We start from the raw sequence: 72,089 nt of genomic DNA, 5'->3' as shown, positions 1-72,089 counted from the left end.
TCTCCTGCACGTCTGATTGCTCTGCTGAGGTGTGATTGAACAATGAACCTTCACAGGGGTGGTGCAATTCTCACATTCTAGCAACGGCAGCAATTCCCTAAGGCAGTGGCCACGGCTCCCAGAGCCACCTTCCACACTCCGTAAGTCCTCTGGGCTGCCTCTGCCCACTCCATTCATTGCAGTATGAGTCTGGACCCCCAGCCCTTTGAGTTTTTGACCCCTGGGATCCAGTCTTACGCTAACGTCGGGACCATGCTCCCGTGTGTAAGAATGAGCTCATTTTCAGTTCTTAGTGGATCGGTGCAGACTGGCCTGAGCAGACATGGGAGTGCTGGTCATAAACTCTCTGTAAAAGAAATCTGGGAGGGGCACCTGGGTGGTTAAGCGACCGACTCTTGGTCATGATCTCAGGGTTCTGGGATCGAGCCCTGCTTCAGGCTCCGTGCTCAGCACAGGGTCTGCTTGGAATTCTCTCCCTCTCCCTCTGCCCCTCCTGCTGGTGCTCTCTCTGTAAAAATAAATAATTAAATCTTTAAAAAAATCTGGGAAAACTTGGTGGAGATGAGAACAGGGACAAGGCACCTTCAGAAACCAATTGGGGAACACAAATATTTTTCAAGCAGGGTTTCCTTGTCCTCAAAATATAATTTTATATACATGGATTTGTTCAACCAACTAACTATCAAGATGACACTTGCTTTGGTGGTTAGAGGGTATTTGAATCAAAGAAAAAACTTTCTAAAATATCTTTTATCAAAATATATGGAGAAAAGTACACACGCTATCAGTGGGCAGGTCAATGCATTCTTATAACGTGAACACATTGAGTAACCACAAACCAGCTCAAAAATAGCACAGAGTGATAAGCCCTTATTCTACGCTCTCTCCTTCTCAGAAATACATTTTTGATGGTGTTGACAGCATCACCTCTCTATGTTCCCTTCCAGAACCATTCCTGGGACCACCTCCCTCTCATTCTCACTGTTACTTCATTCCCCGCCCCCAATCTTTCTCCTTCTCAGGACAAAACAAAATACGAAATATCAACTAGCACTGGCCATTCTTTTCCCCATAACCCGAAAGTCAGTAAATTGGGTGGAAAGGAATGGTGTGGGGCAAAAGGGATGAACCACTGTTTTCATATCTGTATGAAAACTTGATATGTATGGTCAAGGTCCTCAGGATTTTTGGAGCTCTCATTTCAGGTAGACTGCACCATGCAGCCAAGATGAGAAAACAGAGGCTCAGCAAGGTGAGGCAGCTTAATCTGGATTTCAGAAAACGAACCTTCGCAAAGTGTGGTGCCTGTGTCTAGGTCAGAACCAGAGGCTTCAGGCTATAAAGGGAATTCTCAGCCCCCTAATGGGTGGTGGCCCGGGGCCTCTTTGAGAAGCTGGTAGAAGGTATGGTGCCTCTTCCCAGAAATATGCATACACTGAAAATGCATATCACTTTAGGGGGTCCCCTCACCCAGGGACTCCCTGGATTCCTAGGAACCGTCCCCAGTCTGCTGCAGTGACTCTCTGTGGGGACAGAACACACAACCAGTTCAGCTCCCATGCCCATTATCTTCCAGCCAAAGATCGGAGTGTACTGTCAGTGCGGTGCACCTGCCCGACGGCCTGAACTCGTACTTAGATGCCCCCTCTCTCCCAGCACGCTGTGTGCACTGCGGGTCGCCCTCCTTTCCCATGGAGCTGTCACAAAGGACAGCCCTTGGCATCCTCACTCCTCACTGCCCAGGAGCACCGGCTCCACAAAGTTCTGGTGCCCGGTTCTCTGGGATCACTGCCAGCTGGGTATACAGCTCCGGCCAGGAGGGCGCCCGGCGGCCCCAGGAGCCTGGAGACCCGGGGCCACTCGCCCTCATCCCTAGACCCCGGCTTCCCCCGAATGCACTGGGTCTTTGGCGAGCCGCTGCGGGCACGCGGAGGGCGGCGGGGGCGCAGAGGCGCCGGGGGACGCGCGCGTGTGCGCACCGACAGGGCGCCTGGCCGGCGGTGCCAGGCTCTCCCGAGGCCTTGGTGGCCCCGGGCCGGGCGGGGGCCGCGGTCCCGGCGGTGCCCTCTCTCCGCCTGGCCGGCCCGAGCCGGGCCGGAGCCGAGAGAGCTGGAGCAGCGCCCCTACCGCCTGCTTTTCCGCCTCCATCTCCTCCGCCTCCTCCTCCTTCCCCCAGCCACCCGCGCAGTCACAACCGGTTCAGACTGGCCAGGGTGCCCCGCAAAGGAGAGGGACAGGGGGCAAACAGCGGGGAAGAACTTGCCGGGAAGGAGGAGGCGGAGAAAGAGAAGGTGGAGCCCAGAGGAGGGGGCCGGCTTCCTCTCTCCCTGCACGCGGCCGCCGCCGCCGCCGCAGGGCTCGGCGAGGGCAGAGGGCGGCGGCTCCCGGGGCCGCGCGTAGCGGGACCGATTGCCCAGTACTCCCCGCAGGGGCCCGGGCCCCCGGATAAATACCGCCCGGCCGGCCCGGAGCAGCAGGCGAGAGCGGCGGCCGCGGTCCTCTCCGCACCACCCGCCCGGCTCGCCCGGGGCTCTGCGCCCCGAGGCCGCTACCCAGGTAAAGGGCCGGAGCTCGCGGGGAGGGTGCTCGGCGGCCGCCCGCGCTGCCTCGCCTCCCAGAGGCGAGAAGTAACTCCTCTGGCTCGGGGCAGCAGGAGGCGGCGGCGGCGACGCTGTCACCCGCGGCCAAGCACTTTGGAACAGCTTTCTGGTTTGGGGTGTGTGCCGGAGGCTGAGTGTCCGCGGTGCGCCCGGCCCTTGATACCCGCCCCTGCGGATGGGGTGCTTCTCCGCGGTGGGCAAGTTTCCCCAGCAATATGAGGGTCGCATTTTGCACGGAGGTGGAAGACAGAGACAGAGATAGAAAGACCGCCAGAAAAGGGTTCTGGAGGAAGGACGGTGCCTACGGACCGGGCTCAGGGCCGCGGTCTGTCCCGGAACTCCCGAGACAGCTGCTGGTGGCAGAGCGGAGGCTGGGGGGAATGCGACCAGGTGGTCCCCTGTTTCTCAGAGGGCAGCGAGGCCTCCAGGTACCCCGCCGGGGCGCTGGTGCACGCCGCCGCCCCCGGGTGCTGCGGGGCTGGGAGGAAGGCGGCGCGCGGGTTGGCGGAGTCCACGCCGCCGCGCCAGGTTCAGCACCACCGGGTCAGTCCGGGCGACCGTCGCGGGAGGTACGGGCACCTCGGCCGCCGGGACACCGAGCGGGAACTTGGGAGGACTTGGTGCTTACCGCTCCATCTGTGGCTCGCCCGGGTAACCTACTCTGGCTTCAGCAGCGCCAGAGGCTTTGGAAAGAGCTGACAACTATTTAAAAACTTGGTCATCAAAACCAAATCAATGCTTCTTCGGTTGCCAGTTCTAATTCAGCACAGGTCAATGCATCCGGGCTGTTTAGGCGGGATTTACACTAAATAATATACTTATACAGTAAGTATATTTACTTATATACAGTAAGTATATATACAGTAAGTTATTTAATATAACACTTTTGGGATCAATTTCCTGGGTCACAATTAGTTTGGGTGTATTTTTTTTTTTTAATCTCGAATTATCTGTATAGTAGTTCAGATTGCAGATGGATCCTCCCCGCCAGTAGGTTATTTAGTTGTTCCATCAAATTGTGTTAATTTGGTATGTCCTGACAGTTTCTTAGATTCAGGTTTGTTTTAGCTCTGAGAAATGGTTCTGGCTGGTTCAGGCAGAAGACTGAGGAAGCTGGGGAAGATTCCGAAGTGAAAGTATCGATATTCATTACATGATCACACCTTCTTTTAAATAACATGTCACTAGCAGGGTTAGTACTGATATCATTGCTAGAAATAAGTTTTTTTTTTTTTTTAAGGCCCTGGGAAATGGAAATTACATAATAGAATAGTTCAACCTGAACATTTGGGACAATTCATAATTTTAGCTCCATTAAGAACATCCTTCTCTGTTGCTTTCCTTTTGTGTGTAGGCAAGTGGGGGAACAAGGACCCTTCATATCAATCGGATGAATCTAGGGAAGGACAGGTGATAAGGGGAAGGACCTAGGAATCTCTCCCAACTTCTGGCTGTGACTCTGAAGGGACTGAGGTGAGGGTGTGTGTTGGTTGAGGTCTGAAACTACCAAGACAGACCAGAGCATGGTGCTTCGGATTGGATCTGGTCGTGAAACAGGAGCTAGAGGAGGACAATTAGAAAGATGTGGCCAGATTTTCAAGCTTCATTTCCTCACCCCAATCTTTTGAACCCCCAGTTTTTGTGGTCTTTTACTCAAGTGAGATATCTCTTGACTTTAATTTATAGACAACAGTTGAGTATAGAAAGCCAGTGGGAAGGTGCGAAAAGCCACAATGTCTTGCTTGTGTTAAGTATAGCTTTTCAAGAAAGTTTCACCTAATGACTTAAGTTTTAGTTAAAGATTGCAAGAGTGCATATATTTTGAGCTAGCTGGCCTTTTCTTTGGGAGGTTCTTTGCAGATACCAAAGTATTCCCTGTAGATAATGAGATTGAGCTAGAACTTAACAACCGAGTTCAAGCAAAGAACACATGGTCCCTGCCTTCAAAGAGTTTAGTCTAGTGGGAAAAATGGGTATGTTTACAAATATCTACAATACAAGATAGTATAAATGGAGTCATATGGCAGTAACATCATTAGTGTGCTATTGAATGGCAGAGAAAAGGGAAGGTTCATTCAAGGTTTAGAACTAAAAAAAGTTACATAGCAGGTGTAACATTTGAGCTGGTATTTGAAGAAGGAAGAGGATTTCCTCCATTGAAAGGAGCCTTGCTGGAACAAGCAAATAGCACAGACTTCTGGAAGTCCAATGTGTCCAAAGGAAGCAGAGTAGTTTGGAGTGATTGGAGCCTGGAATTTAAGATAGATAAGGCTGGGAGGTAGGATGGGGCTAGATTGGGGAGAATATGACAAGCCATGTGAAGAAATTAAAAATCATTGAACATCATTATTATTGTTATTACTATTTATACCAGCAATGTAGTTATACCATCCTTAACTATAGTTTATACCTTGAAGTTCAGTTTTGTTTATACCCTAAAATAAATAAGTGGATAAAATCTCAATGGTATTTGCTTCCTATTAACATTACTATAAAAGAGTAATGTGTTTCAAATAGCCTTTAATGCTTTATATAATTCCGAAAGTTTTTCCCCCAAATCTGCAGTCTTATGGTATACCGACTCTTGGTTTGATGAAAACTCTGGATAGGAAGACACCTCCACTTTCCTGGGCAATATGCAGAGTAGAGCCACTGTCTATTCTCTGTTTCAACTGCCAATAATAATAATTATTATTAATGTTTATTAAACATGATGTGTCATGTGAGTCACATACCTTATTTCATTAAGGAAGAAGGCATAATTTTGATCTTAGGCTGATAATTTTAAAAAGGTCACTCAGCTAAATACATGATGGGACCAGGATTTGAAGCCAAGAAATGTCTCTCAAAAGCCCATCTTTTGAACTATTGTTGAACTATCAGGTAAGAAGGACATCATACAGGATAACTTGTTAAAAGAAGTTAGAAACTGAGCCTGCTACCTGTAGAAGTGTTTCTCTGTTTTTAAATTTGCATCCTCATTCCCATCATTCTGATTTTATTTTTTTAATTGAGTTATGATTGACATACAGCATTGTATTAGTTTTACATGTACAGCATAATGATTTGAAATATGTATATAACTTACCACAGTAAGTTTAGTTAACATCCACCATCACACATACAGTTTTTTTTGGAGGGGGGGGTTTCTTTTTTTTAAATTTTAAGTTCAATTAATTAACAATATAGTGTATTATCAGTTTTAGAGGTAGAGTTCAGTGATTCATCAGTTGCATACAACACCCAGTGCTCATTCCATCACGTGCCCTCCTTCATGCCCACCACCCAGTCACCCATCCCCCCCCCACCTCCCCTCCAGCAAGCCTCAGTTTCTTTCCTATGCTTAAGAAGTCTCTTATGGTTTTTCTCCCTCTATGGTTTCATCTTGTTTTATTCTTCCCAGGTTGTTTTTTTTTACTAACCAGAATCATGCTGTATGTATTGTTCATGTGCTTTTTGGAGATGTTCTCAGCCTAGCACACTCCTTTTATCCATTCTGTATTCCACAGAAATAGATGTTTGGGTTGCTTCATTCTGCTGTTATAATTATTCCCACTTTTGTGCACAAACTTGGGCACAGGGGCTGAAATTTGAGGGGAACAGTGTCAATTTGAGCCCTTGGCAATCTGAGGTGAAGGCATGTTGACTTGGCATTTAGCAGGTGGCAGGCCGTGCACGCTGACTCGGGCAGGAGGGCTGCTGGACCATGAATTTGGGACCCACAGGGTGATGGCATCGTGTGTGACAGGGATGTGGCTGGTTTTGCTTTTAATTTTTGTTTTTCTGGGAAATTTGATCTCTCCCTCTATTCTAAATGAAAGCCTTGCTGGATAGAGTATTCTTGGCTGTAGATTTTTTCCTTTTAGCAGTTGGAATTTATCATGCCACTTTCTTCTGGCCTGCAGAGCTTCTGCTGAAAAACCCACTGGTAGCCGTATGGGGTTTCCCTTGTATGTACTTGCTTTCCTTTCTCTTGCTGCTTTTAAAATTCTCTCTTTATCACTACTTTTGGCCATCTTATTTACTTTGTGTCTTGGTGCAGACCTCTTTGGGTTGGTTGTGCTGGGGGCTCTCTGTGCCTCCTGGATCTGGATTTCTCTTTCCTTGCCCAGATTCAGGAAGTTTTCAGCTATTATTTCTTCAGACAAATCTTCTGCCCCCTTTCCTCGCTCTTCTCCTTCTGGGATCCCTATCATGCGACTGTTACGCCTGACAGTGTTGCTGAGTTCCCTGGGTCTATTTTCATTTTGCTTATTTTTTCCCCCTCTCATCTGCTCGGCTTGATTGCTTTCCATGACTCTGTCCTCCAGGTGGCTGATCCTTTCTTCTACTTCCTCTTGCTTGCTATTTATTCCAGATGGTCTATTTTTATTTCCATTTAGTGAGTCCAGTAGCTCTAATTGGTTCTTTTTTATGTCTTCTAGATCTTGGTAGAGGGTCTCATGGAGGTCCTGCAGTCCTTCCTCAATTCTAGCAAGCATCTTTATGAGTGTTACTTTAAATTCGCTATCAGACATATTACTTATCTCCGTTTCACTTAGGTCTCCTGCTCTGATTTTGTCCTGTTCTTTGATTTGGGACATATTCCTCTGTCTCCTCATTCTGTCTCTTGCGTTGTCTGTTTTTCTGTGTTAGGAAAGTCAGCTACGTCTCCTGCACTTGAAAGTAGTGGCTTTATGAAGAAGAGGTCCTGCAGTGCAATGTCTGTTCCCCAGAACCTGGTGCTTCAGGGGGTGTCTCCTATGTGTGTTGCTCCAGCGGTGTCCTACCATTGTGGCTGGGATGTGTTTGCCTTCAGCCCTGTTGTCTGCGATGGCTCCCTGCCTGTTGTGGGCAGAGTCTGGTGCCTGTGGTGTTAGTGGGCTGCTCCGGGGCTGCCTTGGGCTTGAGTTGAGTCAGACCAGGTGTTGGCCAGGGATGAAGTAGCACCAGACTGCAGGCCCTGTCCCTGTGTCGTCCCCAGAGAAGCTTCTGCTGGTGGGTGGGGCCTGCAGTCAGACCCACTGCCTGCCCTCAGCCCACTGCTGGGGTCACAGTCAGACAGGTGTGTGGTTATCTTCCCCTCTCTCTGGGGCAGGACTCACTTTGGAGTGGTGCTGACCCTTGTCTGGGCCGTGCGCACACCGCCAGGCTTGTGGCACCGCTTTGACGGGATCTTGCCAAGAGCGATCGGAGGGGGTGGATCTGCTTCGCTGTGCCCTCTTGTCTATGCCGGGCTGCGGAGAGTCTGTTCTGCCAGTTTTCGGGCTGCTTTCTGGGTTATTTATGCCGACGTGGGTGCTCTCTAGGCGGCCACATGGCAAAAGGTCAGCCCAGGGACGTCCTACTGCATCATCTTCCCAGCAGCCTCTCCACACATACAGTTTTTTTGGTGATGAGAACTTTTAAGGACTACTCTCTCAGCAACTTTCAAATATATGATATAGTATGTTACCTATAGTCATCATATTGTACATTACTCATCATTTGATTAATTTTACTTTACAGATTCATGATGAGACATTTAAATGTTTTAACACATCTTCAAACTGTTCTATGATCTTGTGCTTTTATGATGCACTCATAAGAAACTCTTCAGCACTTTGAGAAGAGATAAGATATGGATGAGAAAAACATTAGTGAATGTGACAACATTAAACACAAAGACCAGATCTGCCAGATTCTCTGGAAGAGCGTCAATTTCAAATATTCTTCTCATTATTCCCAATAACCCTCCCAAATGTACCAGATCTTTTTGTATTTCAACATCCCATATATGTTGCCTTGTGTCTTGAGCTTTTATTCTGAAAGTGATACAGCAAATACACTAATTTGTACGTGACATACTCAAGTGCACTCAGACAACAGATACAACTCTACATAATCATGTGCAAATTATGCAGAACATATACTAAGCAAAAGAACACACCAGTGTAGATATCCTCATCGCACAAACCATATCAGTGTAGATATCATCATGACACGAACCATATCACTCAAAGTGTGGCCCAAGTAGTAGCTACTACTGCAGAGAAAAGCTGAAACAAGAGCCCAGTAGCATAGGGAACATGATAAGAGTATGGGATGCAGGGAAATGATTATACCAACTGTATATAAGTGTCTGGCTCTCATTTTGCCTGTTCTTAACTCTGTTAAATCTAGATCTTTTCATTTTTTCTCAGGCTCTGAGTGGTTTACAAATTCGGCCATTTTCTCTTCTGAGCCTGAGAGCAGGACTGGAAATAGGTGACTGTTCACTGGATTGGTCAGTGAGGGACCATGGTACTGGCCTCTCCTCTAGCCACGCTATCCCTAGATTGGTGGTAGCAAGTTCATAGGGTTCACCCAGGGGAGACAGGCAAAGCAGGTGATGGGTAGAGGGTGGAGAGAACACAGGTGCAACTCTAAATGCAGGTCAGCCTTGGTCCTGTGTCAGGGAGATGTTAGAGAGTGGAAGGAACTGGAGGGAACATGTCCATTCAATGAAGGTGAAAGCTACTCAGTTTCAGCCAACTGTTATGTGGGAATAAGGGCCCGTGTTGCCAGATCTTCTGATGGATTTTCAAGAGAATCCAAAAATTCAGATTTTTAGGTGAAATCTTCCGGTTTTAAAACATTGGCAATTGCCAAAAGTAAAATAAAAATAAAAATAAAATAAATAAAATAAAATAAAATAAAAATTGTGCAGGCCAACAAGATGCCTCTGGAGATCTAGGGATCAGATCTGGCCCGAGGGCGGTCAATTTGCCAAATGATTCCTAAGGCTCCTTCTGGCTTCAGGCTTCCATGATCCTACACTCAATCCATGTTATCTCTAACCCATTTCTTCCACTTTGCTAAAACAGAGCCCAGTACTCACCATATCTAAGTCATGCTTTGGAGGATAACTTAGCTTTGGAGGAGCTCTTTGCTAAGTGCTGGGCTGTGATTGATTTGTAAGGCCTTAAAGAGTCAAAGGATGTCCTTTTTTGATGGTCATACTGTTTTCATAATTCAGAGGCTCCAGCAGTTAATTACTTGTGTTAATTATCCCTTTTGGGGGTGATTAATGTGATTTAATTCCAGGGCCCAGAGCTATTTCTCCTGCTCTTCCTTCTCACCCCAGTGTGAGATAATAACCAGTTGGGAAATTGATCCTGGTTCCCCCTAGGGCAAGTTGTATTTGTAGCCTGGCTTAAGGTGCTTGGACAAAGAAATCTTCATTGTCCTTACCCTGGCAAAATTTCACCATGTAGTCTGTCTCTCTTTTTTAAACTTGGAAGTATTTGGGAATGCTCTTGAATTGCAAACTGAATTAAGGGTTTGGCTTTTGAGTTGTGTTAATACAGCAGTTTAGGGGTTTTTTTTAAAAAAAAAACATATCTATATGGACCCCAAAGTAAAAGTTGAAAACAAAAAGTAATGGATTTGTGTATGATTCCAATCCCAAATTATTTTTAATAACTCTGGATCCTCTGCAGTGAAAATTCCTTAATACAGTTATTTTAAAGCTCAGTCTTGGATTTGACTGGCTAAGATGTGTTCCTCACTTTATGTCAATGAGCTGTTTTACAAACAAGAGAGCCCGACTCTAACTGAAAAGTTCAGAGCAGATGTTGACAATGAGAAGGAAGCATTTGAGTAAACAAAACAAGAATGGCATGTTTAGAGAAACCACATATCTTCTTGAGATGGAGCTGATTTCAAGAGGACGAACTGAAGGCTCTGGATGATAGTTCTGAGCCACAGTTTGTCCTAGTTCTGGCTCCAGAAATGTGTCACCCTCGCCCCCCTCCCCCTTCCCGCCCCCTGGTGCACTTCAGTGTGTCAAGCATGTTCAACATTTAAAACCACATCTGACAGAATCAGGTAACTGTCTGACTATTAAAGACATACCATTTGATGTTATATTGGTAAAAAAATTTGAATTAAAAAAAACCCCACAATTTCTTTATATTTACCCACGTATTTAGCTAGTCCTTCAGAATCAATGACGGGAAGCAGCCTCTAAGCTCCATAGAGGCAGGGACCACATGGTCTTGGTTCCACCATGCCTTCTAATTCATTTTCTTCTAAATAAATGCACGATATCTTCTAAATGCACTTAATTCATTTTGTTGAATGAGAGATGTTTGATTAATCATTTTAATATACAGGAGAGTTAGGTAAGTAGGTTTTCTAGCATTCATTAATTTCATAAAGATTTATTGAGCTTTTCCTATGGGCCCAACACAATTCTTAGTGCTCGGGATGTGGGACAGGCTTGTAGGTTATCAAATAGTAACAAATAATAACAATATATTGGGTATATTGGGATCAATGTTATAATAGCAAGATTGTCCAAATTGGTGTGAGATATTAGAGGAGGAAAGACTGACTGTTGGAGAGTCAGGATGACAACAATAGGAGGAGACATTTTAGGCTAAGTCTTAAAGGAAAAGCAGGAGTTTGTCGGTAGGCAAGTTGGAGAGAGGCACTCGGGCCCCTCTCTAGAGGAGGGACGGAGCGTGGCCCAAGTGCTGAATTATGACAATGGCTTGGGGACCACCGGTTTGTGGGACATCCTAGAGGGGTGTAGTTGGGGCCTGGATTGTTGCAAATCATTAGAGGAAAACAAAAGGAATCTAGTAACTTGCTGGGTATTTAAAGATGTAAATATCTAATGTATGGACAAAACATGGATTTGTAAAACCAATTTTTCATTTTCCTTTATAAGTTTTGAATAATGTTATTCATTGATGGGGGCTGTAAGCTCCATGAGGGAAGGAAAAATCTTGGATTTTCTTATGCGCTTATACTCACGAATTAAGCAGAAAACTTGTGCTCTGCTATGGACAGACTGTGGGTGGTGAGGTACCGCTGAGAGATTTGAGAAGTTGGAGGCAGAACTTGAGATGAGGAGTGAGAAGCCTGGTTTGGCAGCAGCCTGCCAGATGCACTGCAGTGGGGAGAGGGCAGAAGGGCCCATGAGTAGGTGGCCGTGAGGGGTTTGCAAAGAAGAAGTAGAGGAAGAGTCCGCCTGCAGAGCTCATGGTCGGCAGGCCGGTCCTGGCTGACATGGGACACCGGGGAGGAGGGGCAGGGGGGATGAAGACGGGGATTTCTGCTTGGGCATAGGAAAGCCTGGCCTGTGTTGGTTTTCCAGATGAAATTCAGGAGGAGGAGGAGGAGGAGGAATTATGGCTGTGTTGAATGGGGCCTGAGCGCAGCCAGGTGGGATCTTGATGGAGAAAATGGTAAGAAATGGGTTGGACACGTGGGTTTGGAGTTCTGAAGAGAGGGCAGACTTGGGGACGGAGACTTGGGACTCCACCCTTTGCTGACATGCGGTCCCTCGGTGAGGCTAGAGAGCTTGTAGGGTCAGGTGGGTCCGGAAAGCCAGGGGGGCCCTGGTTTGCAGTGAAGAAGAGATGGGGGGCACTGTCAGGAGAGTGGTGGAGTGCAAGCCTGACCTGACCCCGGGCTGAGGCGCTGGGGGCTCCGCAGCCAGAACATTTCTCTTGTGTGGACACATGGGAACCAGAGTACAGTTGAGGAACCGTCAGGAGGTGAGAAAGCAGAGGCAGGGAGCCTGTTCTTTCAAGTTTTTCTTAGAAAACCTGTGAAAGGTGCAACAACAGTAATGAGAACTGTAAGCGCTCACTCTCTGCCAAGCCCCGGCCTCATGTTTCGTAGGGATTCTTTCCTATATTCGTCCTAAAAATCCTAGGAGGATGGAGCTCTTACTATTTCCATTCTATAGATGAAGAAACTGGGAAGGCTGTGAACTCGCTGTGAGTCACGCGGCTAATGGCCGAGTTCAACCACAAACCCCAGAGAAATGACTCCAGGGTCCGTGTTCTAGCGCAGGGACTTGCGGCGGTTTTGACCTTGAACTTCAGTGGAATGTGTTTGTGGGCCCAGCCCTGCACACACTCACGGGCACAAACACTGAGGCACGGTCTCCCAGACTGCCACTGAGCCCTCACCACCATGTAGGAGCTTTCTTACATTTCCGATTCTTACCTATTTTGTTCTATTCTAAATTCCAATTTAAAAAAAAATGTACTCACAATCCACAGTTGATTTCATGACCTGGGATGCGTTGCAGTATGGACAACACTGCTCCAGCCCACCGCTTGGCATTGCTTCCCAAACTATAGCTTAATACTCTTTTCTATTACATTCCACAAATATTGATTGAATGCCTATTTTATGCGTAGATGCAGAAAGAACCTAAAGAATATAAGATGTGCCCTGAGCACAGGAATTTTTTGTTAGTGAAGAGAAAGGGAAGAAGGCGAGTAAATGGCTAATTATAATGCACGCCAGAATGAAATAATAAGAAAAGAGAGGTGTAAGCAACGTAGCATGGGAGTATAGGGTGATTAATGCTGGTTCTAAATGTATATTGATTTGACTAGTAGTGTTTAGTGTTTTTTGTGCTATGAAAGTATTAAAAACTTTTATGAAATTAATAGAAGTGTCTTTGGTAAAGACTTTTAAGAATAAAGGCCAAGGGAGATTTGAAGACCATGATATTCTGTGTATTTTTCTCAAAGGTCCTGAAGTAGTCAAAATATTATTATTATTTAGACATCAGTTTGTTCATTGTAAGCCCCTGGATGATGTTAGCAAATTTAGTCATATTAAAGTATATCCATTAAAGGGGTGCCTGGGTGGCTCAGTCAGTTAAACATCCAACTCTTGGTTTTGGCTCAGGTCATGATCTCTGGGTCATGAGACTGAGACCCACATCAGCGTGGAGTCAGCTTGAGATTCTCTCCCTCTGCCTCTGCGCCTCCACCCCTAGCTTGTACGCTCTCTCTCTCAAAGTAAATAAAATCTTTAAAAAAATAAAGTATATCCATTAAAAAGTTTTAAAATCCAAGAATATCCATTAAAAAAAAAGTTTACCATCAACTTCCTGAAGTAAAAGAATGCAACCATACAGACTACTTTTTGAATCTATATTAGGTGATAACTCCCCAGGTTAAATGGAGAGACCTTTAAACAGAATTTGACAAAAAGCCAAGGGACAGTGGCGTAGAATGAGGATTATTAATACCGACCTAAGTTTTATGTAGAGTTGTACACAGATTAAAAAGACAACTGTTGAGTGGTGCCTGGCTGGCTTAGTCAGTTAAGCGTCTGCCTTCAGATCAGGTCCTGATCCCAAGGTCCTGGGATCAAGACCCCGGTGACGGTGATGGGCTCCCTGCTCAGTGGGAAGTCTACTTTTCCCCCCTTGTGCACCTGCCCCCACTTGTGCTCTTGCGCTCATGCTCTCTCTCTCTCTCACTCTCCCGCTCTCTCAAGTAAATAAATAAAATCTTAAAAAAAAAGATAACATTCGAAAGTCCTTGGCACTGTGTCAGATATACAGAAAACATTAATAGAAAATGGTAATTAGAAGTTATTCCATGATATGACTAAGTAGTAGTACATTTAAACCTTAGAAATTTTTCTTAAGTCCACTGTTTAGGGAATACCTAAGAAAGTTTGGTATCATTTTTGGGATTTAAGGACATTTTGAAATATTTTTCCATAGCCATGATTGAAGTGGGTAAAAAAAAAAAATCAATTTAAATAACTAAAAGCAGCCAAGTCTTTCATTTTATGATTGTACATTAGGATGTGCAATTATTTAAGATGGCTTATACTGCTGTTGCCCCCTTCTTTTCCTCAGCAACCACATGTTAAAATCACCTGGAGCTCTCTAACAACCTGGCTCCCCTCCAGAGATCCTGTTTTCATTGCTGGAGGGTGGGCCCAGGCATGGGTCATTCTTAAGCTCCCAAGGTGATTCTGCTGTGTAGTCAGGTTTGCAGTCCCCTACAGATCTTAATGCTTAGTGTGTAAGTACGTGCTTAGTAAGCGTGCTTAGGATGCTTTGATGATTAGAAACAAGCTCAAGTGGAGATACAACCTTAATATGGGGTTCTTCATTTGCCCCTTTGATGCACAAAGAGTTACCACTTATCTGGAGAACTGGTTTAGAAAGGAAGATCTTAGGAGTCTTTGGAATAAGAAAGTGGTTTTTTGAACTGGGAAGAATAGAAAACTGGGGTATGAAGAATACAAAGAGGAGCTCGAGTTCACGTGGTGCTTTAAGAGGTGAAGAGGCTGATTTTAAAAGTCGCTTGTCAACTCTGGTGAAAGGTGCTCATCTCCACTCTACCCACAAGTACGGCAGCGGCTGGGAAAGGTGCTGGGAAGCTGTGTGGCTTCCTGAGTTGGGAAGGAAAAGAAGGAAGGAAATGAAAAGGGAGAAAGAGAACAAAAGAAAGGAGATGAAAGCAAACCTCCTTTGGACTTCAGCACCTCTTTGTTTTGTCTTTTCTTGGCTGTTGGTGACCTAAGAGCAGAGGGTCCTTGTCCTTGTGTTCTTTCCTCACTGAGACTTCCCTCTTCCCATTTGCTGACTTTTTCTTACTGTCAGGAAATTATCCGAGATGTGGAAAATGTTTTTTTCATATCCTTTTTTTTTTTTTTTTTTTTCCTGGAGGGAGGAATTTGGTAGTGGAGTGAGTGTGAGTGTGTGTGTGTGCGTGCGCAGTTGTGACAGGGAAGGGGGAGGGGGCCGTGGTTGTTCTGGCCGGTGGTATTTGTAGTGATAGTACTTTCAGATTTTGAGAGGATCTCTGCTAAGATAAAAAATAATATTTTTATGACAAACAATTATGTTTAAAAGGACAAGAAATAATAATTTACATTGAAAGTACTGTGTACCAGGCACTGTGCTAAGTGCTTTACGTAAACTAACTCGTTTCATCATCACAATAGTCTGATGAAGTAAGTACTATCACCCCCCCTCTTAGGGATGGAGAAAGTGAGGCACAGAGATACCGCAGTAACTTGCTGAAAGTCACACTCTTGGCTCATATCAGAGATGGGAGATGCACCCAGGTTGTCTAGGACCCAAGCCCACACTCTTATTCCTTATGCTAAATTTTCTAGAATATATGTCTTCCTGTATTTATAGATAGAAATATCTGTGTATGTACTTGTATGAAGCTATGGCTACTGACATAACAGAAAAGTGGGAATCCTACTAACCATTCTTGGGACCACATAATACCATTACTAGAAGATTCCAGCTTCCCTCCCACTGCCTTCCTCAAACTGAGAGACTGCTTGGCTAATGTGAACCAATTAATAGGTGACTGTGTCATTCTGCTGACAGCTTTTTTAGAATTATCACCATCAGCCGCAGCATTATCATCATCATTAGAATCTGCTTAGTTTTACCTGCCAACCGCAGGCCTGCTCTGTTGGGGACAGCAGAGGCTGGGGACTGCAGATGCCCTCTGTTGGGGCATGTGACTTGGACCCAGAGAAGTGGGTCCATTTTTGCACCAACTGCCAGGAGAGCTTTGGAGTTGCTTCTCCGCAGGTTTTTCCTGGGCTGCTGTACTGCAGAAGGGTGGCATTATGGGTCATCGAATGGTTCTCTAGAAGTAGTGTGCCCAGGCTTGGCCATTTGGGATAGAGGGAAAGAGACAGGAAGATTTTCCTCTCTTCTGACTGGCAATGGTGTGTACTTGCTCTCTTTGGAGACACAAGGGTGGACTCTGCTCATTCTCCAGCCTGGAAACCAGCCAACAGATTTTGGGGAGTTGCCACATCAAAGTGTGGGGTTAATATATTGCATTGCCACTACCAGTGGGGACAGAGCCAAATGTCACAAATGAAGAGTGAGCAGGCAACCATCCATTCCTTTGTTCTCCCTCTGTGCACTGGGGTGGCTAGAAAAATAAAAGCCGTGCTCTCCTGGGAAGGTCCAATTATTCTGCTCTCTTGTTTTGTAAAGTTAGGATTCTTTGGAGAGAGATGCTTACTTGTCTATAGCCTTCCAATTCACTAGGGCACATTAACATGTTGGAGGGTTTTTTTTTTTTTTTTAAAGATTTTTTTTATTTATTTGACAGAGAGATAGCGAGAGCAGGAACACAAGCAGGGGGAGTGGGAGAGGGAGAAGCAGGCTTCCCGCCGAGCAGGGAGCCCGATGTGGGACTCGATCCCAGGACCCTGGGATCATGACCTGAGCCGAAGGCAGACGCTTAACGACTGAGCCACCCAGGCGCCCCTGGAGGTTGTTTTTTGAGTTGATACACTTTCTGACACTATTTTCTCCTATTTTCATTAAAAAAACCTTTTGCAAATCTTCAGATAAATGGATGTAATAATCATCTTTTAAAATTTTGTATCATAGACAACGATCCCCTTTTGCATTTTCTCAAATGTTGATAGAAAATCAAGAAAATAACTTCGTCATGGTCCTCACTCCTATAGGAATTTTTGCTTTTGATCAATGGAGATTTGGGGGTAAATAAGCTTTGTCCTTGACCATCTTATAAATGATGGGGTTGAGCTAAAAGAACAGCCAAGTGCTGGCTGCCGCACTGGGGTGGGTGGGCTCAGGTACGAGTTTCCACATGTTCCAGGCTCCCCCTTCATCCCCAGCTCTTAACCTCTTCTCTCTCTCTCTCTCTCTCTCTCTCTCTCTCTCTCGCTCGCCCGTATCCTTTCTCCACTGGGAAAGAAGATGTGACGTTTGGTCCGAGGTTGTTCTCTCCTATAGGGCAGTGATTCTCAACCCTGGCTGCACATTAGACTGACAGAGAGGGTCGGGGCCTACCCCAGATCAGGGCGGGGTGGGCTGTCCATCACAGATATTTTAAGCTCCCCAGATGATTCTCGTCAAGAGCCACTGGGACTGGGCAACTGTTTTCAGAATGCGTCTGTGGGTGACCTCCGTCAGAATCACAGAGTGATTTTTAAAAAATGCAATTTCTGAGGTTCTAACACACTAAAAATGCTTAGGACTTGAACCTGCAATAAAAGGAAACAATCTGGTGGTAAACATGATTTTTAAATTATTCCAAGTTGGAATCTGGCAATATCCAGATCTTGGTTTAAATTTTCTAAATATCAAGAGATAACTAAAGATTAAAAAGTCTTAGAAACCCTAGATTTAAATATGATTCAGTAACTAGTTGCTATAAAACTCTCTCACGTAACTAGTAACTACTCTTTAAGGAGGCTATCAAGTGACCAGGAATTCTTTATGGTTTTTAAAGTAATAGCTAACATTTATTAAAACTTTTTACTGTGTGCTAGGCACTGAGCTTTGCACTTGAAATTCCCTGTTAATCCCATTTTAAGACTAGAAAAGTATGGCTCAAAGACATTAAGTAATTGGCTCAAAAACATGGTAAGTAGCATAGACTAGATTGCAAGCCAAATATATATATGTAATAACAAAGCTCCTAAAATTCTGGAACCACATACTAGAAAAATTTCCCTCTTCCTCTCTACCCCATCTTTATGGTAAAATTAAGAGGAATAAAGAGAAGCTATTAAGCAATTGAAAATGTTAACACACTTCTTATCATTTTCTTTATGTCTTTCTTGTGTGTCTACATAAAACATCCAAACACCACTGATGTACTTCGGAAACCCTGAACTTATGTTTCATTTTCATTGCTTAGATTCTTCTTTTATGATGTGTGGTCATTCCTGCACCTGAACAGAAAGCAGCTTTGCTTTCTTTTACTCTTTTGTTCGAGGAGCTATGCGTCGAAATAAGATTTTACTCAGGAGCTGTGCAAGCTGTACCATAATCTACTTTAAAAACATTTTAAAATAATTTGAAAACATTTTCATTACCCCAAAAAGAAACCATGTGCCCAACCTTGACGGGGCAGTGTTTCATCTTGGCTTGTGGTTTAGAGCCTTTCATTTAACAAGAGTAACATCAATGTAACTGAGGAAGGTCACGAAGCCCAGGATGACTTAGACTTTTGACACAGCTGATGGATGACCAGGTCAAGACAAAACCAACCTGGAATCAACCATTTCCCCCGCCAAGGACATAGTCACATGATCCTAGGCTCCTAATTAAAAAAAAAAAAAAGCTTCAGCACCAGCTAATTTGGCAGTGATTGAGATTAAAAAAAAAAAAAAAGTTCTGATTTTACTGCCTATGATTTGAGCAAAAAATGTATCAGGAATCTTTACCGAGATGTAGGTCATGGTAAAAAACGGGTTATTAGAGAATGATTATTGTGGGGGGTAACAAAGGCAAGAGGGACCATCAACTCAAAATAAGATCGATTATAAATCACTCCCAATTTGGCAAAAAATGGTATACTGTGTATGTATACACTTCAGGAACAGAAAGCTTCTGTGTTAACAGTGAATGTTTATAAATGTCAAATATGCAATTCTGGGATCCTATATGTGGAGAATAAACATTTTCAGCCAGTGTAGGCTTAAGGAAATAACAAAGGATTGGCATTATTTGCACAGAACTAAATGCAATCTAAGGTACTAGAACTTAATCATCATGAGCAAAATGTAGATTTTCATAGACAGTCCCTTTCATTTTCCAAAGAAAGTAGCTTGGAATTTGCCCTCTGACAAAACAAATTCTAGCGTCTTTAAGAGATATACTGTCCTTTATACTATGATAATCTGATTTTCTTGAGTAATAATATCTTGTTATGGTGAGTTTTATTCATGCTGTCCTCTCTCTGCACTCCAAACAAGGTTTATAATATGTAGAACATATTTAATGTTTAAACTAAAAATAAGAAGTACACTTAAATGATAAGTTAATGTTAATTTTGTGATGTTCCCTTAGATCATAGTGTGACAAAGAATGGTCTTCTCAAAATGGCTTATAATTTTGGGCACCTGGGTGGCTCAGTTGGTTAAGCGACTGCCTTCGGCTCAGGTCATGATCCTGGAGTTCCGGGATCGAGTCCCACATCGGGCTCCCTGCTCAGCAGGGAGTCTGCTTCTCCCTTTGACCCTTCTCCCTCTCATGCTCTCTGTCTCGCAAATAAATAAAATCTAAAAAAAAAATAAATAAATAAAAAAAAAATGGCTTATAATTTTGAGTTTTATAAGGTGTCTTGTCATGCAAAGTCTGGGTCTGTGAACACTCTGATTTAAAAAGATTCTAAATTTTCAAAGAATGTACTAGAATATGCTACAATGTATTGTTTCCTAGAAGCATAATTTCATACAGTTAAATGAGTAAGAGCCTCAAACTTGGAATATACTCATGGAACACTAGTCCAAATAAAACAACACTCTCTGGTGTTTACAGATCTTGTTATTTTTTAGGACAAAAAAAATCCATCACTTAGATAATATAAGTGGGTTATTAATGCCAGCATATATCATGTAAAGTATGAAAAAAAATCCTATTTTGGGGTTGTAAGTATAGGCTTCCTGATACACGTTCTTCTTAAATTTCAACTGAGGGTGCTACCTTTCTAATCTTGTTTTCCTCCTTGAGCCCTCTAAGACCTGCCTTCTTTACTTTCCACCAAATGTAGCAGGCCTATCCTGATTCCACACCCAAGTTCATGTTGTTTTCTTGCCAGCGCCACGCTTTCCTGAATCTCTCCATTGTTCTTTAGGACCAACCTACTTCATAAGGCCTTCCACTCCCGCTTTCATTTCCTTCTGACTCCCAAACGTTTAATAGCTGGCCACCTCTTTGGCACTCAAAGATCACATGCTATCTTACCTTCCTAACTGGGGTGTAAGCTCCTAGAGGGCAAAGGCCATGTCATATTTCCTCTGATTTACCTTGGTATCTAGTGCAATATAATTTAATTTGCAAGTGATCAAAAAACCTGTTGAATAAAGATCACTTTTATAATGCTGTATTTCTGTAGACGTTAGTATAAGTGTGCTTAGTGGAAATTTCAGTTAATTTGAAGTTTTTATTTAAAAAAAATTCCAGAGGAGAGATTTTTATCACATTGAATCATAAGATATGCGGCCATAGACTATATTCCTAAGCTTACCCTTTGGCCCAAATGGAAACAAGTGGGGTATAGAAAGTTAATATAATCCAACTTGAAATCACTGTATACTCAAATTTGTTTATTCTGTTCTAAGTAAAAGAAACAAACACCAGCTAACTTAACAAAATTAATTTATTGGGTTTGCTCATAGAGTGAAATGAAAAGCTGGAGAAGCCAATCTTGGGTATCCCCTAGGTAGTCAAAGTAGTAGGAACTGACAGAGGGTCTCTTCAATGTGCTACCTTTGCAATCAATAAACTTCAAATGTCCATTTTTTTTGCTTATGGCATTTCACCTAAGATTCAGAAACCTGGGAGAGAGGGTCTGCTGCCCTTGCTGGGGTCAGGTGCCATTCTATAGATCAAGATCAAGGAATCTTGATCAGCAGTCCTACCAGCTGTCTACCCATAGAGAAGACCTAAATAGAGGAAACTATAGCAGAAATGTATTTGTTACCCTGACAGAAAACAAGAAATCATGAAATGGTATTTTTCAGCATGTTCTATAGAGATCACATGTATATCAAACCATGAGACAATTAAAGGTCAGAAGCTGTTGGCCAACTCTTTATAAAAACTTGTCTTTCTAGTCAGAGTTGATATACACGGGAGCTTTGTATTTCAAAGGTTGTTCTCCCAAATATTTACGGTGAGAAGAATTCTCTGGCTCTTGTCCTTTGTGTTGAAATGTCACCCAAGGCAAGGCAAAGTAAAGCAAGGCCAAGATATTTTGTGTATAAAGGCATTTCTGTCTACTTAAGTCTGTACACTGGGGCAAGGGAGATACTCCTCACCCGTTCACTCTTCCCACCCTCCAGAAAATACTAGCTTTCTTCATGATTCTGGTGCTTTGCCTATGTAATTGTGTACTTTTCCTGAAGTGCTGTAACTTTAAGATTTAAATGAAGGACAGTCTCATATGCATTTGTTCTTATACAGCCCTTTAGTCTCTTTAGAGTTTTGGCTATTATTATTATATAGTATCTAGTTTAGGGAATCAAGAGTATATTTTCTTTAAAAGGGATTTTGACCAAGAAAAATTGCAAAGTACCAAATTGTCATTAGAAGGACCAGAATTATGTTGTTTGCTTTTACTAGAAAGAGTTAATTTCTGATGAAGGGACATATCTGATTATTTCAAAGGATTTAGATATTTGGAAGTTTGCAGTATTCTGTCTGCTTAACACAATCATTTGGTCTGAGAGGCTGGCTTTTGGACTCTACAGTCTTGTGCGCAAATTGTAACATCTTCCAGTTTTCAGTTATGAAATACTGAAAGTTAATTTATACAGAGGCCTGTGGTGGGTGGTGATGTGATTTTTGCCTAGTGTTCTGAATGTCAAAGTGAAGAAATTCACTGAAGCCCAGATAAATTGATGGGTGTAACTATGACTCTCTTAAGGTAGCCAAATGCTCCACCATCTAATTAGGGACATGCATGAATGGATGAATGATATTTTCCACTGTCTTTAGCTATTATCTGATGAAACCACAGCCAAGGGAATGGCTTAGAAAAATCTGTGGTCAAAGAAGACTCTGTTGAAACTGTAAACCTGACATGGTGCAGAGACATAGGAGGTGTAGATTAAGTGGGAAGCCCTGTAGGGGCAGGGAGGTCAAGGCTTGGGCCTCCTAATCCATGCCATGTAAACTGTTTTAGAACTTTGAAAGAAGTAATATTTTCAAATTCTTTTAAAATATCATTTTGAGGGCACCTGAGTGGCTCAGTCAGTTAAGCGTATGCCTTCGTTCAGCTCAGGTCATGATCCCGGACTCCTGGGATTGAGCCCCACATCAGGCTCCCTGCTCAACGGGGAGCCTGCTTCTCTCTCTGCTTGCTGCTCCCCACTGCTTGTGCTCTCTCTATCTCTCTCTTTCTGACAAATAAATAAATAAATAATCTAAAAAAAAAAGAAAATACAGATTTTATTACATTAAAAGTTTTATGGAGGAGATCATAAATATCTCCCTATGCACCAGAAATGCATTTGATAAAACATAGTAAGCATCCTTTATAATAACACTCAAAGATAGAGAAACATAACTGTTTTCTTAATTTGTGAAATAAATTGATTTAAGCCCCAGAGGTAGCACCTTGGCATTTGAAAGTGTTCCCACTAAGTTAGGAACCAGACAAAGACACATACCCTTATTATTTAACATCATCCTGTATGCCCTGTTCGAAGCAAAGGCAAAAGAAGGAAATCTGAAGTATAAAAATTCAAAATAAAAATGTAAAACTATCACTGTTTGTAGTTGATTGTGTAACTTTATTGTATTATATATTGTATATACCCAAGGGAATTGTCCAAAAATCTACTGCAAACAAGAGAATTTGGTAAGGTAGTGAGACACAAAATTAACATATAGACATCAATAACTTTTATACACACAAACAAAAGACAAAGAAATAATCCCAATTATAATATTAGCAAAAAGAATAGAATATTTAAAATAAAAAAATGTTAGGGAAAACTTTAAACATTAAGAACACAATAGGAGACTTGAACAAACGCAAAGGCATACCATGTTCTTTGATAGAAAGACTCAACATCATAAAAGGATCAGTTTGCCTTAAATCAATTTACAAATTTACCTTGAACTTTAAACTAATGTGGTAATGGTGAGTGAATAGGCAGATTGATGGAGCAGAATGGAAAATCCAGAAATATACCCATATATACATACCCAAGAATTAGATAGGAATTACAAATGGCTTTTCATCTATGAAATGACATACTATATTCAGGGAATGCTGAAAAATACAAGTTCAATCTATAACGAAATACTGTTTTACAGTTACCAAATTGGCAAAAATCCAAAAGTTTTATGACACACCACAAATTGCTGGGGATGACATAAATTGGTTTACTCCCTTGAAGCCAATTTTGTAATTCTAGTTACAATTGCAATGTACATACCTTTTGACTCAGCGATTCCTCTTTTGGGTTTTACCTAACATGTGCATATATGCAAAAAGATGTATTTTATGTAAGGTTATTCACTGCAGAGTTGTTTTCATTGTAAATCACAAGGAACTGGTTGAATTAAGAGAAAGCTCTGTACTGAAACACAAGGCAGCACAAAGAAGAGAATAAGGAAGGTCGCTATGTATCGATGGGAAAGATCTTCAGGATGTTTGTCAAGTGAAAAAAAGCAAGACATATACAGATACATATGTATATATCATGCTATTTTTGTGTAAAAAATAGAGGAAATCTATATTTGAGTTAGCAATGTTTGCATAAACAAACTCTAGAAGGATATAAAAGAAACAAGAAGCATTGGTTTCTTGTGGAGGATATGGGAGTTAGGTGGGAAATAGGTGTGGGCTGTATACTTTTGGTCCCTCTTTTTCATTCTTGAACTAGATAATAATCTAGATAATAAACTAGATAACATGTGATAGCAATAGCCAAACATCTAAAGAGACTAAAAGGCTCTTGTAATGTTTTGCCTATTTGGTAAATAAGTAAGTGTGCAGTCATATAGTGAGATACTTCGTGCTTGTTAAGAAAAAAATGACTAAGGATGCTGTCTATGTACTGATAGGGAAAAATCTTGGGGATGTTAAGGGCATGAGACAAGGTTTGGAATAGAATGTACAATGTGCTGTTTTTTGTCAAAAAAGAGGAAAATTCCTTGTATATTCATGAAGAAATTCTGGGAGGAGACTCGAGTTGGTGGATGTTGTGATGTGCTGCCAATTCCCCTCCAGACTCTCTTTGGGACTGAGAGATTCCTTGCCCTAGCTGCTCACAGTACTGTTGGCAGGGTGCCTTCAGCTGACAGCCCTAGTGGAATGACTGCCTCATTTGAAGGGAGACCTATGGTCATGCCCACTCCCTGGACAGCCTGAATCTGGTGAATGATCAACATGGGGGTGTGATGGGCCAACTCTCCGTGCCTAAGTCAGAGCAAATCTTTAGAAGTTCCCTTCCTTGACACTGCATGGCAGCTTACCTTTTTCCTCTCCTGCCTATTACCTTCCGTAGGAATAAAACAGTTCCCAAAAACCTTCTTCTTACTAAGAGTCTGCTTCCTGGAGAAGCCAACATGTGACAAAAGACCAAACCTGGTGAATGGGGACAAAGTTTTCACTCTGTGCCTTTTTATAATTAAAAAAATTTTTTGAACCATGTGGATGTATTCTTTACTCAAATCATCAGTGAAAATTTTAAAGTTGATATGTCAGTGATATTTTATGCTTTTCCATGTGTATTTTTAGAGAAGCTTTTTATGACTTAATTTAGGAGGAGATATTTTTAATCCAAAATACTGTGCCCTACTATACTCTAAATATGCTTTTCTTTCCTTTTTGTTTTTGCTTAGGACCTACAGAGGAACACCTCTTTGATCTTACCTTACGATGGAATTTAAAAAGTCACCTGATGGTGGATGGGGCTGGGTGATTGTGCTTGTCTCCTTTTTCACTCAGTTTTTGTGTTACGGATCTCCGTTGGCTGTTGGAGTCTTGTACATAGAATGGCTGGACACCTTTGGTGAAGGGAAAGGAAAAACAGCCTGGGTCGGATCCCTTGCAAGTGGAGTTGGCTTGCTTGCAAGTAAGTGGATAAATTTATGCTTCTCCTCACTCCTTTATCATTTAATTAGTTTTGTTGCATCACTAACACTGTGCAAGGCATAGGAGGATATTTTGTTTAAGTATAACATATTTCCCTGCCTTCATTGAGATTGTAGTACCCTTTCACTATAATAAATCTATGTGAAAATACAGGGTTCCATAAGATCTTCATTCATCTCTTTATCCATTTATTTGCTGTTATGTGCCAGTCAGTGTACTAGATGCTTATAAAAAGATGGACAGTAAACACACTGTTCCTGCCCTTAAGGGACTCACAGTTTAGTGAGAGACACACATACTTCCATGAGTACGAATGACACATGAACATGATGGCATAGATCCAGGCATGTCCAGTGAATGCTGGCGACCAAAGGGCCACACGATGTCAGGCAGTCGTAAGCAGTTCCTGTATGATTCAAAATTACTCCTCTGCGATTTAGGTACACTGCACTCAAATTGTATGAACATCATTTGTGTCCCCTTCATAAGAGAAGTGTGACATGGCAAGGGGTAGTCCCATCTCACAATGGCGATTCTATTCAGAATTCTAATGCAGTGTTATGCATGACATAGATGTGATGTATTTTGTCTCCAAGAGAGATGTTCTTCATAAACATTTATATATGATGTAATAGTGATTCCTATCATCTTTAGAACAGTAGAAAATTTTCATTTACCTTTAAAGGATGAAAATCATATGGCACTTCAGTTTCTGAAGTAATAGTTTGAACTCTGCAGCAGTATTTAATGATCACATAATTTACTTGGAACTATTTAAGCACAGGTATGCCAGGATGGTTTGGAGTCAGTTGCCCTGGAGTCTCTTCCTGTGTACTATGAAGTTGACATGGTTCATTGAGCAAATCACAATCTCTGTTCTATGGGAATATACAGAGAAAATAAGGACATTGAATGTGGTGATTTGTAAGGTACTTTTCAGCTCTGAAATGATTTCATGAAAACAAAATGCACTAGCCGTACCTTCATTTGAACATAGTGTCTTTCCTGATCACTAAAGGGGACTTCTTAAAACAAAACATAAACATTTGCTTCCAATTAATGTATTACCTTGTTAAATTAAAAGCAAGACTTGAAAAACAATGCTGGATCATCTGGTCATGCCAGATAAGATAACTAAACATAACTAACAAATGAAAATAATACTGTCATTATGAACTCAAGAGAAACAGGAAGAGTTTGCTCAAGATTTGTTTGAAAGAGTTTTTCAAAATGCGGTTTGTTTGCAAAGTACAAATGGATGATAACTGATATGTTAATATAGGGGTTTGCAGGTATTGATTTCTAGAAAATGATCTGGTATGAAGAGGACAGAATTTTTTAATGTTCTCCAATTGGTCACCATTTCTATTAGCAAATACTAAGTTACATTTTTTAATAAGATTTTATTTATTTATTTGACAGAGACACAGCGAGACAGGGAACACAAGCAGGGAGAGTGGGAGAGGGACTTGATCCCAGGACCCTGGGATCATGACCTGAGCCGAAGGCAGACGCTTAACGACTGAGCCACCCAGGCGCCCCGCAAATACTAAGTTAAACAGAAATGTCATTACCTCATCTTCCAGCAAGGGTCAGGGATAATGGAAATGATATCTCAGTTAGCACATACTCAGAGAGCAAGTTTTTTCACTAACTCTGTCCAGGTAGGAGTTGAGGGTTCAGAGAAGCTGAGAGCTCCTTAGGGATGCGTGGGGCCCTGGTGGTCAGAACTCAGGCTGAGACTCTGAAACTGAACTGCAGCTCTGCACTTTCTCCAAGCTCCCTCTGCTTCAAGGGCCATGAGCGGCCCCCTTAACTTGTAGGCAGGACCAGCTATGTAATTTGCAGGCCCCACTGCAAAATAAAAATGCAAGGCCCTTTGTTAAAAATTAAGAATTTCAAGACAACAACAGCAGAGCAGTAAATCAAGGGCATGGCCCTTGTAAGAGCTGAGCTCTGTGCAGCCACAGTGGTCTCAAGGCCACGAAACCAGCCCTGCATGGAGGGGTTACGGAAATAGAGCATACCTCCAAAGGTCAGGGGAGAAAACAAGTACTGGGGGGACCGTTGAAATGAAGCCAAATGCTAGTTCAAGTCCTGGCACTAAGATTATTTAGCTGAGTTACCTTGTATAAGTCCCACTTAACTTCAGGCTCATCAGCTAGATGAGGAGGCACTTGGATCAGCTAATCATACCCTTTGAAGGTGAACATAGAATAAAGAGACCAAAGGGTTTAAGAATGAGGGAGTGGTAGGAAAAAAATGATGGCTGCAGAGCTACCGCTGATAGGTGTGTGTGTGTGCACAGGTGTGAGCACTTTAGTCTGTGTCTGCTGAACATGTGTGATATTGGCCTCCCTTGGCTCTTCAGAGCATAAATTAAAGGACAGGTCCTGGAAACCATGATAACGAAGTATTAGCAAGAGGTGTCTAGCAGTGTGTGAACCATGTCAGCCCTTTGTTGACAACTTTGTTCTACAGAGAAATAAACAAATTAATACTACCTTGGAAATGGGAAAAGTATAGCTCGTGTTGGTAACCCAAATGGTTATCAGCAGCACCTCCTCCTGAACCAGGGAGGTAGCTAGAATCATCTATAGAAATGGTTAAGCATGTAAAGGCCACTATTCGACCCTCAGACATTCTAATTCAGTCAGTCTATAATGGGGCTCACATATGTGAATTTTTGTAAGCCCAAAAAGTGATTTTCAGTTGGGAACTACCACTGGCTTAAGCCCTCTTGACTTAGATTTCAACCTTGCACTTTTTGATAATTCTCCAATGTATGATTTGCTTTGACTTTGTAAAGGGAGCTACTGTAGGTTTCTGCTTGATGGTAGCACTGCTCATGCTATGTAAAAGATGAAAAATAGTGTCCACTGACTCTGATTCTGGTGAAAAAAACACATAAATGGACATCTTTGTATCTTTTTGATAAAATATAATATATACATATGTGTATATAGATTCATACACTTTTTGATAAAGATGGGCTTTATACATACATATATATGTGTGTGTGTGTGTATTTGCTCTTTTTTTTTTTTTAAGATTTTATTTATTTATTTGACAGAGAGAGCACAAGCAGGGGGAGCAGGGGCAGAGGGAGAGGGAGAAGCAGACTCCCCGCTGAGCAGGGAGCCCGATGCGGGGCTCGATCCTAGGACCCCGGGATCATGACCTGAGCCGAAGGCAGATGCTTAACCAGCTGAGCCACCCAGGTGCCCCTGTATTTGCTCTTAAATTCAGGAGTATATATTAATTACTCAAGCTTGTCTAAAAAGACAATTGCCTACCAATCAGTGCAGTGGGGTGGGGATGGGGAGCGGTTCTGGGAGTCTTCATTTTAATTAACTCCCCAGATGATTATGATGCAGGCAGACCCTATTATATCTGAGAAACATGAGTTATTGTCTTTACCCAGTTTTGTCCAGAGAAAACATAGTAGGTGTCATCCTCAGTTCTGTGATCCAATGCCTGGAGCTTTATAACTGAGCAAGGCAGAGAAGAATAAGTACATTTGTCAAGCAACATCTATATTCTACCGTTCTTGTGCTTGTCCCTTACGTTCACTAAGCACCCCTTGTATGCTGGTCGCAATACCAGCCACTTTCACTTACTTGATCTTAATTGAGCCTCACAACATTGCACTGAGGTAGGCATTATTGTCCTTAAATTTTAGTGCCCAAGATGCCCACATGAAGATGAAGCCCAAGATAAAGCACATTCTTTATGACGAATAGTGGCATCTGTTCAGCCTTTTTCTTCGTCTTTAAATTGGGGACAATAAAAGTACTACCTTATATGATTGTTGTGTAGAATAATAGAGATGGGGCTTGGTATATGGCAGGTGCTCAACATATATTAGCTATTAGAGGACAAGAATCAGCTGCAGATAAAATTACTTTTGCAAGCAGTTCCAACCAAACTGTGGAAGCTGCAAAAGAGAGGGACCCTTCGGAATGAGAGACAAAGATATTTCTGGGGTGTTGGGCTGGAGGGAGAACTGGAACTTTGGGAAGATTGTGTCTGAACATCTCAAATTTAAAGGCCTACCCCTTTTCTCTGGCAAACCTAGACTTGGACAGTAGCTCACAGTAGCATATCCGAACAGAGCAAGACATGCACTTCTTTACACTCTTTATCATCTTTTTCATTCCTTCTCTTTGAAACTTGAATAATCGAGGAGAAAATACTTCCTCTCATCTGAATTATTTGCTTGTCCAGATGATCCTTGGGATGAATAAAGCTGGGAATTTGGGTTATACATAGTAAATGAGCTCACCTCCATTACACACATCTATAGAGTCTCCTCCATGCTCAGGATTCCAAGACAGAAGACATCCCCTGTGCTTATAAGGGATTTTAGTTTCAGGGAGGAGAAAAAAAAGGCTTACTGACAATTTGAGGCTTCAAAAGTGCAAAGGCAAAGCAATGTCTGGAGTTTTATAGAGATGGGTTGTGAGGTGGGCCAGATGGGAGGATGGGCTGTGCATGGTGGGCCATCAGGGAGCAGGCCATCCACACGGAGTCCCTCCATGCAAAGGCCTGCAGCATGCACCTCGGGATGCATTCTGGTAGAGTAAATCTGGCTGCAGAAGGAGGCATTGTGTTGGGAGATGTGATGGTCAATGTCCACTTGGTTAGGCTATATTCCCGTTAGTCAAACACCAGTGTAGGTGTTGCTGTAAAGGTATTTAATTTTTTAATTTTTTAATTAAAAAAATTTTTTTTAAGATTTTATTTATTTTTTTGACAGAGACACAGTGAGAGAGGGAACACAAGCAGGGGGAGGGGTAGAGGGAGAACAGGCTTCCCGCTGAGCAGGGAGCCCGATGCTCCAGGGGGCTCCATCCCAGGACCCCGGGATCATGACCTGAGCCAAAGGCAGACGCTTAACGACTGAGCCACTCAGGCACCCCGCTGTAAAGGTATTTTATAGTTGTGCTCGAAGTCCGTCATCAATGGACTTTAAGTAAGGGAGATTATCCTAGATAATTTAGGTGAACTTGATTCACTCCATTTAAAAAGACTTAAGAGCAGAAATGAACTTTCCCAGAAGAAGAAATTCCATCTTCGGACTATAGCTTCAGCCTGTGCCAGAGAGTTTCAAGCTGCCCTTCCTGATGGCCTGCCCTATGGGTTTTGTACTTGCCTAGCTGGGTCTCACAATTGCATAAGCCAGCTCCTTGCAATAAATCTCTTAACACATATCTTCTGGTTCTGTTTCTCTGGTTGAAACATGCCTGATACGGGAGGGATGGAACTGAACTCAAGGGCTGTTCGTGGCCCTGCATTGTTTTTGGATGAGCTAAAACACTTTTCGGTTAGATGTCATTCTTCAAATTCAAGAAGGGCGGGGCCATTTTTCAGACAACAGAGTTGCTGAAACAGCAGGGAGACCTTTTGTTCCCTATTTTTGTACTCAAAGCAGATTCAACAGTCTCTCCCCTCCCTTTTCTCCTTAATTCCTCCAAAGGCCTGCAAACTGATAATGAGTCAATAAATCCGCCCTCAGGTTAATACGGTGAGTCACTACCGCCAGCTGGGCTTGCTAAATGAGTTGTGAGGGCTGGCAGAGTTGCTTTTGAGGCTATCTGGATGATTTTACTCCCAAGCACTGTTAACTCCTTCAAGTAGGACTGAATTTCTGCCTCTTACAAGGATTCTGTTGCATTGGCCAGTTCCCAGGATGCTAGGCATTTCCAGGATTTGGTGAGAATAACTCCGGGTTTTGCTTCAGCTTTCCGTACTCTCTGTAGATCAGCAAGCCAACCAACCAGCAAGGCAGTGAGTACGCAAGAGATCAAGGATTTGAGTGGGTTTGGCTCCTTAGTGCCTTTCTCTTCCTTTAGGGAGATGAACTTGAAATTCTGGTCTCAGCAGGAGGAAGGGGTGAGAAACCTATAAGAGTTTGCTGGGCTCCCTGCATTGTGGGTGGAGGGGTAAGACTCTCATGGCCCAGTCATCTGCTCTGTTAGGAAATGCTTGCTGTGCTGCAGGCATACAACCTGGTTACTGCTCTATTCTTTTTTTTTTTTTTTTTTTTTTCTTCTCACTGTACTGTCAGCCTACTTACGGCTTCAGTGCAGTAGGCCTGGCCATCCTACCACTCTTGGGATTCTGAAACTTTTTAGGAGAAATAAGTGCATGGAAGTTGATTTGTTTCCCAAAAGGCATGATTTCTTTCTCAAAGCTATCTTATAATAATGATAAATTGGAAAACCACATTATGTTTCCATTTCCTCCATTTAGAATTTTCATCTCTTTTGTTGATATAATCATACTTTAGGGCCCAGTTCAAGGCTCAGTTGTTTTGGCCCATGGTGCTCTCCTTTTTCTGAAATCCCCAACACATGATTTGAGCTTTTCTTTTGGTGCCTCTTGTCCGTGACCTTGGATTTTAATTGAACTCTTGTGTGTTTATTTTGTCTTCTGGTTTGGCTCTTGGATTGTGTGTCGTCCTCTTGGTGTCTTCTACCATGGTATGAGACACCAGTGCCACGCTGTCCAACAAAGCAACCCCCAGCCCCATGTGGCTCTTGAGCACTTGAAATGTGGCTAGTTCAAGTTGAGATGTGCTAGAAGTGTAACAAATTCATAATGGATTTCAAAGCCTTACTATAAAACAAAAGACTATAAAATGTCTCATTAATGATATTGAAATGTTGAAATGATAGTGTTTTAGATGTATTGAGTCAGATAAAATGTATTGCTAAAATTAATTTGACTTCTTTTTGTTTTTCTAATGTGCCTACTTAGGGAGTTTAGAATTCCATATGTGGCTCACACGTGTGACTCCTTGTATTTCTATTGTGCAGTGTTGCTCTAGGGGACACGGGGTAAATAGTGAAGGAACGACAGTGGTCACATATTTAGGTTTTTGTTTGATGAATGCAGACCTAAGTATAATGTTACCAACGTACTTTAAAATTTTAAGAAGTGTATTCTTCCTCCATGCTAATTTGAACAGCCAGCAAAAATTTAGCTCTCTTGTTTCTTCCTAAATCACCCTGAGGGATGAAGGAAACAATTTCATCACCTACTTGTAGATCTTTCTGACTTCCTTATAACAACTCATTCTTGTCATTTTCTTAATTCACCCGTGATCATAACAAAACACTTTTTCAGTTAGAACTTTCATTTTCATTTCCCTTTTTATTCCCTTTATTGGCTGAAAATTACCTCAATCAGTCTGATTTGTGGATGGCTATTAACACATTATTTTATATTTTTTGTTTCATTTTGTACTTACGAGGTTGCAGTACTCAAAATCCCATCCTTATCTTCCTTACTTTCTTTGCTCCTTACTTTGGTTTGTAGGGCTATTCACTAATATACAGGTTCTTACATTTTTTTGAGTGAATGTGCTCCCATTGTGCCAAAACTGTGGCTGGGAGAATAGAATATCTTGTAAGAGCCCTGAATACCATACGCTGGGAAGGAGAGAGCTGTTCCCCTCTTGGTGCCCCACCCTGTCATCTACCGTCCTTAGACCATTCTGAGCCAGCTGCCTACTACTGAACATTTAGCCAAAGACTTTCAGTTCAACCAGCTCGTCAACTTTCATCTCCCAGACGGAATGTAGTAATAGTAATAATGGCTCCCAAACACCAACTGACATACAATTTTAGTTTCAAGAAACATTTTCACTGAAGGCGAAATGAATATAAAGGCACTGATCCTCTGTGTGTGTGTATTAGGTTCCCACTATCTTCTTTCTATCTTACATTTTATTCTCAAATGATGTATCCTTCTCACTATTTCCTTATTAAAAGATTCCTTCTTCCTCCTAAATGAAATGGCAGCGATAATGGATGGTGATTACATTTAAAAAATGACTTGTTAAAATAAAAAGATGATGAAGCTTTCTTCTTCCTTTTTTCTAAAGTTTTACAGCTTTCCATAAGTGGAATCACTGGCTCATATTGAGTTAACTAACTTTTGTTCCAAAGGCCCCTTCTGCAAAGTACAAGACTTGAAACATTGTAAGAAATTTCCCCAGAGAGTCATCCTTTCATTCAGTTTATCTCTTGAAACTAGTCCAGCACTGAGGAGTACTCTATGGTTTCTCATCTTGGGAAACTTGCCTGCTATTACCAAGAGCTAAGCATGTAAATGTGTCACGTCTTGCAGATGTGACTTAATGGTCAATTCCAGTTATACTTCACCCTGATTGTTATCGATGAAATATGGGCTACTGTGGTTTAAATCTATGTAAATAGAATCTAGAAATACTCTAGTTTTAAGGATGAGAATAAAATAATTTGCTCTGACTTTTAAACACCAAAATGACATGAATGTTACATTTTCATCTGCCATCGATTCATAGAACTACTTAAGCTGTAAGATATTAACAAAAGTACGTTGGTGTTCTTTACTAATATTTTGATTTTTAGGAAAAAATTAAGGTGTCAGTTGAAATACTTCCCAGTTGGGAAGAATGCTAAGCTGACTTTGGCCTTAGCCTTGTCATTGGTTGGCTATGGATTCTTGGTCAAATTAAGGGATCTTTCTGAGTTCCAGTTTTATCATTTTAAAAATGAGGTGTTTGGACCTTTCCAAGGCCTCTTTCAGCTCTAAAATTCTGTTTATATCTCTGACATCAAGATATTTTTCTAAGTAAACAGCAGATGGCAGTATGAAAGTAGAGAAATTTTAAAAAAGAGTTTTCAGTTTACTGTTTTGTCAGTCAAAGAATTTTTGCTCATTTCTTTCCTGAGCTTAATTTTTTTCAAATAATCATGTATTTGACCAAAATGATTTATGAACTTATCACATAGTTGATAATAATTATGTACTTATTAGCATGTAATAGTTACAGTGTAATTGTACATGCTATGAAAATTATTACCCTTCATCCGCACCCCTAGTTTCCCATACTCTGCATCTCCTTGTGGAGTTATCATGTGTTAAGGAGCATAGATTTAAAGTCCTACTTTGAGGATGGAACTTGAAACTTTTCAGGTATGCCAATAATAATCATCTCTGTGTTTTAATTCCATTGGGCTTGTTAAATTTGTTGACACTGACTCTCAATGTCAATGTCAATGTTTGGTAAACAACACAGAAGGATCATGCTTTTATGATGTCACACACCCATTTATGAAATTTGACCCTTAAAATCATTTCTATTTTTGAAGTGTCTAAGTATTTCTCATTGGGTATACAGACAGCTCAACTACGGATGATAAGTTTGGTCTTTCAAATGGATTTTCCTTTTAAAACACAGGCACAGATTATTCCCCTCTGTTTATCATACAAATATATCAGTCTCCTCTTCTGAACTGGCTCACATAGAAGGCCTGAAATGTCAGGGGCCAGTTCATGACCAGGGAGAAATGTGGGAGAGCTGTACGTGTTGAGAGCTATGTGGTATCTCAGTGGTCATATCCTGGTCTTAAGTGGGCACTTGAGAGATTCTCTGGTATTGGCAGGAATGCTGGACTTGGAGTGGCTGGATCCTGGCTCTATCACTTATAAACAGTGTAACTCATTTCTTTGTTTGAGGTTACTGAACGAAAGATATATACAGAAAAGTGTGCATATTCTGAGTACAGCTTGATGAACTTTTCACAAACCAAATTACACCCATGTAATAATGTGAATATTCACATCAAGAAACAGAACATTGGTAGTACCCTAGAAGTGGGGCCATGCTCCCTTCTGGTTATAACTCCCTACCCATTACCAAAGATAACCATTATCCTGACTTCTATCACAGATCAATTTTGCCTGTGTTTGTACTTTCTATAATTGCAATTATGCAACGTATTCTTTCTTGTGTTGAGTGTCTTTCATACCACATATGTTTATGAGATACTTCTGCATGTGTAGCTACAGATCATTCATTCTCGTTGCCATATAATAGTCCATTGTATGACTATACCAGAATTCACTTACGTTTTCTATTGCTGATGAACAATCTGGGTTTCTAGGCTACTATACATAGTTCTGCTGTGAACATTATATACTTTTAGTACAGGTATTTCTATTGAGTGTATACATAGAAGCAGAATTTCTGAGCTATACCGTGTCATGTTCAGCTTTAGGAGACAAGACCAGCAGTTTATGAGGGTTCTGATTGCTTCCTATCCTTGGTAACACTGTTGTCTATCTTTAGCCATCCTGGTGATTGCACTTTTTAAAAATTGGGAATAATAATTTGTACCTTGAAAGGTTGTTGTCAACTTAATTAAGATGTGTTTCTCTTTGCTTTCAAGTCCTGGGCTCTTTCTTCTGCCATGGGCTTGGACAACCTCTCTGAGCTTCAGTTTCCTTCCATGTAAATAGACTAATGGGCTGAATAATCCTTAATGTCCTTTCATTTCTGATAAGCTTAGCTCTGTAGTTGTAGGGGCTTTCTAGGTACACGGCTAGTGGGAAAGAATTTCACCATCACTTAAATCCCATTACTTATCCATAGTTATCCATGTTGCCCACTTATCCAGAGCACAAATCCGGGCAGTGTCACTGTTACCTGTTACTCAACAGTGTACTTCTTCCCACAAATTCCAGGTTACACATAGAATGTAGGACAGTGGTACTGACGGATTCATACCGGAACAGGTGGGGTGCCTCTCCATTTGGCCTCACCTGCCAGAATATTCTCTAGGAAATGAATAACCACCCCTCCATCCCTCTATAGGGTCATATTGATGATCACCCTTGTGCTGGAAAGGAGCGCTGGGTAGGAAAAAATGCATGGAACATGGAGGAGGCAAAATCCTCAGCATAGTATGATGGTTAAGATGCTGGGCTCAGGACTCAGACTGCCTGGGTTTTTACTTCTTCCTCTGTTACTACTCTGGGGGCGGCTGCCATTGTCATCACTGAAGAGCTAGCATTGACTGTGAATTTCCTTGTGTCAGGCCTTGGAATCAGCTTGACTTCTGTGCTCTCATTTGTCTTCACGGCAACCCTATGAGGTGGTACTATTATTACAGTCGTCAGATGAGGAAACTGAGGCACAGAGAGATCAGAAAAGTTGCCTGAGATCAAATTGCCAGCAAGTAGTAGAGCTCCACTTTGAATAAGGTCAGACTCCAGAATGCCATTTCTTAACTAGGTGGCCTTATCATCCGGAAACTTTAATTTCCTTATTAAAAATGAGGTGAACAATAGTATCTACCTTCCTGGGCTGCAGTGAGATTAAAATGAAATGTGATTGTTTATATGAAGTATGTCACAGGGTGTCCAGCACATAGTAAATACACAGTAGATGTTTATTGTTAGTGTTGTTATTGTATGATGGAAAGAATCATTTTAAATTTATGATGGGATGGATCCTCTGATTGTGGGAAGGAGGTTACTGTTGAATAAGTGAAGGTTTCATTTATTATTTTAGGTCCTGTCTGCAGCCTCTGTGTCTCCTCTTTTGGAGCAAGACCTGTGACAATCTTCAGTGGCTTCATGGTAGCTGGAGGCCTGATGTTGAGCAGTTTTGCCCCCAATATCTACTTTCTGTTTTTTTCCTATGGCATTGTTGTAGGTAAGAAACCTGGTCACTATAATTTTTCTTTTTCTTTTCTTTTTTTTTTTTTGTGGTTTAGGTTTTATTTCATCATCATAAACTGAACTCTGCAATCCAGCTAGACCTGGGGATAAGGAACCATGGAGCCCGCAGAACTGCAGCGAGAGCACAGAGATTCTGGGGTATTTCGAGCAGGTGGGGGCGGAGGGGTGCTCTCCCGAACTACAGAAGGAACTATAATTTTTCTAAGCTTCAAGAGTTAGACGTCATTTTACCAAGTTCAGCTTTATTATTCAGTTAATATACGGCATGAAAATGATCAAAAATAATTTACTTTCAATGACCACTTCACCAAAAATTACTGCCTTAGTAACATGTCCGCCCAATGAATCCAAATATTTGAAAGGATAAACATGTTTTATCAATGCACATTATGTTCTCTTGCAAGGCACAAGAAGGTTTTTCATTTCAGCACTGCACAAAAAAGGCAAAGAGAGAGGGGGGAGCATGAGACTGATAGCACTTCTCACTGACTTAGGAAGTGGTCCCTTTCACATGGCCCGTTAAGCAGGGCTCTGTTGAGTCGTTTGTGTTCTAAACATCCTGTGCTTCCAGGGCCCACATCACAAAGTTACAGCAGAAGTAAAAAGTAGATTTTAAAACACATAATTATTATTATTATTATTTTAAGATAAGGCAAGAGTGAAGAAAAACTGAGTGGTGGGGATAATTGATGATGATATTGATTATAGGAGAGGAAAAGTAGAGGGCTCTTGGCCTGAGAGGACAGTTTTGGGGCAGATGCCTTTGTGATGTATTATACTAATTGTATTCAACGTTCAACATCATCAGACTAGTCCTAGGGGCTGTTGGTAGAGAATTTGAAAAAGATGATTGCAGCTGTCAAAGTTTTTCTTAGTGTCTGAAAGAACCTAATTTTGTTGACTAGTGATATTCCTCTTTTTTACTTGGGACTGTTTCCCGAAGAATACATAATAGAAATAAGAACAGCTAATATGCACTGGGTACTTCCTATGTGCTTGGCTCTGTGCTGAATTCTTTATCTGACCTCAGTGAATCTTCACAAGAACTCACATTACAGAGAGGGAAAGTGAAGCTCAGAGAAGGGAAATTACTAACTGAAGCTATATAAGTAGGAGATTTGGGGTTGAATCCACTCAGTCTGACACCAGGTCCTGACCTCTTTCACATTTTTGTAACTATTTTCGGTGCTTTTCAAACCCTTGAAGTCTATTTTAAATTTAACTACATACTCTAATACTGCTGAGACCTGAATCCCATGTTAGTTCTTTGAGAACATGCAGTACATTTTTGGGATTTTATATTTCCTATAGTGTTTAATACAGTTTTGGAATTTGGGTACAAATACATTAATCTCTTGTGTAAAATTTGAGAGTCTCCACTGAATAATCATTTTGCATTATTGTCTAAAGGCATAAAAATAAAAATGTAGGTATCTGTGTTTATGCATGAATATTGGATTATTCCTTTTAGGACAAATCCCTTTTTACATAGAAAATTGAATCATTATGCCATTGATATGATTTGGGCATTTCCCCCAAACTCTGGACTACACATTTAAAGTTTCATGGGATTTTCCTCTTCCACATGGTTTCAAGGTTAATCTAGGCATACGAAGTTGTTACTGACTTAAAAATTGATGAGCAGTGAGTGATACCATAGCATTTGCATTACCTGTAGATAAAAATAAATTTTTAAGAAGAAAAAATTGGCTTGCAATGTCTAAGAGTAATATACATTTGATTGTGTTGGAAGAATATCTAAGGATGTACAGAAAGAAAAAGATAGTATTAACTAACTCCCATAACTAAATTTCAATTTCTGCAGCAATGGAGGGAGTTTTATCAACCTGTGAAGTTATTTTTTGATTTGGCTTATGTTGCTGGAACCTTTTGAGAACTAACTGTGCCCCCCCGCCCCCAACCTCCATGAATCCACGATTTTCAGTTAAGATAGGACTTGAGATTGGTCTTGGCTGGTGCTGGTGTTATAGGGCTTCCACTTGGCTTTCTCCACTATGATTAACTCTTACCCCATTGGCCAAGGAACAATGTAGAGGGTTACACCCACCACCATGAATGGGTGAGCCATTGAAATATCAGGAATTGGATGGGTCCATGGACTCAGTGGATCCATTGTGAGCCAGACCTAGGGCATGATCCTGTATATTACCTGGCCCCCATATGACCGCATTCTAAGGGAAGGCCACGTAAATGCTTGAGGCCCCTAGTTAACTTGGCAGCTCATGTTCTGTGTCGACCTAGATTCAAAGGGTATCCCACTTTCCCAAGTGCACGAGTACCTATATAAATGGCCATTATTACCTTTGGGGAAGCATTTAGGGTACTGTTATATACATACTTGTCATAGAGTTTATTGTAATGTCCTTCCTCCTGGAATCCCAGTCTCTCCTTCACTTAATGATTCTGGGTCAGAAAACAGGCTCAGGTCTGAAGACTCTGATTTGGCAATAGGTTCTGAATCCCTGCAACTAAGAAGCAATTGTCAGCTCGTGGAGAGAGTGCTGGGTTTAAGGTCAGGAGACGGAGATTCTGTGAGCCTGAACAAGCTTGATGACAAATGGCTGTCCCTTATCTGTGAAGGCAGGCTGGGAAACCTACCTCACAAAGGTTTTGTGAAGACCAAATAAAGTCAAGTGACATATAAATAAAAATAAAACAAATAAAAGAATTGAGTTGGATTTCAATTAATAAAAAGATCGCTCTCCCTGGTAATTATTGGGGCCTTGTTAACTACTCCTAGCCAGCAGATAATTAATACTTATTACCATGTTTGACGTCTTTGTGTTTCTTTCTTTCTTTTTTTTCATCAGTAGGCTCATAGTCCAGGGCTCATTGAATATTTCTAGGATAAATAAATGAGATAATACTGAACAGTGATACTTCCATTCTATCATCATTTAGAATAGCCAGTTGAAAAGGAAGTGACAAGAAATTATTACGGTCTAAACTCATTTTCCTTTTTGTATTGAGTTCCTTAGAAAAAATAAGAAAGATTCACTTTAATGATAATATTAATTGAGCACTAGTTCTGTGCAGAATTGTATACTGAGCATTTTCATTTGCCTAGGATGAACTAGATGGTCTCTTAAGAGCGACAGTATGTGGAGGGAAGGAGCAAACACCGAGAGGCAGGCGCTGGGGTCCAACCATGTGGGTTTACCTTATGTTATTCACTTGCCAAGTCTGTTGACTTCAGGCAAGTTACTTAGCTTCTATTTTCTCATTTTTAAAACTGAATGTAATAATGACATCCACCTTCGGGTTTTGTGAATTGAGGAGGTAATGCAATAAATGTTAGTTAGCACAACCGTTAATATTAGTTTTGTGACCTTGGAAAATTATTTAATCTCTCTGAACTTCTCTTTTTCTTTTTATTGAATGACTGCACGAAGCTATTGTGCCTGTTTGTGAGAAGCACAAGGAGGTGTTTCATACATCCCTTCCCTTAAATTCCTTTCTGAACACTTAGTTCAAGACCACAGCAGCAGTTTTTTGCTACCGAGGAAGCTTTATTGAATCAGCAATATTTGTATAACAGCTTAAGAAGATAAAAAAAGAAATTAAAGCTTTTTCATATGTGTAATTATAATACACAATATCAAAAAGGATACCAAAGTGTATCAATGGGCATAATTCTGTTTGACCACTTCATTGATGTTTTAAAAGGATCATCTTGAAAATACGATGTTATCTTGTTCCGTTTTTATAGCTAACATAAAATGGCCGTTTCCCCCTTTTCAAGTGACTGCAAGCCACACTGCCAAACCTGGGGATTCAGGCTTCTATTTTCTCAATTACTTTATTAAGTCAGGAAAAAGAAAGTGGGGTGCAGGGTGGGGGTGGGAAATATGTGCTGAATGAGTTGCTCAAGTGTCTCCCCAATAATTTCTTTTTGCTTTTCTGAAAAGCCACAACTCAAAATCAATGTCTTTTGTCTCTTTTCTTCAGAGTATACTGTTTTTTAGCTACCTAGTTAGTGTTTTCTTACTATTCCTTCTTGGTCTTTGGAAAAATTCAATTTTCTCTTTCTTCGTTTTCATGGTAATATCTGTGTATGTAGTGAATCTGCTCAGCTTATTGAGATCGGGGAGGGAAAAGACCATGTTTGCAGACAGTCTGATTCTCCTGCTCAATTACAGCAAATGAGATCAAGGTCATTTCCTGAAGTTCATTTTAGCAGTTAGAGTTTTATAAGCCTTTTTGTTTTGTTTTGTTTTTAATGGTTATATCATTAAAGATAGTCCTTTTATCTCTCACTGATGCTCAGTTGTAATAAAGAACTATGATTTTCTAATTAGTCTGAGGCTGTTATCGACATAATGCCATAATACTCAGGTAAAAAGTTGGTTAATGGTTACTTTTTAGTATTTGTTATATTCCAGGCACAGATGCTAAATCTTTTACATTTTTTTAAAGATTTTATTTATTTATTGCCAGAGAGAGCGAGAGAGCACAAACAGGGGGAACAGCAGAGAGAGAGAGGGAGAAGCAGGCTCCCTGCTAAGCAGGGAGTCCGATGCTGGACTCGATCCCAGGATCCTGGGATCATGACCTGAGCCGAAGGCAGATGCTCAACCATCTGAGCTACCCAGGCGCCCCAATCTTTTACATTTTTTATGTCTCTTAATCTTTACAGCTATCTCATAAGATTGTTTTAAAGATAAAGGAACTAAGAAATAGAGAGTTTAAGTAAATTCTCAAGTCCCCCAAGTCGCCCAGCTAGTAAGAGATAGAGCTGGGATTTGAATCCAAGCCTGACTGATTGCCAAGCCTGTTCTCATAACTAGTCAATGTCATGTTCAGAGTATTCATGCTAAGGTACAAAAGTCAGAGAGAGTTTATTAAAAACGCTAGCCAATCGCTTGCACTTTTCAACTCTTCATGCAGATGTTTGAAGCTAGCAGCATAAAAGTACCTGCATTTGGATATGCTAAACTTATTTATCTTATTCGGTGCCTTAAGTTACCTTCCCACAGTTTCATTTCTAGAAGTAGGTATTTCTAGAACACTATATGTCATTGCATATCCTAACCTTTGGTCAGGATAATAAATCGTCTTGGCTCAACTATTCTAAGAGGTGGTTCAAATACTTGCTTTAAAATATACAGAAGGGGAATTCTCCCAAATAACAGGTCCTCACACTACAGTGGTCACTGTCCTGGTTTGCCCAGGACTAATGGGTTTTCTAGGATATGAGACTTCTGGTAGCCAAACCGGGAATGTTCTGGGCACTGGCCCTTCCCCCGACCCCACACAGTATTTGGATTCTGCAGCCTCACCCATATTGCTTCTTAAGATTGCCACGTTGAAATGTACTGTTACTAAAATGTTTCCTTTTCGTAAAAGTAATACTGCAGGGAGAAGTTTTCATATATAAATGTAGGGGCTTGATATGTATCTATTCAGTTACATGCAAAAATATGTATATAATGGAAGGATATTTTAAAAAATTCATAGACATTTTCAAAAATACATACACGATTTCAGATGTTCTATTGCTTGTCTTCCTAAAATAGATCAGACTTCCACTTTGCATGCTTTTATTCACATGCTAGTTCTTTAGAAATGCTTGCTTTATTTATTCTAAATTTGAAGCATTTTATAATATCAGAGTGTTTTACTTCAATTATATTTTCTTCTCTTAACTCTCTTATCAGTTTAATTGATCTAGGTATTTTTTTAGTTTATAGGTAAGGATTGAGAAAAATGAGAAAATGAGGAAGTTTAGTGTGATTTGCCCAAAGTATCATCTTATAATGCATAGAAGTAGGAAATTAGTTCTATCTTTTTTCAAACCATATAATTCTAATTCCGTCTTTCTACTGATGCTATCCTAGTAAATTAATTATTGTGAAAGAAAAAAATCTTTAATGTTTTTTGAGGTAAGATTTAATTTCTGACTAAAGTAAAAAGTAAAAAAAATCAGCATCATTGAAGTGGGGAACAGATATAAAGAAATTATTTAAAAATACATGTACACACACATACATACAGAGTGACTGTGTTTGTTATATGTATAGAGACACAGATAGGAAGAGAAAAGATGCAAAAACTCAAATGAGATTTAGGGGGAAAGGTAGTAGACTAACTTCTGTGGGGAGTTGATTCAACAGATTTTAGAAACACTCTGTGCCAGGCTCGGACCTGGAACCAGGATACTTGGATGAATAAGGCACAGCCTACCTTCAGATAGCTCATTGCCTAGTTGGGGGAATAAACTTGTAAGTTTGCAACTTGTAGCACAGCAAAATAAGTGCAATAATAAAATGAAACCAACATTCTGTGCAGGTGTAAATGTACCTGTGGGGGAGGGGGTGCTGAAGCAGGCTTCATGCAGTTCATGCTTGAGCTGAGTCTGGAAGGACAGGTAGGATGTGGTCAGGTAGGCGTGGGTTTCGAAGGGGAATGAGGGGGGTGGAAGGAGGACACTGCAGGAGCTCAAATGCTCAGAGGTGTGATAGACCGTGGTTAAAAGTGTTTTTACAAGGGGCGCCTGGGTGGCTCAGTTGGTTAAGCGACTGCCTTCGGCTCAGGTCATGATCCTGGAGTCCCGGGATCGAGTCCCACATTGGGCTCCCTGATCAGCGGGGGGTCTGCTTCTCCCTCTGACCCTTCCTCTCTCATGCTCTCTGTCTCCCATTCTCTCTCTCAGATAAATAAATAAAATCTTTAAAAAAAAAAAAAGTGTTTTTACAGATATTTGTTTAAGGACTGCAGAAGTCACGTGGATGGGTGCAAATACCTCAAAGCATGGTGTGCACCAAAGACCGGATGACAAAATGTTTTTATACGGACTTGACTGTTGGAGTGTGACGTAATGAGAATTGTATGACAGCAGCTTAGAAGATAGATTGATGGAAAAAGAAAAAAAAAAAAAAGGAAGACAGATTGGTGGGAAAAGTACTGGAGGCTTGAGACAGTGATCAGGAAGGCAGAATTCATCTCAGAAAAGATGAGGTGGTGAACAGAGCCAGGGCGGGGCAGAGAGAGAGAGGGAGGTTAATAATTTAGGTAGTGGGTGTACTAAAGAGCTTCTGTCTGGTTTGATGGGAAGAGATGAGGGAAAAGAGGCCTCTGAACTTGTGGTCTTGCCCAGAGGTGTGTGAAATGGAACATAAGGTGTGGAAAGGAAATGTCAGAACATGTAAATAAATTTAGCTTTTACCTATTTAAGGAAACAATAATATTTTACTAATGTTTTTGCTTTGAATTGCTAGTAATATAGGTATTTAGTTTAAAAATTATACTGCAGGCTGATGTGAATCAGTGACTTTTTTTCACTGATAGGAGTCTGATTAAAAATGATTGGAGACCAAGGGATGCTTAAAGACAGTGGTTTCCAAACTTTATAGTGTTGGGACTTTTTACACTCTTTTATGTAGGACCCCAAGGAGCTTTTGAATATATGGATTATACTTATAGATATTTATTCTGTTAAAATTAACTGTATTAAAAGCTGAAAAATTTGAAAATATTTGGTTAGTAATGCATTTAAAGATAATAACAAACCCAGTACATGATAACATAAATAATGAACTTGTTATGAAAAATAACTCTATTTTCTAAAAGAAAAACAGAATTTAGTGAAAAGAGCTGCATTATTTCACGGTTTTGCAAATCTCTTTAATGTTTGGCTTCTTAGAAGACTTCTGGATTCTCATATCGGCTCCGTACGCAGTCTGTTGCGATCTGTTTTTTTGATTGAAGTGTATGAGGTAAATCTTGTCACACACAAAGATGTAGTTGGAAAAGGGAGGAGTTTTTAATAGCCTTTTCATGTAATTGTAGATATTCTTCTTTGATACTACACCAAAACTTGATGAGTGATGGTTTTCCACCATTAATTGTAATATGAAACCTGGTACCACATCAATATACTTTTCATACTCTGTTATATTAAACCCAATTATTTATTCTGCACTTTGCTTTTTCTTTTTTTCATTTCTTTTTTTTTATTTATTATAATACCTAACCTTTATTTTTTCAAATTTTTATTTAAATTCTGGTTAGTGAACATACAGTGCAATATTGGTTTCTGGAGTAGAATTCAGTGATTCATCACTTACATATAACACCCAGTGCTCATCACAAGTGCCCTACCCATCACCCATCTAGCCATCCTCCACCCACCTCCTTCTGTCAACCCTCAGTTTGTTCTCTAGAGTTAAGAGTCTCTTATGGCTTGTTTTCCTCTCTCCATTTTTTCTTTCCCCCCCCTTCCCATATGTTCATCTGTTTACTTTCTTAAATTCCACATATGAGTGAGATCATATGGTATTTGTCGTTCTCTGACTGACTTATTTCACTTAGCATAATACTCTCTAGCTCCATCTACATCGTTGCAAATGACATATTCTGCACTTTGAATAGATCTTCATTCAAGCCTGATTTTGTAATATCATGAATTGGTTATTTGAAAAATATTGGTTCACTGAGTTATGAAAGAACTTATAAATATTGTTAAATTTCATTATACAACATCAAAAATCACTTTTGTTACTACCACCAGCAGACTCATCAGAAAACCTTTATATGTTAGGAAGCTGTCCAAATTCATGGTCATGGATACAAGTTTTCTAAAATTCTATTTTTTTCTGTAATGTTTGGATTTTATCATTGGTAACAATTATTGCCAGTTGTCTCCCTTCTTAGTTTGTTTTCAAAAAGATATCTGCCTAATACCCAAGTCTGAGTAACTGTAGTTTGTCTGATATTCTTTCAAATACAAACAGGGTTACACAGGAGAAGAGGGGCTATTTGAGCTGGCTACTAAAACAATTGCATAAGGGCTTTTCCTTGTAACAATTGTTGGAATCCAAATGAAGCATTTTTAAAAAATTTTGTTTGTTTTTATTGTGAGTAGGTGGTTATGTAGCATAACTTGATACCAAAGTTTGGTACCAATACCTTGATTTGTGCTAAGGCCCTTGTGGTTTTACTCACCATCTCTTTTGCTCCCTCAGTGTAAATGTAAACACAGTGAAAAAAAGCAGAGATCATGTTAGTGTTACAGTAGTTCCCCCTTACCCATGGGAGATACAGTCCAAGTCCAATGAATGTCTGAACATGCATAGTAATGAACCCTATGTTTTCTCCTATATGTACACACCTATGATAAAGTTTAATTTATAAATTAGGCACAGTAAGAGATTAACAACAATAGTTAATAATAAAATAGAACAATTATAACAATATACTGTAATGAAAGTTAAGTGAAGTGGTCTCTCTCTCAGAATACCTTGTTGTACTGTACTCACCCTTCTTGTGATGATGCAAGATGGTAAAATGCCTGAGTGATGAGACAAAGTGAGGTGAATGACGTAGGCGCTGTGACCTAACGTTAGGCTACTACTGACCTTCGGACCATACGTCAGGAGTATCATCTGCTTCTGGACTGCAGTTGACTGCAGGTAACTGAAACGATGGAAAGCAAAACTGCGGATAAGTGGGAGACTAGTTAAGACTATGAGGAAAATAGTTGTGACTTTATGGACTCTAGGAAAGATCTTGGAGATTCTAGGGACCCCTCTGTAATAACTTCCAGTTTAAGGTCAGCCTGATACAGATGTAGGAAGGCATCATGCTAACTTTTTCAAAAATTTAAGGAGAAAGCATTTCAAGTTTCTGTGACATTAAAAAAAAGGTGAAATAAACTTAACGGAAACCCATGGCCTTGAAATCATTCTTAAAAATGCCTTTTTTTGGTCTCAGGCTAAAAGTTTAAAAGTTGTTGTTTCAACTTTTCTGACATTGACATTTAGCAATCCGAAATGTCTTTTTTTTTTCTTGTCTCTAATGCCTCACATTTGACAGAGCCCTGACAACCAAATTACAGAAAAGTAAATTCATTCGTCCTCCAAAGGCTTTCTGATATATAGTCTCAGCTAAGGGTGACATTTTTTGGTTTTGAAATTGATTGTTTAAAAACAGTTTTATTTCATATCTTGAAGTGTCCTATATACACATAGTAACTGTATAAATCAATCCAACTCATGTCTTAGTTGATGAGATAATTTTTCCCCTTAAATCATATAAAAAGGGCACTTTATGTTAAAAAGTTTGCTTAAAGCGTAATTGTTTTAGTCTATCTCATTTCTTTAAGAAGACTTTTTATGGAATCACAGATGATCCTCTGGGTCTTAAGTTGTTTAAAATGTTAATTTCCTAAAATAGTTATGCAGTATATTCGTAAAGCCCATGTATTCTTTCTAATCATAGTTTAGGTACCAATTAAAAGTAATGAAAATGATCTTAACTCATTTAATGGACCACGGTTAACTATAGCTATGTGTTTGTTATAGAATGATCCTCAAGAGCAGATAATGTTGCAGAGGAAAGGCAAAAAGCCATGAGTTAGAAGCCAGAGGAAAATTTTATGAAAAACAAACTGGGTTTATCAGGTGCTAAATAGGAAAGAAAAGATTTAAGCTAATAAAAGCCTTGGAGAAGATCTGGAGATAAATATTGTCCTTGGGTCTCAAGAAAGGGAAATTTAGTAATGTACCTTTTTTTAATTATAAGAGAATTTCAAATCTACAGAAAAATAGAGAATCATATAGCAAAAGCTGTATGTTCCACTTAACAGTTGTTAATATTTTATTGTATTTGCTTCCTTTTTTGTTTTTGCATAGATATTTTAAACTAAATTAAAGACATTTTACTCCTAAATAGGGTAGTTTGCATCTCTGAAAGAAAAAAACTTACAAATCTATATTTTACTGTGATGGGATGATCTGAGAACCCCAGAGGACTTGTGGGGGGGTCTTTGTTTTGTAGACTGGGGTGTGCAAACTATAACCTCTCACAAAATAGCTTGGACCAGTGAAGGGAACTTTCTCAAATTGTTTAGAGCACTTTGAGGAGGAAGGGACACTGAGTTCAGGGCAAGGACTTGGAATAGAAACAGAAAGGCACGTTTGATTAAATTTTACTATTTGGTGACTTAACCATTGTCTTTATCTGCCCGCAATGTCTTCATTTAAATTTGCATTATTCATTCATGCTTCAGAAATTGGACTTTTTTTTTTTTTGACTTGAGCCCAACCTTAGGATGGGTGTGGAGTGAGAGCTGAGCCTACCCAAATATGTTCATTGGAGCTGCACAACTGACATCTAAAGGATCCAGGAATCCATGCTCTGAAGAGTTTTAGCCAGTCAGAAACGGAACGGCCCACTGGAGATACTTAGTCTTTTTTGTTTTTGCATTGAAGTACTATAGTCTGTCTTATTTATGCAATGTCTTCTTATGTTTAGGACTCGGATGTGGTTTATTATACACGGCAACAGTGACCATTACGTGCCAGTATTTTGACAGCCACCGAGGCCTTGCCCTTGGCCTGATTTCAACAGGTACATTTTCAAAATAAGTATAGCATTGTCACTATCCAGCCTTCTAATCAAAGTCAAAAGTTACCAAACACAGATGTTTAACCAATCACTTCCCAGCTCCCACTTAGGGAGTTTTTACTCGAGTTTTTTTACTCTAGCCCGAGAAGGAAGTTTTTACTCTAGCCCGAGAAGGAAATGTTATTTTCCACTGTGAATAAGCGTGTAGCTTCCAGAAAATCCTAGGATACATATACGAAAAATCTGGGGCATTTGATGACCAATATAATAAAGGAAAGAGAAGCTTATGGGCCTAGTCAAGTGAGAGTCACAAGCTGGTGAGAGCTTTACTAAAGAAGCAGAGTGCACTTATGTGAGTCACCTTCTCTCTGGGAGAGGTAGGAAAAATGCCAGGAAGGTGGGGACCCCAGGGCTCCATCAGGAAGCTTGATGCCGACATCTCGCCATCTCCCTTTACTGCTGAGTGTACAGTTTTTTCTAAAGTCCTGATTTATGAACGCATCTCCCTGGCCATGTGCATATCCACATGACAGCTGTTGACTCTTGTTCTTCCTTTAATAATCAAGAGATGATCACTGGGGGGAAATGTAAATAAAAAAGCCTTCTGGACTTCCTCTGATGTTTTAACGTGGCCTTGCACTTTTCAGATGGATTTTTTCCTAAGCTGTTTAGGGAACTTATCAAAATTTTCTGTGGCCAATATTTTATGAGTTTGCTTAGGAGACAGAGATGTCAAGTTGAGTAAAAGTTGTACGTTTACATATGCTACTTACTCGTTAATGAGCACGGGGTCCTGGGAGGTCAGATTTCCAGAGAAACCGAGTAAGTTCAATGATCTTTCTGGCAACAGAATCCAAACTAATGTTTTATTCCTGAGGCCAACCCAGTGGCAACAAAGTGATTCCAGATTGAATTAAATGGAGCGGGATATTTACCAAAGGTGGCTAAAGGAAGCATTGCCAGGTGAGAAATGTGAATTATGGTCTAAGAGGGGACAGGACAGGGCCAGAGTCTGAGGACACGGCTGGGCTGAGGCAGAACTGGGAGAAGAAATAGCAAAAACAGAAGACAGAGAACCCAAAGCAGTTGGAATTTTGTTCAAAGAACCTTACAGGATCTCCTGCAAGTGTGGGAGAAAGCGTGAGGGTGGGCATGAGCTTAAAGGACAATAGGTCTTATGTGCACTCTATTTTGGTAGAGGCATTGTAATGTAGCAACAAACACAGACCCCGGACCCAGAAGACCTCGTTTTGAATCCTACCTGCGTCACTCACTTGCTGTCTGGTCACAGACAAGTTATGTAACCGTTCTGTTCAGTTAACTGTGAGTTAAGCCTCAGTTTTCTGAACTGTAAAATGGGGATAATAGTACTCATCACATCAAGTTATTGGGAATATTAAAGGAACATATGTGTAAGGCACATAGCAAGGGCTCCAAAACACGGACTATTGTAATTATGACCTAGGTTTCCCGTAATGTCCAAATTCATGTATGCTGACGATGCCAGAAATTGTATGCTGTATGCTTTCACTCAGTCTAGAAAGGAGGGCATGAGGGCCTGGGCCATGGCACACTGAAGTAAAAATGGATCGACTCTGGACAGTTAAGATTTGGCAGAATTAAGGAGTTTTTAGTTTCAACTCACAGGGAGCTCAGTGAGGCAAAATTAGGTAGAATCATGGATCTAGTTAGTCCTTTTGGGCTGTGATAACAAAGTACCGTAGACTAGATGGCTTATCTACAACAGAAGTGTATTTCTCTGTTCTGGAGCCTGGGAATCCGACATCAGGATGCCCGCATGGTGGGGTTCTGGTGACAGACCTCTTCCAGGCTGCAGATTGCCATTTTCTTGCTGTTTCCTCACATGGTGGAAGGGAAGGGGGTCTCTCAGGGGTCTCTTTGATATGGGTGCTAATCCCATTCATGAGTGCTCCATGGGCTTATGACTTCATCACCCCCCAAAGGTCCCACTTCCTAATACCATCATGTTAGAGGTTAGGATTTCAACATATGAATTGGGGTGGGGGCACAGACATTCAGCCCATAGCATCCACATTCAGTGAAAGATGACAAGCAAAACAAAACTCACAGCAGAATTTTTTAAAAATTGAAAAGAAACCAAAAATCAAAATATGTGAAATATTGTGACCTCACTGAAAGAAAGGAACATGGGCATGAAACAAAGATTTTAGGGAAGTGATCTTGTTCCCTGGTGAACAGGGGTTGGTAACTAATGTCCACAGGCCAGATCTGGTCTACTGCCTGTTTTTGGAGAGCTCATGAGCTAAGAATGATTTTTACATTTTTGTATAGTCAATACAAAAATCAGAATAAGGATGTTCCAGGGCATATGAAAATTATGTGCAATTAAAAATTCAATGTCCATAGATAAAGGTTTACTGGAATATAATCATGCTCCTTCCTTTACCAATCTTATTTGGCCGATATTAATAATGGTTGTTCTGAGAGTCCCAAATTTATAAGAGATTAAGATTGAACAGCTCTCATTTCCTTTTTAGGTTCAAGTGTTGGACTTTTTATATATGCTGCTCTGCAGAGGTTGCTGATTGAGTTCTATGGGCTGGATGGATGCCTGCTGATTGTGGGTGCCTTAGCTTTAAATATATTAGCCTGTGGCAGCCTGATGAGACCCCTTGAGTCTTCTGATTGCCCTTTGCCTGAAAAAACAGCTCTGGAAAGTGTACCAGATCGATACTCCATTTACAGTGAGAAAGGAAAGGACCTGGAAGAGAACACAAACGTTCTTGGAAAGAGCTATGGTGCTGAGGAAACACGCAAGAGCACCTTGGCCAGTGGTGGCCTCAAACAGGAGAGTCTACTTCATAAAAACCCAGCAACAGTGGTGCACGCAAAAGAGGCTGAAACATACAAAAAGAAAGTCGCAGAACAGACATATTTTTGCAAACAGCTTGCCAAGAGGAAGTGGCAATTATATAAAGACTACTGTGGAGAAACTGTGGCTCTTTTTAAAAACAAAGTATTCTCAGCCCTCTTCATTGCGATCTTCCTTTTTGACATCGGGGGATTTCCACCTTCTTTACTTATGGAAGATGTGGCAAGAAGTTCAAATGTGAAAGAAGAAGAGCTTATTATGCCTCTCATTTCCATTATTGGTATTATGACAGCAGTGGGTAAACTCCTTTTAGGGATACTGGCTGACTTTAAGTGGATTAATACCTTACATCTTTACGTGGCTACCTTAGTAATCATGGGTCTGGCCTTGTGTGCAATTCCATTTGCCAAAAGTTATGTCACATTGGCAATACTTTCTGGGATTCTAGGGTTTCTGACTGGTAATTGGTCCATCTTCCCATATGTGACCACAAAGACTGTGGGAATTGAAAAATTAGCCCATGCCTATGGGATATTAATGTTCTTTGCTGGACTTGGAAATAGCCTTGGACCACCAATTGTTGGTAAGATGTTTCTTAAAGTCAGTCTATTTTACTGTTCTTCTTTGTAACATCCCTGGATATAGAAATCCAGATTGTAATAGTAGCACAGATTAGCACAAAATAAATCTGCATAGATGTCTCCTGGTAATGATTTATTCATAATCACTTTGATATAGTTGAAAAGGCCAGTATACTTGCTCAGGGAGTTGTGTCCATTTTTTATTTGGGAGAAACTCAAAATGCCTGTTTATCCTTGTCCAAATTATTTGGGAAGTTCTCTGCTGACTCCCAGTAGTCTGCTATAGAGTACATGGGGTAATTAATATATATCCCGATCCTTATTGTATCGAAGATTGATGAACTTAATGGAGGATGGGCTTCCCTTTCATACGATTTCTATCAAATTCACTTATTTCTTACTCTCTTTTCAGGTTGGTTTTATGACTGGACCCAGACCTATGACACTGCGTTTTATTTCAGTGGCTTCTGTGTCCTGCTGGGAGGCTTCATCCTGCTGCTGGCCGCCTTGCCCTCCTGGGACACATGCAACAAGCTGCTGCCCAGGCCGGCTCCAACAACCTTTCTGTACAAAGTTACCTCTAATGTTTAGAGGAATATTGGAAGGCGCTACAGACTTTTCTCATAGCAGAATTTCACTGTGGCTGACTCTGAATGAAATTTTTTTTTTTTTTTTTAACAAATCCTATTCTCTATGTACTGTATATGTAGCTTCTATCTCCCGTATATATTTTTTCCCTTTTTTTCTTTTTCCAAGAAGTGGGACTCATTACTCATGAGTTCTTGATGATGTAAAAATTTTGGCCTGCCTCGGAAGGCTTTCTCTGCGTAAAGAAATATAATTTCTCTGTAGGCTCCATTAGTTCCACTGCAAGGCACCCGGAGGGGGCTCTTCTATTTTAAACCTGATGCAGGCAGCATGATGAGCTCTATGTGAAGGCCACTAGGGACTAAATCACTCTCTTCTCTATGTTAGACTGGCTGGTACATGAAAACAGTTACTAAAATGGCATTAAGAATTGCAGTGGAGCAAGCCAATCTTTTTTTTCTCAAAGCTATTTTGAATTACAGTCACTAGTTTTCACTATTTGATTTTATTTCCCTTGAGGCAGCACCCCATGTTCGGACCCACTGCGCTTAAATCGTTTCATTTCCTAAGTTGTTTGCTGAGAGGCAGGCAGTCTCCAAACGGGGGCACTCACCACAGCCTTGCTCATGGTCGGCTGCCATAACCATGCTCACTCTTCTCTGTCAGCATCCAGTCAACTGATGTTTCCCAGGAAGTGCTGATTTTACCTGTTTCCAAATTGGAAATGCGTAAACCATTCCGCTTTGGCAAATGGGCAACATCCATTTGCTTCGGGCACAGTGGGAATGAATTGCAAATCCTTGCATAACTTCTCAATGAACCGTTTATTTGCTACTATCAGATTTTACCACTATCAAATTTTAATTCAAGGGTAGAACTAAAACGTGTGTGTGTGTGTGTGTACTCCAAGTCTGTGTGGGACATGGAAAGAGAAAAAGGCAATAAGAAATTCATACCCTGATCCAAGTTTATTCAATCTTATAAAAATTTTTGGAAGAAAATCAATGTTTAATAAATGGACATTTTCCTAAAGAAATATTTTTTGACTTTGCTATATGATAGAATCCGCTAGATCTTTTAAAAAATATAGTTGCTTGAGCACTACTCTTAGAGATTTTAATTCTGTAGGTGTAGGCTGTGGGCCAAGCCTCAAAATTTTTAGTGAGCTCTTCAAGGAATTCTGACAACAGAGCCGTCGAGAATGGCTGTTATAAGACTGGCAATAGAGAAAGAGTCATTCTCTTAAATAAAAAACAAAAAAGCAATAAACCATTGAGGTGAGGTGTTTTTAGAAATAGCCAACTGTGGTTCTTTAAATAGGACGCACTCTTATTGTGCCAAAATTTTCTTTTGAAATATGTAAGATTTTATACTTCTATGTTGCCTTTCTTGGAAGGCGCCTAAAGCACTTTATAAGCATGAAGCCCCACCACACCTCAGTGAAGTAGGTAAGTACTATTTTTCTATGGAGTAAACCTGGAGTGTGGGGGAATTTCATAACTGAGTTAGTCCCACTCAATAATGCAATAATGGGGCTCCAAAGTGCCTTGGACTTCTACTCCATACTCAGACTTCTGGAAAGTTTTCTGTACCTCATTCTTTAGTTACTGTCAAGGTTAGTAAATAAAAGAAGTGACATTTTAAAAATTTAAACTAAATGTTTTTGTGTTGAAAGTTCCTTTTTGCCAATATTATATTCAGGAAATCCTATAACCTGAAAAATTTAACTTTCACAACATCCCCACATTCATTAATGTTGATAATTGTCCAAATGCATCTTCACTCTGTCTACTAATGTCATCCAGTGTGTGCATTTTCTGTTGTCTAGGGAATGAATTTTATGTTACAATAAAATATTTTTTTGGTTTGTTTTGCACTGGTTTGGTTGCTTTTTCTCTTCTTAGCCATCCTCCGCCCCCAAATTGCAGTGACATTTCACTTGAATGTAAAAAAATTTAATTACCACATGTTCACTTCAGACCCCAGAATTTGGTGACTGGACCTCAACATATTCAAGTCAGTCTGCTAAACTATTTTGCCCATTGCCTTCCAAAAAGCTAACATGTCAATCCTAGAGAATCCTTTTGAGGAAAAGGGGATAGGTTTCTCTTTGAGATTTTTAATAATGATGTTGGCAGTCATTAATGGAATTCTTAATATGTTCTAGGCACATTATATTATATATCTTTCATTATAGCCCTGTGAGGTGAGGATTATAGTCTTCATTGTATGGTACAAAACATAATTGTCATGATATGGACAACATATATAAGTAGCTTCCAAAAGCAAAATGAAGAAAGTTTCTAGTAAACCCTCTGATTTCTAACATGGCTAGGAAATGGGGCTTGGGTGGGAGGGCTGCTATAAAGCCAATCCTTTAGTGAATAGACAAGTCATGTTTATGTAAATAATTATTCAAGATTTGCCCATTTCCTAAGAATTAACATTTTTTTAAAAAAGTTTATGTATCTGTGTCAGGGGTTGAACTCATGATCCCGGGATCAAGAGTCACCTGCTCTTCCGACTGAGCCTGCCAGGCACCCAAGAATTAACATTTAAAAACACACTTAATGAAATTATAATTGACTAGAATATAATCTTTCTTTTGCGACTCAAATGGTATTTTGTAACCTTCCAAGTGCCTGGGACTTTGTTAGCGCCCCTGCTTCCTCCTTTCAGCCTTCTCCTTCACTCTGTCTCTGATAAGCCTCCCAGGAGCCAGTTGCTGAATTAATTTTCTCTAGGGTGACCATGTCATCAAGAGAGAAGTTTCAGCCACCACCTTTTAAAAACCCCGTGAGGAACCGTTCCCAGGAACCAGGAGTCGCAGCACTGGGAGGTCATGACCGTGGGGGCTGTCAGTTATGTTGTGCTGGCTGGAAAAGTCCCCTGACCTCAGAGAGCCTCAACTTCTAGCAATCAATCTGGGATTATCTTAACTCGCAATGTTCTGGGAAATAAAGGAGAGCTCTCTTTTGAAGGAAAGAATGCCTCATTTTTTCTCTTACTTAGGAGTATTATTTTAAACACATCAAGTACACAGTTTACATTAGCAGTGTCATACAATTTCTCCCTCATTAATAACGATCCTGGGGGACCTTTTGCTCTGCAGTCAAGAGTGTCTGAAGGATGTCGGTTAATAAAATGCCTCTTTGAGTCAGGAGTCTGACTACAATCAGTTAAAATGATCAGAGATGTATGAATACAGGGACAATATCCAGAGATGCGGTACACATATTTGTTAAGGCTATGGTTTCTGGGTTCAAATCCTAGCCCCGGTCCTGTGCTAGGTGACTGTGAGCGTATCATTTAACCTTTAACCCCGCAAAGCCTTAGGTTTCCTCCCTGGTCAAACATGTCATAGGGCTGTTAGGGGAATTAAATAACATAACCCATATATACATTCCTGGCACCTGTTCAGTAAATACTAGCTGTTATTATTTTTGTTACTCTCATTATTCCTTAGGGTGTGGACTCTGAGGGAGGTGTCAAGTATTCCTGGGCACGGGTGTGGGGTAAATGCTTCCAAGGGCCTCATTTAGAGGAAGAAGGGGCCTCCTGTTACCCCTAACTGGTGCTGCTCTCACAGCTATTGCCCTCCCGACGCATGTTCTCGTCAAAATCTTTCACCCTTAGGGATTCATGACTCAGCACATTTTTTCTGGAATTGCCATTCAGAGGCTCCGACACAAAACAAGACACAAGCTGTTCCTCCACAAATCAAATAGAATTCACTTTGTAAATCGAATTGCTATGGGAATTTGAACTTTTATTTATTTCCTTAAGAACTCATCATCTGAGCTGTTTGGAAGTCGGGCCTGAAATTAGGCAGAACGCAAAATGCTCGCATTTGTTTATTGAGCACTGATTGGCTTCAGCTCGGCGCTCTTACCTCCCTCTGCCTTCCCCCCGGACCTCCTTCAGATTTACTCTTGGGGGAGCGTAATTCCTTGCCAGGTCTACCGGGATTCTATTCCTAGCAGGTCCGTCACGTTAGTTGCTTCTTACTACATGCATTCCTTGTCCGAAAGAGTCACTTTTATTCTCTCTCCTCGCAAAAATTAAAAATATATATATTTAGAATTTAATAATTTTTTCTCTAAGTGATAGTCTACAAACATTGGTAAACAGCACATTTTCTTTTCTCTTTTTTTTAAGCAGATTTTTTAAGGGGCGGGTAGGGGCAGAGGGAGTGGGAGAGAGAGAATCCCAAGCAGGCTCCACACCCTGACTTACGACCTGAGCTAAAATCTGCGAGTTGGACACTTAACCGACTGAGCCACCCAGGTGCCCCAATAGCATATTTTCTTTTCTTTTTTTTTTTTAAAGATTTTATTTATTTGACAGAGAGACAGCGAGAGAGGGAACACAAGCAGGAGGAGTGGGAGAGGGAGAAGCAGGCTTCCCGCTGAGCAGGGAGCCCGACACGGGGCTTGATCCCAGGACCCCGGGATCATGACCTGAGCCGAAGGCAGACACGCTTAACGATTGAGCCACCCAGGCGCCCCGCAACAGCATATTTTCTATAACAAATAATTAACTGTGGTCCAGGTCCTGTCCTGCTGTAGGTCACCTTAAACTACAAAGCCATGGACACATGCTTGTTTTTCCTTCCTGGAAAATACCTAATGTGATAAGGCAAGATGTTATTCCTCCAGCTTAGATCTGAAAACCCCTCAATATCCACAGCTTTAATAGGGCATTTCTAAGCGTAGCCCAAATGGCTCTCGGACCATAACAACAAAAGAGAACAGATGGAAATGGCTATGTTAACCTTTAAAAGATGAGAGGCCAGGCTCAACAGTCCATTTTCATATAGTCTCTATGGCTGCTGAGAGGGTGCCATTTTGAGAACTCCTGGGCAGGATCCCCTCTTGAAGGAGATTCTCTTTGAAGGTGAAGTGTGAACAAGGGCTGATGGAGGAATCAGTTGAAGCCAATGAGAGTGCCATGCTAAACAGAGTCAGGATGAGCTCGGGTTCCTGGACGCAACAGTAGAGTGGCAGTTTGTCTGATAAAATGGGATAATATATGGGACCCTCCTCTGATCAAGATTGAAAACTGCTGTAACTTCCAAGTGGCATTTTAGCTCTCACTAGCTGAGAGGCATAAGCAGGGATAAGAGCTGTCTCTGTTCTTTGTTCTCAAAGCCCTGGGAAGTGGTGTGAACCAAGGAGAGGTGTCAACAGAAGCATCAAGGAACCCTGGCTGGCAGCTCTGATGGAACTGGGAATGGATGTTGCAAAGAAATCTGAGAGAAAGTGTGTGTGTGTGTGGAAGAGAAAGAGAGAGAGGGGGAGAGCTGTGGGTGTTCAAGAGAGAGATTCTCCTCATTACCTCAGCCTACAGTCCACATGTAGTTATGAAACATCTCAGAGGAAGACCTTGTTTCAGGACCTGAGGCATCCCGGTCTTTCCAGAAAGACCTGAAAATTGAAAATCTCCAGGTTGTGTTTAGGCAACAGAAGCTTCCTTTCAGCTGGGCTTCTTGAGGAAGTTCAGGGTAAACTTCCTTTGTGGTTTATTGGCTTTGCCTTTGGGGAATATGCTCAAACCCCTCCCCCACCTTGAGAAATCTTTGGGAAGGGTGGGGGCTCTCAGTGAAGGAGACAGCAGTTCAGTGCCTAGTTAGCCAGGACAGTTCTATGAGTAGGAACATGCCCCAGGAAATCATGGAGCACCAAGGGCTGTTTTAACTACCTGGGGCCTGGTAAGCTGAACATTGGGAATAGATGTTAACAAGAAAATAGCCCGGCATAGAGGAGAAAGATTGGGATCTGGAGTCCAACACAGCAGGCTTGACCTAGTTCCTCCAGCTACCATCTTACTAGGTGAGTAATCTTAGTTTTCATTTGTTAAACTCTCTTAGCTTCATTTTTGTTATTGGTGAACTGTATTGTTGGAAGATTTAGAAATAATAGATGCAAAATGTCCAGTGTGTAGTAGTTTCTAAAAAAATAGAAATTATTTTTAACCTCTGCTCCCATAAAGTGAATCCCAGTATTACAAAATGTAGGAGGTATGTGGTAAAATGGTAGATACACAATATATATGGTAGATTGGATTCTTACCTCACTGCTATATGATATGGGCATGTTATCAAACTATTCTGCAAGCAATGTGTGTGTAGTGGTGGTATGCTAGGGGAGAGTGTATCACTCCCAGGGGCTGTCCTAGATTCCAGAAATACAAGAATAAATAAGAAAGTCTCTTGTTCTGAGAAGCTCATGGTTCAGTAGGACCAACTGATATCCAATTAAGTATAAATTCAGAACTCGCTTTTAAAAATTTGCTTGTTAATTTATGTATTCATTCAACAAATCTTTATGTAGCACACACCATGTGGCAGGTACATGGCGTTGAGGTAATGGTGATAAACAAGACAAATGTGGTCCCTGTGTTCGCAAAGATTTCTTAAAGCAAAAAATCGATCCCATGGTAGTCTAACTAGTAATTGTGCTTTAAGGCCAATTCTCTCTATAAGATTGTCCTAGCAGGAGGAAAATGTATACATGTATGCTTGCTGTCATAGTAGATGCTGTAGTGTGTCACCCAGATACCCTTCAGGACCTGGTCACTCATCTCCCTGGGGCCTGGGATTGGCTGCTGAGGGCTCACAGCTGAGTCCTGCTCTGGGAACTACCTTCAGCTGAAGGGATTCTACTACCTCTTCAGGGAAGCCAGAGTCTAGTGACCCTGGCCTCAATGACTGATGAATGGCTTCTTTGACTCAATTTCGACAACTCTAGAGCCATCCGAGCTCTAGAGCTTCCTCTAGAACTGAGGCCTCTGTTGCACTTGATTCACAGCTGAACTTTTCCCTCTGTCCCATCCTACTTCCGCTACTTCCTTGCAGGTGCTCTTCTGGAAAACACTCCCCAGTAAATTTCCTGCTTGCATAGTTTGTTTTCACCAGGAGATCTGACTGAAAACACCTGTAATTTCAATACAGTGGGATAATGCCCTGCACACAGGGTCATCAGAGCAGAGAGAGGGAAGGGAGACATCTTTCTTGAGGGCCTATATGTATCTAGTATTCTTTCAGGTACTTCACAACTGTATCTTGTCCTATTTAAGTTCCAAAGACTTTGGCAAAGACCGGCTGTCAACAGGTAAGGCTGGCTGCTTGATTATCAAGATGACACAAAGATGCCTTTTATCTTGGGACATTTGGGGTCTGGCTGTCTTGTGAGAAGTCCAGGTACTTCATTTCTTACTCATCCATCATATATTAACTGAGCACCTATTATGTGTCAGGGACTCTCCCAGGTACCAAAGTTGTAACTGTGTGCAAGATAGATAAGGTTCCTGTCGTCTTGGAGCTTGTCAGGACCCCAGAGCTGGTTGTAACAGAAGCCTCAGCTCCTATGGGAAGCTCTGGAGCAGGGATGGCCCTTTAGCATTGTCCCAATTGAGTTGTCACCTCTGACTCATGCTAAAATTCCCCAAAGAATGGATATAGGAGCCAAAATGAGAATTACTGATTTGTATGAGCAATAAAATAGCTAAGAGGACTGGACCTGCCAGTTCACCTGGTAGTCTCCCTTTCCAAACTGTAGCTAAGTTCAAGGGGAAGCCAAATACCCACTAATTGGAAGGTGTTTGAGGTTCCTGGGATCAGCGCCATGGTAGTTCATTGAGTGATGGGAGTGTTTAATAGCATCATGAGACAACAGCCTGGTTCAAACTTTGCCACTCTAAGGAACTGCCTCTAGACCGTGCATAGTTGGGCACAGACAATATTTACCTCCATGGCAATCCTCTTATAAATGTACTATGGCGGACCAACCCCTGCTCTCTCCCCAGTATGTTACTACCTTTGATTAGGTTACAGCCAAGTGCTACTGGTCAAAGCCTCTGGGCAATTATCTGTTCAGAGGCATTGTGCTTGATTGCATATTTGATTGCTCAGAAGGCAGTCTACATGGCCAGTACTTTTGCTGAGGGAGCCACCATCACCATGGGACAGATGAAGAAACCAAAGAATCAAATAAGCCAAGCAATGTGCTCAAGGTCACCCAGCCAGTATCTCAGGCACAGGCCCAGATCCTGTCTATTTATGGAGATGGGGAAGTGAATGTGCATATGGAAATGATCTGATCCAACCCCATGACCTCAGAGAAGAAAACACTGTGGGCCAGAAGGAGACAAGGTCCAGAACAGAACTCTCCTGCATCATTATTTATATCTAGAAATTCATGACATCACTCCTGCCCCTTGAAAACAGGCATTTAGTATGTAACCAGAACTTTATTTTTAGCAAGAACTTTCTTTTTTTTCCCCAACAGGGTAGAAATTGTAGCTATTGAGCACTTGAAATGTGACTAATCTGAATTGAGCTGTGTTTTAAGTTTAAATGTAGAGTACACTGGATTTCAAAGACTTAGTACAAAAAAGTGAAATAATTGGATAATTTTATATATTGATTGTATATTTAATGATTATTTTATGATTAGATGATAATATGGATATATTATGTCAAATATATTATTCAAATTAACTTCTTCTGTTTCTTTTACTAAAAAGATGTGGCTGTGAGAAAATTCAAGGTTCTATATATGGTTCTTATTATATATTTTTGGGGCAGTGCAATTGTAGATATTGCTATCCAAAACATATTTAAAAATTCTACACACATTATATTTGGTTGATATGAATTTCGAGTCTCTTTCAAGATTTTCCTTTGATTTATTTGTTGAAGAAATCAAATTATTTGTCCTGTAGAGTTTCCTATAGTCTGTATTGCTGATTGTACCCCGCCCCCCCCGTATTATTTAATATATTCTTTTGTATCCTGTATTACCTGGAAACTAGTAGTTACACCTAGAGCTTGATCACATTCAGGTTTGATTGTTTTGGTAAGAAAAATTCATTGGTTGTGTGTACGTTCATCAAGATGCACTAAACGTCTGGTTGTCTGATTTTTTTGATGTTAAGATTGAACAGTAGGTCCAGTATGATTATCCGTTATAAATTTCCCCATAATATTTTCTTCACCTAATGGTTTTTGCAGCTAGTTATTAGCATTACCTATGCTCATTATTACACTAGAGGGTGCAAAATGGTGATATTCTAATTCTATCATTCCTTTATTTATTAACTGACATACTTCTATAAAAAGAAGTTTCCTCTTGTCAACTATCACTTTCCCCAAGGAACAGTGGATACAAGAAAAGCAAGATACTTATTTTACTTATTTAATTCTTTCTCTTTATTTATCAATTTCAGAAGAAAAAGTTGGTTTTTCTGGCGTCCTTCAGATGTCACCAATGAGTCGTGCCCCCCCCCGCCCCCCGCCTTGGGGGGAAGATATCATTATGAACTCATGGATTTTAAATTGGGGGCATTGAGGGGGTGGTTTCAGCAATTACAGGTTTTTTTTTCTGATGCCCAAATTTCCCCATGAAGTTTACCCTTAAGTACGAACGACACAGCTCATAGTCTTTGCTAGTTTCTTTACTTCCTCTTATGACAAAATGTTTTAGCCTGACTCATCTTGTACATTACTGCCCCAGATCTGCAACTAGCCATTCCTCCAAGGAGCACAAGGGGATGGTTTTTAGACCACAATCTGGGCACTTGGGATTGTTTCTACAAAATAGATATTTTTATTTTTTCAACAGAAAATGCATCACGTGGTAATACTGATAATTCTAATTTAAATTGAGGATCACATTTTTTTAACCTACTTTCACTGATTTTATATTTAAATTCTTTTCTTTGATGTTGAAAATCCTGATTTGCTAATGACAGTATTTGCTCTATCCTGTCATGTGTATAACATTTTCAAAATAATGGTATTATTACCGGTAACACGATTACTGAAACACTACTTTGCGGTTCTTTTCATCTGAAGGTAGCCTATTCAGGATGTGCACTCAGATTATTATACTTTAGCCCTTTGAAATAGTTCCTCTCTGTGTGATTAAGTCACCAACTTGCTACTTACTGAGGCTTATTTGTGCAGTTCTAATTTGCATTTTTCCTATTATGTGTGAACTTAAACATCTTTTCATATATTTAAGGGACATTTGAATTTTATTCTTTGTAAACTGTTTTTCTATAGGGTTATTGGTGTTTTTATTCTCTATTTTTAGAAACTCTTTATATATTAGGGATATTTGCCCCTTGTACTATAAGTTTAAAGTGATTTTTCTCCCAGTTTGTCATTTGTCTTTGTGCTTTTGCCATGTTGAAACTTTTTTATGTTTGTGTTTGAAGATTTTTTATTGATTGTTTTCAAACTCATTTTAAATACAAATTTATGTAGTTTAGATATAAGCTATGTGTATGTTTTTAAACTTGTATTACCTTCTTTTTAAAAAAAGATTTTATTTATTTATTTATTTGAGAGAGAGAACACATGTGTGTGCGTGCACAAGTAGGGGGAGGGGCAGAGGGAGAAGCAGGCTCCCACTGAGCACAGAGCCCACTTCGGGGCTGGATTCCAAGACCCTGGGATCATGACCTGAGCCAAAGGCAGACACTTAACATACTGAGCCACCCACGTACCCCAATACTTTATCTTTTTAATCAGCTCTCTTATGAGAGTTTCTAAAAGGAAATATTGAGGGAAAAATCTGCTGATCTCTTGGGAATTTTTGATCCAGTCTTTTAAGTTCATGATCTCACATAAACTCCTGCGAGATAACACCTTGAAACTGCATTGCTCACACATACCAAGTCCATACTGTGAAAGCCAGAGATGTGATATCTCTCTCCATTTGAAATCTAGATAAACAATATGGAATATAACCTAAAAATCATGACTCGTATGCTGAGAAGTCATGTGAAATACTAGCAATATTTTTGTTTTGAAAATTGAATGCTTAAGTATACTTATATCTTATTTATTATAAAAATAACCAAATGCCAACTATCTGCCAGGCACACAGTATCCTTTAGAATCTTAGATTTTAAGTAAGGTTGAGAGACAACAGCAAATATATTCTATGTATGTATGTGCATATGTGTGTATGTCTATATATGTGTGCACATAAAATGTGTACATGTGTATGTGTGTGCATGTATACGTGTACGTGTGTATATGCACGCGTATGTGTATGTGTACGTGTGCACACGTGTGTACGTATGTATGTATGTACCTGCATATGCGTGTGCGTATGTGTGTGTGTGTGTGTGTATATATATATATATATATATATACACACACACACAATGGAAGAAAAGCAGGTAAGAGGGATGTGAGTGCCAGGGTACGAGGAGTTTTTAAAATATGATTGTTAGGAAAACTTTCACAGGCGGGGTGACTTGTGAGTAGAGGCATGGTGCAAACAAGAGATCGAGCTATGTGGCTGTCTAGGGAGAAATCAGTCCCAGCAGGGGGACCAAGTGCCAAGGTCCTTAGTCAGGAGTGTGCTTGGCACTAGTGGGTGGAGTGGAGAGAATGATGAGGACATGAGATCAGAGAGTGAAGGTGCTTATTAGGCTTACATATGGGACTTTATATGCCATTGTAAGGATGTTGGCTTTTCCTCTAAATGAGGTTGACAGCACCTAGTGATGAGGGGGAGAGAGGGAGAGAGGCTGAGTGAGGGAGGGAGGAAGGAAAGAAAGTAGGAAAGAAGGAAGGAACAAAGGAAGGAAGGAAAGAAAGAAGGAAGGAAGGAAGGAAGGAAGAAAGGGAGGGAGGGAGGGAGGGAGGGAGGAAAGAAGATCTGATTAATGTTTTAAGAGGATTATCCTGGGTTTTGTATTGAGAATGGCCTATAGAAGGCTAGGGAATAAGCAGGGAGACAAGGCTGGAAGCTATTGTAGTAGTTTAGTTGGGAAATGAGGGTGGAACTGATCAGGGGTGGTGACAAGTCATCAGATTCTGGATATACTTTGAAGGTAGAGCCAGGAAGATCTGTTGACAGGTTTGACACGGGATATTAAAGAGAGAGGCAAGGATGATTCATTCCAATGCTTTTGGCTTCAGCAACTGAAAGGATGGATTTGCCATTTGCTGAGATGAGAGAAATTTTGCAGGTTGTAAAATAAAAGTTCTGCTATGGATATGTTAAGTTTGAAATATCTATTCCACATCCAAATAGAGATATTGAGCAGGTAATGGATGCACAGGAGTGAAGTTCACGGTTGCTGTGCATGCATTTGGGAGTCATCAGTCTCATAGAAAGTAGAGCTTCAAGTCTGGTGAGATCGCTAGGAAGTGATTGTACATAGAGAAGAGAAGAGGGGAGGGACTGAGTCTGGGCATTCCATCATTTAGGAATTTGGAAGATAAGATGGAACCAACAAAGGAGGCCGAAAAGGAGCAAGCAAGTGGATAAATAGGAGGAAAAAGGATGGCATCCCTGAAGCCCAGTGGAGAAAGTGATTCAGGGAAGGGGGATAGTCAGCTGTGCAATCTAACAGGTGGGTCCGGTAAGGGGAGGGCCACAAACACAGTCGGCTTCCCCAGGGTGGAGACACAACTGGTGCTTGATAAGTGGGATGGAGGAACAGTCAGTACACGAGTGTCTTGTTAGAGTGGGTTCAACGGGGAATGGGGAAAGGTGATGGGGGACCATGAGTGCAACAACTCCTAAGCAGTTTTATTCTTATGTGTGATGAAAATGTCATTAACTCTGTTCACTGACTTGGGACTGTGCTAATTAGCCCAAAATTACCATTTCTGTTACTATGTGCGGTTTAAATACAGGGTCAATTTGTTTTGCTTTGTCTCTGGCCAAAAATGAATTCCTGACTTTGCTTATCCAGAATAGTCACCTCTGGGGATGACCTGAGAGAGTGTGGACAGATAATTACAAGCTCATCCACAGTCCTGGAAGAACAGCTTGAGATGTATGACTAACAGTGATCCCTGGCTTTATTTCCTATGGAAGTTCTCTCTACTGCATTGAGCAAACTGGGACGAGCCATTCCCATTGGACCTGTGGGGTAGCAGGTGCTATGGGTGGGGGGTGGGATAATAACCCCTTTTGAATCTGCAGCACTGCTTGGCTTACAAAGCGCTTTTTAATCCAATATCTCATCTGATCCTCATAACAGCCACATGATGTAGGCCAGGCAATGATGCTATCACCGTTTTATGGAGGAGGAAACTGAGGACTGCCACAGCTGAGGAACTGCTTTAGAGCCTAGAGCTGGGATGGCCACCTAAAACTTCTGACAACCTATCTCCTATTCAGTCCGATTCTACTGCTAACTCAGCCCTACTGCACTTGGCTCCAGTGAGCAGAAGATGCTCTGTTCCCCTGGGTCGTGTCTTCCTGGTAACAAGATGGCATGGAGCCCTCACCATGGTACTTCTACAGCCTGAGGCACCCAGCCCTGCCTCAATTTCTGGAAGTCGACTCTGGCCTGACCTCTGCTGTCCTCTCCCAGGCCCTTTTGGACAGTCTGTTTTTCACAAGTTGTGACTCAAAGTTTGATGGGAGGTGACAAGCCTATCAGATTGTGCTGGATGACCTCCATTTCTATTAAAATCAAATATAGCTCCTTTTAAAACCAAGAGATTAAAGCATTAGATGAAATGACAGGTGTCCCTTCATTTTGTGTTCTTGAAATTATATAACTTCTCTTCCATTTCCAAGAATGTTCCAGAACTAATTTTAGAGTGTAGTTCACATACTAATGTTCTTAGTCAAAACAAATGAACTATATCTATATGTTATGCTTGGATGGGAGGGCATTAAAGAGAGAATTTGGAGCTGAGGTGGCAGAATCGATGAGCTGAATTTTACCTGAAAGCTGATCGGTCCTCCTTTGAGATGTTATAATGGCTTTAAAAGGGCGTCAGGTGAGATCACTAGTATCCTCCAGCAGCAAACACATACTGAGTGTCTGAACGTCTGCAGAATGGGGGACGCTGGTCTGAGTCCTGGTTATACAGTAAGGTGCATTCACATATGACAAGGTTCATTTTCCCAGGTTAACCTCCAGTTTTCTGGTTCTTGACACTTAATGGAGTTATTAAGGACATCCTGAACTCAAGAGGGAGAGAGGACAGATAGAAAATCCTCCACTAATCACACTTGCCACTGTAGGCCTGAGAGCCAAGTATCATAAGGCCATCTACATGAAGGAAAGTCAGAAAGACCGTGAGGGTCCTCCAGTCCAGCAGTAAGTTTGTATCCAGAGAGATGTGTACATGCATGCATGTGTGCGTGTGTGCGTGTGTGCGTGCTTGTGTGTGTGTGTGTGTGTGTGTGTGTGTGTGTTGGGGTGGGGGGAGGTGGAAGAGAAGGGTAAGAGGGCTGTGCATGCTGGGGAAACCTGGACTCAAACAGGCTGCTTTGAAAGTAGTGAACATGCATCCAGTCAACAAGTGCTGACAGAACCTCTCTCACATACTCACCATGATATTCATAGATACTTGGACAGTAGTCATCAAAGTTAAAATGGACATACTCTTTGATCCAGCCATTTCACAATTAAAATTTATCTTCATGTTGTAGATGTGTGCAAAGATATACACAAATGCTCATTGCAGTATTATCTGTAAAAACAAAGCTGGAAACCACCTCAGTGTCTAAGAAGCGAACTTGATAATTGCATTATATTATATTGATATAGCGAGTTACTCTGCAGCTATTAAAGACAGTAACTGACTGAGATGGAATGTGTTTCAGAACACATTAAGTGTGAGTATAAGTGTGTGTGTGTGTGTGTATTGTATATATGTTAGTCAGGACCCCATCAGGAAACAGAGTTTGCCACAGGTGGGACAAACGAGGGGGTGGTGTGCAGAAGTGTGGGCCGAGGCATTAGACACCAGTGTGAAGGCTACTAAGGTTCTCCACCCAGGTCTCCTTTTCAGGGCTGATGCACCCATTCATGAGGGCTGAAAATATCAACAATTGTTGGCTCACGGATGACCCTTCACTTGGTTGCCCTCAGCCTCTACAGGGGACAGCTTCATTCAGGTTATATTCCCTCTTGGGCAGCCATGGCCAATGACTATCTGACGTAGGGATACAAAAGCCCAGCCCCCTCTCCTCAATTTGGGACAATTCTGAAGGGGTATCCCAGCTCCAGAGCTCTTTGTAGCACCATCTGAGGTCTCACTGAAATGCATTTCATGTTAGCTTCTCCTTCTGGCCAATCCTGCTCTCCTCCTTTCCTTATAGGTGTGTATCCAAAGAGCATTCCTCAATAAGCCATCTGCATTCACCTCTCCAACTCAGTGTGTTTCCGGGAAACCGATTTTAAGGTATATCCCTAGAGCTGATGGGGCTGAAGGTGCTGGAGCCTGGAGTAGGGACTGTATGCAGGAGCTATGGTGTGGAAGGGTGCAGCTACCACCAGGGATATGGGGCCAAAGCAGAGGAAGAAGAGACCCAGACTTCTCTCTCCTACCCTCCTACCCCTTTCCATTGTCTCTCACTGGATAAACCCAACTGGAAACCAGCCAACAAAAGAGGCTGGGTAGTGAGGTATACAGGGGCCACCTCTTGGGGGCAAAGAATAGGACAAAAAATAAATTGGGAATGGGAATGCCAAATGGGGAATAAGTGACACAGTATTTCCCACTTATATAAACAGGAGGAATATATAAATATGTACATATATGCACAAATAATATATACTTGCTTATGCATAGAACATTTATGGAATGAGTTAAATAAAACATAGTGGTTGCTTATGGTTAGGGAAACTGTGCCCTTCATTCATTCTCTTCTGACCATTTGAATATTTTTTACATGCATATATGTGTTTAATATCGTATTTGAAAAAAAGACAATAGGTGTAGGGAATTAAGGAGAGAGGTTAGACTGGATGATTAGTTCCTTTGGTTATGGTTGGTACTTAGTGCATTATGTTATGCTGCATGAATACAAGGAGGAAAGGTCCCTGCCCTCCAGGAATTTACAGATTAGTGTGGTGTAGACAGTGACAATAATGCAATGGGTTGGTGGCATCATGGAGGTAGATTGCAAGGTATAATGTACCAGAAGTATACAGTTGGTATAATGTACCAACAGAAGACTGTTGGTCTACGTCTCTTAGCAAGTCTTCAGCTTCTAGGAGACAGAGTCAAAGCAGAGGGTGAAATGATGAGTAAAAGTTTTATCACACTTGGCCTGTAGGATTCATTAAGGATAATGGAAGAATAATGGGTAAAATAACGGCAAGAGAACGAAGGACCTTGTATGCTATTTAGCAAGAGGTTAGGTATTGAGAATCCATGGAAGATTGTTTTTTTTTTTTTTTAAATGAGGTAAAATGAAGTGTACAAAGTGATGACTTCTGCTAAATGTATGCACCTGTGTAATTACTAGCCCAATCAACATTTCTAGTATCCTAGAAATTTCACTGAGGCTCCACTCCATTCAATCTCTACCTCCCAGAGGCAACCACTGTTCTAATTTCTATCAGCAAATATTAGTTTTGTCTGTTGATGAACTTCATAGAAAAGGAATCATTTAGGATCTATTCTTTTGCATCTGATTTCATTTACTTAACATTATATTTTTGGGATTAAGCCCTGTTAAGTTTGCCAGATAAAGTATAGGATGCCCAGCTAAATTTGAATTTCAGATAAACAACAAACAATTTTTAGTAACAGTAAGTCCCATGCAATATTTGTATTTTTATTTGCTAAATCTGGTAACTTTGATCCATATTGTGTGTTTTTTTTTTTTTCAGAGACAGTGAGAGAGGGAACACAAGGAGGGGCAGAGGGAGAGGGAGAAGCAGGCTTCCTGTGGAGCAAGGAACCTGATGTGGAGCTCGATTCCAGGACTCCAGGATCATGACCTGAGCTGAAGGCAGATGCTTAACGACTGAGACACCCAGGTGCTCCGTATTGTGTTCTTAATAGTTCTTTTCTTTTAATGCTGAATAGTACTCAGTAGTATGAATGTACCACAGTTTGGTGATATTTAGGTTGTTTTTGGTTATTATGAATAAAGCCCCTATGGATATTCTTGTACAAATCTTTTTGTGGGTATATGTTTTTATTTCTCTTGGGAGAAATACCCAGAAGTACAATAGCTAGGTTGTGAGGTAGAAATGCATTTTTTTTTATAATAAACTCCCAGTTTTTCATTTTACATTCCATGGAGGAATTTTGAGTGGGGGAGTGATGGAGGGGTGGGCATCTCAGGGCCGAGGGACTGAGCGGCCAGAGCAGTGGACACAGGAAGGGCTTGGGGACTAGGGCAGTGTTCTCATCCCGCTGGTATGGGAGAATCTCAATATTTTATTTTACTTTACTTAACTTTATTCTATTCTATTCTATTATTTTATTTTTTTAGAGAAAGTGAGAGAATGTGTGGACACACACCCGCTAGTGGGGGTTGGGGGTGAGGGAGAGGGAGAGGGAGAGAGAGAATCATAAGCAGGCTCTATGCTGTGTGGAGCCCAAGGCCAGGCTCCACATCATGACCTTGAGATCATGACCGGAGCTGAAATCAAGAGCTGGACCCTCAACCAAGCGCGTTACCCAGGTGCCCCCGAAGTAGTTCAGTATTTTAGAAGTGATATGGTTGTGAAAGTACCTAGCTCCTAAGAAGCAGTATCCAATAGAAAAACAATGTGAGCCGCATATATAGTTAAAAAGTTTCTAGGAACCAAATAAAAAAAGAAACAGGGGAAATTAATTTTAATATTTTATTTTACTCAGTAGATCCAAAATGTTATCATTTCAACATATAATCAATATATAACGTGATTAATGAGCTCACATTTTTTTTTGAAATTCAGTGTGTATTTTATTTTTTTATTTATTTTTTAAAGATTTTATTTATTTATTTGAAAGAGAGAGAGAGAATAAGAGAAAGAGAGCATGGGGGGGGGAGGGTCAGAGGGAGAAGCAGACTCCCCGCCGAGCAGGGAGCCCGATGTGGGACTCGATCCCGGGACTCCAGGATCATGACCTGAGCCGAAGGCAGTCGCTTAACCAACTGAGCCACCCAGGCGCCCTCAGTGTGTATTTTAAACTTCAGGAAGTACCCAACAGCCACAAGTGGACAATGCTGTTCTAGAAAGACTGTGGGGAAGCCTGCCCTTTTTTCTGTCTTTGCTCCCTGACTTTTGGGGAGGTGACTAACTGTTTACAATTTCCTGCAGGATCTTCCTGGGGTTTCCTTCACTGCTTAACTCATCTGTAAACACACACAGCCCTTAATAGGTGTAGGATTTACAACATAGACTTGGTGTCTTTTTCAGCTCTGAGCTCACTTATATTAATTACCTGGCCCATTGCTTAGTGCTGGCTTCATTACCAAACCAAAGTGTGGCTTAATTGCTCTTTAAGCTCCTTTGAATTTTCAGACCTAATTTACCAGCACCCTCGAGCTCCTGAAACTCAGGCATCTGTGGGTTTGCTAGGAATAAGTAGGAATTTGCTGTGCACAGAGGCCTTCCTCGCGGGGCCCTTCCTAGGCCTTTTCCTTTCTTATTCAGCGATCAAAGATAAAGGATCTTTGCCTTCTCTTTTGCCTCCTCCAAGCTGGCGACACCTGCCAGCTTGAGAAGCATTTCCTGTGCTTCAGCCCCACCTTGTGGTTTAGGAGAAAAGGTCCAGAAGTGGGCCGCATCCATCTTGGGATCACGGAGCATAATTAACAGCCTTGAAAGGCCATCTGGCTTTTGCTGTCTTCTCCAGTCTGAGAGGAAATGAGATTTGTTGCTGTATATGGAATATCTCTTATGGGCTAAACAGCCTGCTGAGAAATCAGGCGGTGTAGTGGGTCCAATTTGAATAAAGCAGAGAGTCACGCAGAATCACGAATCCAGGCTGCTACTGTTCTATTATTTAAATTGAATTGTGTCCACATTTCACAGATGACTTGGCTCAGCCAGAGAGCTTGGCATCTCCGGCAGCTGTTACTGTAAAATGTTGAGTTAGTGCCTTCAGTTACTCCAAGTTAGGAATCAGCTTCTGGCCATACACCCTGGAAATCACACGCACTTCATGGATCTGAAACCCAACCTGCGGCTGAATTTCATCAACAGACACGTTGGCGTGGCCAGCATAGGTTGAAAATAAGTGACATTAGAAAACCGACAGATGGGGGCGCCTGGGTGGCTCAGTTGGTTAAGCTCAGGTCATGATCCTGGAGTCCCGGAATCGAGTTCCACATCAGGCTCCCTGCTCGGCGGGGAGTCTGCTTCTCCCTCTGACCCTCCCCCCCTCATGCTCTCTCTCTCATTCTCTCTCTCCCTCTCTCAAATAAATAAATAAAATCTTAAAAAAAAAAAAGAGAACCGACAGATGGGGCAGAAGCTTTACTGATATCCATAACTTCACATGCTTCCCTATTATCTTGCACCCATATTCCTTAATCCCTTTATTGGTTACTTCTGTTGGAAAGGTGTGAGTTTGCAATTTCCTTACTGGTCCAGAAATGCCGATTGACTTGCTTGTGGTCATATCATTAGGCACTGGCAGAACTTCATTGATTAACTTAACACTTTTAATCATTGCTTCATCCCACAAATTTCCTATTAAAAATAAGTCATTGGATTTCTGTGGAGATATGTTTGTACTCAGTAATGGGTAGAGTGTATATCCTGAGTTTCCCAGTCTCCCAACTTCAGAACCTTGGCTTGATTGTGGCAATCATTTCACAGTGCATATGCCTGTCAAATCATCACATTACATCTTAAATATATACAATTTTGAATTTGTCAATTGTATCTCAATAAAGCTGAGGGGACAAAAACCCTAGGGGACCTGTTTATTGTCAACAATTCAAATTCACGCTTTACCTAAACTTCATTAACTGTGTGGCTTGGCCAGAATGTCTATTGATCGTATTTCTTTGACTCAATTTCCTCTTCTCATTCACTAAATTAGTAACATAGAAAGGCCTTAAACAGGGCCTGCAACCTAAGTATTCACTGATGACAGTAATCAGGGCTGGGACTAAGTGAAGGTGCAAAATGACCGTGACAGTGAGTGCCTCCCTGTAGTTCTCGCCATTATGATGATGATGATGATGATGCAGCTGGTACCTACATGGCCTTTGCCTTAGTCCCTTTGGGCTGCTATACAAAGGTACCACAGACTGAGTGGCTTATAAACACAGAAATTTATTTCTCATGGTTCTGGAGGATGGAAGTTCAAGATCAGGGTGCCAGCATGGTTGGGTTCCAGTGAGGACCATCTGGTTTGCCGATGGCTGCGTTCTTGTTGTATCCTCTCCTGGCAGAGAGCAGAGAAGGAGAGCTAGCTTTCTTCCCCTTCTTATGTGGACTCTAATCCCATCAAGGAGGCTCCACTTTCATGACCTAATCATCCCCCAAAGACCACACCTCC

The 72,089-nt window shown here is 41.0% G+C and overlaps 1 protein-coding gene across 1 annotated transcript; it reads left to right on the top strand.

Moving 5' to 3' along the window:
• Positions 1-24,733: 24,733 nt before the first annotated feature.
• SLC16A9 (solute carrier family 16 member 9) lies at positions 24,734-51,866 on the top strand. The gene is made up of 5 exons (XM_021699921.1): positions 24,734-24,929; positions 36,297-36,440; positions 47,741-47,836; positions 50,353-51,270; positions 51,681-51,866. The coding sequence occupies exons 1-5, from the start codon at positions 24,734-24,736 to the stop codon at positions 51,857-51,859; spliced, it is 1,533 nt and encodes a 510-aa protein (XP_021555596.1). The 3' UTR covers positions 51,860-51,866.
• The last annotated feature ends 20,223 nt before the right edge of the window (positions 51,867-72,089 follow it).

This window comes from Neomonachus schauinslandi, chromosome 6, assembly GCF_002201575.2.
Source record: "Neomonachus schauinslandi chromosome 6, ASM220157v2, whole genome shotgun sequence".
Taxonomy (NCBI): Eukaryota; Metazoa; Chordata; class Mammalia; order Carnivora; family Phocidae; genus Neomonachus; species Neomonachus schauinslandi.
The sequence above is the reverse complement of the archived record's forward strand: the minus strand, read 5'-3'. Positions and strand labels throughout refer to the sequence as shown.

Coding starts and splice junctions, on each gene's coding strand:
- SLC16A9 (XM_021699921.1), top strand. CDS start 24,734: ATGGAATTTAAAAAGTCACCTGATGGTGGATGGGGCTGGGTGATTGTG. Junction 36,441..47,740: donor TTCCTATGGCATTGTTGTAG/GTAAGAAACCTG, acceptor TCTTATGTTTAG/GACTCGGATGTGGTTTATTA. Junction 51,271..51,680: donor CCTTGGACCACCAATTGTTG/GTAAGATGTTTC, acceptor CTCTCTTTTCAG/GTTGGTTTTATGACTGGACC.